At 39.0% G+C, this 72,089-nt stretch overlaps 1 protein-coding gene across 4 annotated transcripts; it reads left to right on the forward strand.

Annotated features, from left to right (window-relative positions):
• The first annotated feature begins 1,871 nt into the window (after positions 1 to 1,871).
• Positions 1,872 to 37,901, forward strand: SPART (spartin). Of its 4 annotated transcripts, none has more exons than XM_040267072.1 (9): positions 1,872 to 2,025; positions 10,632 to 11,443; positions 18,758 to 18,955; positions 21,279 to 21,434; positions 24,447 to 24,570; positions 25,104 to 25,298; positions 26,206 to 26,364; positions 26,442 to 26,532; positions 36,365 to 37,895. In XM_040267072.1, exons 2-9 carry the CDS (start codon positions 10,634 to 10,636, stop codon positions 36,636 to 36,638), a joined length of 2,007 nt encoding a protein of 668 aa, XP_040123006.1. In that variant the 5' UTR covers positions 1,872 to 2,025; positions 10,632 to 10,633; the 3' UTR covers positions 36,639 to 37,895. The 4 variants fall into 4 exon arrangements, with proteins under 4 accessions (XP_040123006.1, XP_040123005.1, XP_040123007.1 ...); XM_040267071.1 differs by lacking the exon at positions 1,872 to 2,025 and adding an exon at positions 2,156 to 2,350 and having other exon boundaries at positions 36,365 to 37,901; XM_040267073.1 differs by lacking the exon at positions 1,872 to 2,025 and adding an exon at positions 6,036 to 6,057.
• The last annotated feature ends 34,188 nt before the right edge of the window (positions 37,902 to 72,089 follow it).

A 72,089-nucleotide genomic window follows, 5' to 3' on the forward strand; every position in this document is an offset into this window, starting at 1 on the left:
TTCTCCAGGGGATCTTCCCAACCCAGGGATCGAACCTGGGTCTCCTGCATTGCAGGCAGATGCGTTATCCTCTGAATCACTGGGGAAGCCCCATGGAAATATGAGTTTAAGGCAAAAAGGAATGGGTATTTCCCTAGTGGTTCAGTGGCTAACTCTCTGTGCTCCCAAATCAGGGGGCACAGGTTTGATCCCTGGTCAGGGAACTAGATCCCATGAGCCACAACAAATGATCCTGTCTGAGATCTACAGGATCTACAACTAAGACCTGGTGCAGCTAAATAAATAAATAAAAAGAAGAAAAGGAATGGTGTAACATTTTCTCCTATTAAAGAAATGCTTGTCTATATAGTTTTTAAAATTGATGATGATATAAAACTATCTGGTATTTAGGCTCTACTGGCTACAATTAAAAGTTATGTATCTCTTATTTTAGGATGTCAACTTACTAGAAAACAATTTGTATCCTTTACAACTCTTTAAGTGAGATGAAAATGTTTGATGCTCAATCAAAAATGAGGGAGATGGTACATAGTCACAGTTTTTCAGGATTCTTTTTAAGGTGTATAAGAGAAAAATCATTTAAACCCACTGTATTAATGTATTACCCCCCCCGCCCCATAGGTTTTTCTCTTTGGGATGGATAGCTGTTATCTTTCTGAGATTTCAGAGAACTATTAATACCAAATGGAACTACCAAATTTTAAACTTAAAAGCCTCCTCCAATAATCATCCAATATTTCTCATCATTAATTTTGACCGAAAGAAAGTGAAAGTCGCTCAGTGGTGTCCAATTCTTTGCGATGGAATTCTCCAGGCCAGAATACTGGAGTGGGTAGCCTTTCCCTTCTCCAGGGGATCTTCCCAACCTAGGGATCGAACCCAGGTCTCCTGCATTGCAGGCAGATTCTTCACCAGCTGAGCCACAAGGGAAGCCCAATTTTGACTGAACGGAGGAACAGTTCATCTGGAATTAAGTCACTGCCATTCTCAAACAAGTCACATAGCTAGTCTTAAGAGCTCAGGGCACTATATATACCTATATACATATATATACACATAGTTTTTTAGACTTTAAAAAAGGCAAGTCTATTCAAGACTGTAAAATCTGCCATCTGCAGACGGAAGACAAACATACAATCTAAAAGTTTCAAGATTTAAGTTTTATACTAGGCTCTTACTAAAGACTATTGCCCTGGAGAGAACCTCTTAGATAATTTTGAAGAACTGCTCTGAAGAATCAGGGAGAAACCAGAATGTGTAGTTTTGTGGAGTGTTTTCCCCTTAAGGGGAAAAAAAGTGGAACTTCAAAAGATTACTGTTAATCACAAAGAACAGATTATCTAAAGTTCATGATCTTAGTCCCTTTCTCTATATCAGAAGATGCAAGAGTCTGGGTTCATTAATCTTTAGATAGGCATCTTCACTATCTAGGACCAGTAACTTAAGCACAGACCTGCTGTTGTGTTTTTCTCCATCCTAAACTCGCCTCGGGGCTCATGTGTGGGGGCAGGGCCGCCTGCACTGGCTTGATCCTTGCAGAACTGGAAAATCAGGCAACATTCCCCGTCCACGCATCGAAACTATCTTATTAACTTTAAATACTTTTAAAGAAGCGTATGTTTACTTTAATTTTCCCCTTTTGACTTTCCATAAACATAAATGGAATCAGCACATTTGCTATTTAACCTTAGGCTTCACGAACTTAACATTTTCTTTCTTTTTTTTTTAACTATGCTTTTGCTACAAACTTTTAGCACACACGGCTCCCCCTAACCATCAACCCTCAACGCCCACCGCTCTGGACCACTCCCTCCCGCGGCCTGGGGTCCGCAAGAGACTAAGAGACTGCGCAAGCGCCGGACCGTCGACATGGCCGGCAGACCCTAGTTCAGCAGTCCGCGCTGAGTCGCTGGCTCAAGTGGTTCTCCTCCGGCCTTCAGCCCTTTATCTTTTTCTCCCCCTAGAGTTTTACGGTGACTCAGACGTTCCAAGTGGAGTGGCGTCGCCCCAGAGGCCATTTAGAAGGTCTGAGCGGACAAAACTGAGGCTGGGAGGGCGGGGGACGAGTCCGCGAGGTAGCGGGCCCGCGTGGCCGTCACCTGAGGGCCGAGCTGCGGGGGCCGCGCGCTCGGGTCACGCGGGAGCCGCGCCGGCGGGCGGGGCGGCGCGGCCGTGACGTGGTGCGCTCCGCAGCGCGCGTCTCCTCAGGCTTTGTCAGCTCCGGCGTGCGGGGCTCCGGGACGCGCGGGCCAGTCCGCGCGGAGCGCTGGGGGCCGGCGGCGGCGGCACCGCGTCTAAGGGAGCGGACTCTGCGCTGCGGCCGAAGGGCCGGGCGGTCTGGCAGGCACAGGTGGGGCGGCGGCCGGAGGGAGGGAAGGCGTCGCCCCTGCGCGGACCCCACCCCCGCAAAGGCGGGCGGGTGGCGTCGGCGCCCCGGGCCCGCGGTGCGCTGGCCGGGCGGGAAGGGTCTAGAAGGCCTCGGGCCCCCATCCAGGTCTCAGAGGTGGAACTTTCGTGGAAGGGAGCGGTTTCGGGAGGGATTCGTTGGAGAAGTTCTTAGTTAACCCTCACCTCGTGTGTCTACGGAACCTTCGAGCTCGCTACGCCCCCTCCCTATTTACTGTTGGGTTGGAGGGCGCCGCCTGGCCCCCTCGGGTGGCGGTCCTCCCGGAGCATCTGTGGACCATTCTGGCCTCCCCACCCCCGCTGTTTACTGATTATTCACTCTCACCCGGCGCTTACAGCTTAGTGAAAGTTCCGAAACCTTTCTTTACAGAAAGTCAGCCACATAGGGGTGGGTAGCTCGCGATTTTACTCCTTCCAAAACAGTTGTTCGTGGGTTTTTTTTTGGGGGGGGCGGGGGCCACAGCACTGCAGAAGATCCCTCCGACTTAATTTCTCTGGCTGGAGAAAGTTGCTCTTGGAATGCGCAGTTTCGTGACACGGCATTATTGCGTTACTGTAGGGTTGGCCCAGTTCTCCATTCTCTTAATTGTAAATAAATTGCTTTACTCTGTCTCTTGAGGATGCTCGAGATTTGCTTTATTGTACTGTAATTTAATGAGCTTGTCTTCGTTGTTGTTGCCTCTGAAATGCGTGCCCTTAAATGTTTAGGAATTCAACAATTTTCTTTGAAATTTCCTAAAGCAAAAGTAATGAGGAGGCCCCCCTGCCATTATAAGTGGAGGTACTTTTTGTTTCGCCCTCTTTTACATTAGCAGACTTAAGTTGGTGACTTATGTGAAACGTATTTGGAGTAAGAAGCTCTTCTCTCTTGTGCTCTCTCTCATCTGTGAGGCTTTGTGAAATGTCACTATATATAGTTCCTCTAAGCAAGCCAAAAAAGGGTGAGTTGCTACAGAACGCAGTTACAGATAGATATTTGGGGAAAGTTCCCCTGCGCCTTTTGTTTGTTTGCTTGGTTTTATTTTGTAAAGGGCCAGATGGGTGGGCATCAGAACAGCTTCTGTTGCTCCTCCTCCTCTGGAGATGAATGGTTATATTATTAAAGACTTCTTGTGATATTGATTGTTAGCATGATTGTTACTACTTTTAGTGTTTATGCTGCTGCTGCTAAGTCACTTCAGTCATGTCCGACTCTGTGTGACCCCAGAGACGGCAGCCCACCAGGCTCCCCCGTCCCTGGGATTTTCCAGGCAAGAACACTGGAGCGGGTCGCCATTTCCTTCCCCAATGCGTGAAAGTGAAAAGTGAAAGGGAAGTCGCTCAGTTGTGTCTGACTCTTCGCGACACCATGGACGGCAGCCCACCAGGCTCCTCCATCCATGGGATTTTCCAAGCAAGAGTACCGGAGTGGAGTGCTGTTGCCTTTTCCAAGTGTTTATGAGATTGAACTAATTAATAAAGACAAAGTGTTTGGTTCAGAATTGAACTTCTTTGCTCCTAGTGCTTTTTTAAAGCGCACTTGGGCGCGCGCACACACACACACACACACACACACTGTTATATGAAATAAATGCATTTTACTTTTATTAGAACGTTTAAAAAATAGGTTAAATGCGCCATTGATATCGGGAGCCAGGTTTTGATTTGTGATTGAAGATGAATGTAGTGGTGTAGCTATTGTTTTGATACTTCAGACTGACGTTTCAAAGACTTTTTCTGTTCTCAACTTTAAAAATTAAAGTGCGAAGTCATGTAATAGTTTTTATCTTTTCAAGACACTTGATAAGCACTTGACTATGGTTAGGGGTAGGATAGACTTCTTTGTTTATAGTCTTTTTTTCTGTGAAATGCATCTTCTCAGAGAGTACTGAGAAAAAGCAAATCCCGTAACAACCACAAAATAAAAATGTAATATTTTAGTAGAAAGTTTCTTTCTGTGATGAGATTACCCAGTATATTTCATCCGTTAGATCTCAAGGCTGTCACTGCCATATATATATATTTCCCTCTTCAAAGTGAAGAAGACAGCAAGGAAGGCTCTTCAGCAGCAGCTGACCCATGGAACCACCCCCCTCCTCACACACACACACATACGGATGTGCACACACACACACATACGGATGTGCGCACACACACCTGTCTTCCCTGTGAATAGCACCCCCCCCACCTTCCTCCAGTGACACATTATTTAGGAAATCTTTCAGCTCACTGTGTGAAGTAAGTTTTTAAATAAAGACGTTTGCAAGGTAATACTGCTTCTACCTAGGGTTCCTTTATTGTGCATTCTTTCTGTCTTCAAATGCTATCTACCCTTTAAGACTAAAGCCTGAAGTCTAAGTAACTGAAACACTTGAGTTACCCTTCACACCTCCTTCACTCTGCTCACTTGTTCATATAGCAGGAGGTTTAGCTTTGGAGTCAGACAGGTCATTTTCTTGACAAATACCTATTGAGTCTGACTCTTTGAATCTATCTCTTCCATTTACCACCTCATTGACTAGTCCTTGAGCAAGCTGCTGAGTATTTGGTAAACATTTTCTAAATCAGAACAACCCTCCAAGGATATGAGGAGTAAATGGAGCATATAACAGTGCCAAGCATATCCAGAGAGCTTAATAACAGGTAGTAAATTGCGGTGCTTCTAAGTGTCACAGACCATGTGTGTCTCATGTTTGCCATATAATATCGTAGTGAGTGGATTTAGAACTGTGTTTTTAATTTACTTGTGAACCCCCAAAATAATTTGTGTAAAACAATTCCACTTGCATAGGTTTAAGTTGGTTTATAATGTTTTGCATTATACTCTCAGGTGGTTGGAAAGGATGCAGTATCCCACATAGTATAGATACATCTTAATATAAAATTGGTTCATCACTCCTAATTGTATCTCATGGGGTATAATATTGCACTTTTTATACATCACCGTCAGTTTTTAAAATATATGCTATTTTACATGGTTCCTTTTCTTGAAGTTGTATTTTTATTTTATCCACTTCTACTTTTACCCACTCCTGAGTATTCTCTTAATGTTATTTATTTATACTCAAAAGCTTTTTATTCTCTGTCATACATGTCTTTAATAAACATACTTGTGTAAGTTGAAACTAAGTTTTAAAATTTTTCTTTGACTATAGCTCTAGGAGTTACTTTTCTTCTGGATTGAATTATTACAAGTAGTAATAGAACAGCATAATACCCGATGGATTTTGATAAAGGATAATTCAATATAAAAATGGAATTTTAGTGGAAATTTATATCTTAAGGAGATGAATAGTTGGAGTCATGCCTAAAATTGAAATTGACACCTGTGACTTTGGGGCTGTTTCTACCATGAATTCTGTCTTTCCATGCTGGGAAGTATACCATAGTAAAAATAGAAATGGGAGTGTGGTATATTTGGTAAAGTTTTGCAAACTGGAAAGACTGTGAAAGGAGCTTGAAAGAGGAAAAGCAATAGCATGATAGCTAAACTGCAAGTCTGTTGCCCATATGTCAGTTGTAGTGAGGAGGGATCTGAAAGCCTTTTTCTTAAAATTGTATATGTTGTTGTTACATGTTCCTTGACAAATCTTCATGTTCCCCTGGGTACACAGTCCCTCATTTAAAGACCATTTGAGCTGTGGTTGTCAACGGGATGATTTTGCAGCCAGGGTACATTTGGCAATGCCTGGAGATTTTTTTGGTAATAATTTTACTTATGTATTTTTTAAATGTTTGGCTGTGCAGGGTCCTTGTCGCTTCGCTGGCGTTTCTCTAGTTCCTGTTGTGGATTCTCTTGTTGCGGAACATGGGCTCTAGGGCACTTGGGCTCCAGTAGCTGTGCTTCCCAGGCTCTAGAGCTTTGCCTCAAGTGGGATCTTCCCAGATCAGGGATCAAACCTGTGTCTCCTGCACTGGCAGGCAGATACTTTCCCACTGAGCCACCAGGGACGCCCTGGAGACGTTTTTGATCGTCATGTGGTGGGTAGGGGGGGTCGCTGCTTCTGACACCTAGTAGATAGAGATCAGAGTAGGGATAAACATCCTCCAGTGATCAGGACAGCTTCCGATTACAAAGAATTTCCCAGCCCCAAAATGTGAATCCAACTGAGATTGAGAAACCCTGATTTAGAGGATTCGTTTTGGAGTCAGACTATCTAACTGTAATCTAAGGCAGTGGGTTAGTAAATTCTTTTTGTAAAGTGCCAGATAGTAGATGGTAAGATGTTTTAGGTTTGTGGGCCACATATAATCTCTGTTGCATATCCTTGTTTTTATAACCTTTTAAAAATATGAAAGTAATTCTTAGCTCCAAGGTCTTTCAGAAACATGTGATCTAAAGCAGTTATGGCCTTCAAACCTCATTTTTCTTCCTTGCAAAGTACTGGTAACAGTAACAATGTCTCAAGAGTTGTTTGTAAGGACTGAATGAAATGAACATCTAGCTTGGTCTCCAGCACACATTAAAAGCTCTGTAAATGGTGTCCTTGGTAGTCATCGTGTCCTGTGAAAGTGAAAGTCACTCAGTCCTGTCTGACTCTTGATAACCCCATGGACTATAGTCTATGGAATTCTCCAGGCCGGAATACTGGAGTGGGTAACCTTTCCCTTCTCCAGGGGACCTTCCCAACCCAGGGATTGAACCCAGGTCTCCTGCATTGCAGGCGGATTCTTTACCAGCTGAGCCACAAGGGAAGCCCAAGAATACTGGAGTGGGTAGCCTATCCTTTCTCCAAGGGATCTTCCCAACCCAGGAGTCAAACCGGGGTCTCCTGCATTGCAGGTGGATTTTTTTTTTTTTTTTTTTTTTACCAGTTGAGCTATCAGGGAAGAACATGTGGTATCCTATAGCACAGAGCAAAAAATGCCAAGTCACAGTGTTGTTCAAGACCCTGTTCAAGTCATTTGAACAAACTTAAGAGTGCTGGTTAAATTCCTGGGTCAGCTCGCCTGTGTAACCTCTGCTGTCTTGCTTTCTGAACTCTGAACCTGCTTGTATCTTAAGGAAGGTGGAATGCAGAATTCCTATCCCATGATGTCTGAGGAAAGAAAGCATTCTACTGGCATTCTGTTCCTAAGACAGATTCCAGTGTGGGGTTGTCAGTTTTCAGGGGATTCAAGGTGGGACAAGTAAGATCTGTGATTATAGTCGATTGTATGTGATGTTTTCTAAATTGGGGACAGATATATATATAAATGTACAAACACACACACTGTCTCAACTACCGTGAAGTCCCTGTGTGTGACTGACCAGTGGTTTATTTTTCAGGTTAGAAAGTATGGTTAGGCTAGTTTGGTGATGCCTTTAGAGTGCAAATGGTTGCTAAAAGAGCCTTAAGTCCTTTAAATTATCCTATCATTATAATTTTTACTGAAATCACAGGAAAATAAAACCACAGTGTCTGTAGTAGACACATGTGGGTATTGAGGGCTTGAGATGAAGGTAGTTGAAATTGAGATATGCCTCATGTGTAAAATACACACTAGGTTTTGAAGACTTAATGCCAAAAATAAGGAAAACTATCTCATTAATAATTTTTATATTGGGTACATGGTAAAATAATATTTTGGATGTTTTTTGATAAAATGCTATCACTGAAGTTTTTACTTTTTAAATATGGCTATTAGAAAATTTTAAATTACATATGTAGTTAACATTTATAATTCTGTTGGACAGTGCTGCTCTAAAGCTTTAGTTTAATTTTTTTAAATTAATTGTTAATTAATTAATTAAAAGAAATTGTTTTTATCCTGCACATATAAAGAAATTTTTATAAGGCTTGCAGTGAAAATCAGAGATCCCACCACCCTGGGCTCATCCCTTACTCCCAAAGCTTGTATCCATTTTCTTACCACTTTTAGTCTTTCTGTCTGAATCTGTAATAAATAGGATACTTAATTGTTACTTTATTTTTCAGTGTTAGGAGTTAGGCATTCATTGAGGAAAGATGAAATTTTAGGTCTCCCATGCTGTACCACAGGCACATAAACTTTCTATCTATTCATCTTCCCATCTTCTCAAGATGGTTGTATTATAATTTGGCTTGTATCAGGATTCATTATTTATATTATGATATTAATCAAAATTGAAACATTCAGTACATTGATTACTTTTCTTCCTAGCTCAGCATCTTGTTTTCCTTGGAGTTAATAATTGTCTTGATTTTTATTTCCTTAGTTTACTATGTACTTATTGCTGATTAAACCCTGAGTCCTTCCGCAGTTAATATAGATCTCTTCTGAAAACTTAAGAACACATTAGGTATTTTCTTTTATGCTCTTTTGAATTAAAGCACCCACTCTTCTTTCCGGGCTGGAGAGAAATAGTGTTCTTGGGCTTGGTTAGGAGAGATCTGAGGGTCTACTTTGTAAATTAGCTTTGACTCCGTCCCTTATTCAGTCCTCTGCTCTCTCTTCCAAAGGAGGACTGAATCCCATCAGTCCCTGTGCCTTTTGGAGGTTCTACCATGAAATATATGTGGGGCTGCTTCTCTGGTTTCTTGATTGACAGTGTAGGCCTCCGCTTTCTCAGATCTGTTTCCTGAGTTGCTGTGTCTGCTACCTCTTTCAGAAACGAAGCACTGTTGACTCCCTCCGTCCTCCCTTTTTGTGAGTTTTGGCTTCATTATTTGTTTTATTAATGGGTATAATAAGGTGAAATATAGAGCATTAATCTTAAATTTACAGATTTTTAATATCTGCATACACCCATGTAATCACCACTCAGATCCAGATAGAGAGTATTTCCATATGCTATAAGGTCGTCACCTTGTGTCCCTTTCAAGTCTGTACCAGCGCCTGTAATCATTATTTTTGTTTCTGTCATCAAAGACTAGTTTTGCCTGTTGCTCAAAATCATACAGGATAGTAGTCTCAGTATGAAATCTTTTGTATGTAGCTTCTTTTGTGTAAAGACTTGGTGAGTCATCCGCATTGCAGGCATCAATTAAAAAAAAAATCCTGTGTATTACTGCATAATATGAACATGCCACTGTTTATCCCTTCTCCTTGGATTGTTTCAAGATTTTGGCTTTTGTGAATAAAGCTGCTCTGAATATTATTGTACATATTTTTGGTGTGTATTTATTCATTTCTCTTGGTTATATACCTCTAAGTGGAATTGCTGGATCATAGAGTGGGTGAACATACCTTAGATAGAAATGCCAGACTTCCATAGTGGCTGTACCATTTTGCACTCACACCAGCAAAGTATATGAGCGTTCCAGTTTCTGTCTTCTCTAACATTTGCCAGTATTCAATTTTAGCCACCTGATAAGTATATATAGTTGACCTTGAACAATGGGATTAGAGGTGCCAATCACCACATGGTTAAAAATCTCTGTATTACTGTCTCTGCCTCAGACAAAGGAATTGATAAATAACAAGGGCAGAAAACTGAAACACTTTGGATTGAATCAGGACACAGACCCTCTTTCTTTTGATTCCACATGTTGTGATGACTCTAATCAAACACAAACTTTTCCCTACACTTAAAAGAGCCGTAAAATGAAAAAGCAGTACTGCATTTATTGAAAATAATCTATGTATAAGTGGATCCATACTGTTCAAGGGTCAGCTGTAGTTATATTTTGGGTTTTAGTTTCATTTCCATGAGGGAATCGTGTTGAATGCCTTTTCACATGGTCATTTGTGAAGTATCTGTTCATGCCTCTTTCTCATTGAAAAGAATGGTTATGCCTTTTAAATAATCTTGTGAGTCACTTTAATGGAGTTTGGGGAGGGAAAAAGGCTAACTGCATGTGAGAAACCTGCCACCTTTAAATGAAAGTAAGGTAACTGTAAAGCTTCATTCAGATACATTTTCCCCCAATCATTTCTGTCCTCTCCAGTATGTGATTCAACTTCATTTTTAATTAGCTACTGTAATCCAGAAGTATAATGAGTTTTAGAATGAGACTCTTTTGTTCCAATCTAAAAGATAGAGGAAACTTTTCTTTCTTCTAAGAAACTGGAACAAGAAAATTATTCAGTAGTTATGTTCTGGCTTGTTCTCTTGCATTTTTAATTAAGATAGTTAGGAGCAAGAGCAATATTCATCCATTCAACAAATACATACTGAGTATTTTCTGTATGTCACATCTAAATAGGCTTAGGAAATACATCAGTGAACAAAGACAAGCAAGGCTCCAGTCCTCTGAAGTATATTCAGGTGGGAGGAATTGATACTAAATAAGTAAACAAATATCTAAATAAGGTAATTAAAATATATATTTCCTGTTTTGCAGAAATGGAACAAAAACCCCAGGATGGAGAACCTATTGAAATTAAGATCATCAAGGAAGCATACAAGAAAGCCTTTGTATTTGTTAATAAAGGACTGAATACAGATGAATTAGGTCAAAAGGAAGAAGCAAAGAACTACTATAAGCAAGGAATAGGACACCTGCTTAGAGGAATCAGCATTTCATCAACAGATCCTGAGTACACAGGTCCTGAGTGGGAGTCTGCTAGGCAGATGCAACAGAAAATGAAAGAAACGCTGCAGAATGTACGTACCAGGTTGGAAATTCTAGAGAAGGGTCTTGCCACTTCTCTACGGAATGATCTTCAGGAGGTGCCCAAGTTGTATCCAGAATTTCCACCTAAAGATGTGTCTGAAAAGTCACCAGAACCTCAGTGCTTTAGTTCACTTCCTCAACACAGTGAAGTAAATGGAAGCACTTCAGCTGCAAGTGCAGAATCAAGTAGTACACCTACTACTTTGTCCTTGCCGTGTCAGAGTCATCCGTCCGAAGCACCCCCGGCTTACACTCCTCAGGCTGCTGAGGGTCACTACACTGTATCCTATGGAACAGAATCTGGGGAGTTCTCGTCAGTTGGGGAGAACTTCTATAGGAATCACTCTCAGCCACCTCCTCTTGAGACCTTAGGGCTGGATGCAGATGAGTTGATTTTGATACCAAACGGAGTACAAATTTTCTTTGTAAATCCTGCAGGGGAGGTTAGTGCACCTTCATATCCTGGGTACCTTCGAATCGTGAGGTTCTTGGATAATTCACTTGATACCTTTCTAAATCGTCCTCCTGGATTTCTCCAGGTAAGCCAAAGAAAGAGGTAAACAAATTTGAAATATGTGTAGAACATACTACTTTTATTTGATAATATTTATGATGTGTCCAAGACAGTGAATGCAAAAAGGTTACTATAATTTCTAGTTCCTTTTTAAATTCATGAAATTTATGCTCCTTCAGCATCTGTGTTTGTATTTGATAACATTTCTTTTTCTTTATATATAAAGTCTTGTTTTAGTATTAAATTTGTGATGACAGGCCCTGAAGGAGATTGGGATATTCATCCTTTTAGTTTTTTATCTGAAGAAGAACCCTAATAACTTTAATTTCAAAAGGGATTTGTGTAACTCTTGTGTGCATGTGTAACTGTAAATTTCCACAAATGTTGTCAAGCCCCCACTGAGGGGCCAAACGGCTAGATGCAGCCTGGTGTCTGGAACAGTGGTTCTCAACTAGTAGGAACCACCCCTGCCGTCTCCACACACCCTGGGATATTTTGACAGTCATGGGGACATTTTTGGTTGTCACAGCTGGGACTGGGGTGTGTGCTGTTGCTCCTGGCAATATATGGTGGGTAGAGGCCAGGCATACTGCTAAACATTAAATAGGATAGCTCTAATCAATTAAAAAAAATAACTGAAAATGTCAGTCATGCCAAGGTTAAGAAACCATGGTCTACAAGTATAGACTCTGATGATGATCATCTGAGAAGCAATTCTAACTTTCCAAGCATATACATTTACCAGGATATACCTGGGTCCAAGAGCAAAGACTGTTGCTAAATAAAGGTTGAGGTTAGGACACTGTTATGGAATTCCTAAGGTATTCTGAAGGTGATGGTCCAGTATCAATCTGTTTTAGTATGGGGAGGTAGGTTTCTGGAAGTACAGATTCAGTATTCATTGGATATAACAAAAGGATCTGCATGGCAGGGAGATGACTGTTTGAGCAAGGCGGGTGCTTTCACAAGTCCAGGTGATGTGGTTTAGCTACAGTACTAGTTATCTACATTTGTTTTCTTTCTTAATATGTTATATTTTCAATTCTTATGCAGCTTTTACTTTATGAAGTCCACTTAAAGGTTGTTTATGGATAGTTGGAGATTTACTAGGAGTGTATGAAGGAGATACCTGGGAGCGTTGTTGGAAGAAAGATTTCATTAATAAACAGGAAGAATAGTGTGAATCATAAGTTATTTTTTAAGAAGAAGCCTTCAGGTTGAAAAGAGTAAGCTTATTGCTTCTGAGGGGTCTGATAAAAGATAAAATATTTTCTGCTGAACTGGTAATAAAGTGGCATTGTAAGAGTGGAATTTAAAAAATCTTTGGGTCCTGGGCTACTGGAGGTGCAGGGAATGAAAATTTGAAACATTCTATTGATTACATGGGTTCAACCATTAAAATGACTTGTCCTTTAGTAAAAATTTGTTCTGTACATTTAATTCTGTTTTTCTAGTATCTTCTATTTTCAGTCCTAAATAAAAAGTAAAATTGTACCCAAAATTTGAGTCTTTTTAAGGGACTCTCATTTACATGTATTCAGTTATTTATAACAGTGTCCTAAAAGAGAGTTGCCAGGTGTTTACTGAATTTTTTGTTCTTAGAAATCACTATTGCTTTATTTAGGAAATAAGAAATTAATTTAAAGTTGGCAGACTAGAATTCTGTGGCTTCTAAAAACTATTTTTCTCTTGAATTTAGTTTTAATATACTTTTTAAACCTGTCAGATTTGTAGTCAATGCATATGGAACTTGGATATGAAATTGTTCTGTGAAAGTGAAACTGGGAGAAGTCAGCCTGTGGTGGGTTAGCTCACCAATCTGTAATACTCTGCCCTGAGAAAGGTCTATAAGTTTTATTTGAGAAGATTTGAGGATACTCCATTTCGGTCAAGGTGACCAGCATGTAGTTTATCTTAGAGAAATAATGACACAGTAAAAGAAATCTTTCTCTAACTTTCATCATTTAAGTATAACCATTACAACTTTTTTTTGTTGTTAAATACACCACCTGTTATTCATATTTTTTTAAATGTCTCATTTTTAACTTTATCCTAAGCAATAACAACTGAAATTGAGGAAAAGATGTTGTATTTTTCCCTAATACATATTGAAATATGTAGCTACTCAAATTTAAATAGTTTGTACATTACTTGAAGTCATTTCACATACTAGAGATGGTTATATATCATACTTTGGAAAATACAGCCATCAGTTTTATTGTAACTTGTCTGAAGTTTGATTTTTATGAAAGCTGGAGTGTGGCTTTTGAAATGACTAAAACAAAGAATCCACTAAAATAAGAATTTGAAAATGTTAAGCAATTTTCTAGGAAAGAGTCAGACTTGCACACTTGATCTCTACATATTTGTATTCTGTTGGTCAGAGATGTGATAGTACACCAGAATTTTCCATTGTTTATATGAAATTGTTCATCTCTTTGACTCATATACATCACACAATATTTGATAATAATCAGTTGTTCTTCCAAGTTTCTTAATATTAGAGAATATCTTGGTGAGGGGCAACTTAATTAACCTCTCAGTGCCTCAGTTTTCTTGCGGTTAAAATGACACTAACCACCACAATATGTAAGACAAATGCTAACAAGTATGAAAGGGGAAATTAACAATAACACAATAATAGTGGGAGACTTTAATACCCCACTCACACCTATGGATAGATCAACTAAACAGAAAATTAACAAAGAAACACAAACTGTAAATGATACAATAGACCAGTTAGACCTAATTGATATCTATAGGACATTTCACCCCAAAACAATGAATTTCACCTTTTTCTCAAGTGTTCACGGAACCTTCTCCAGGATAAATCACATCCTGGGCCATAAATCTAGCCTTGGTAAATTGAAATCATTCCAAGCATCTTTTCCGACCATAATGCAGTAAGATTAGATCTCAATTACAGGAGAAAAACTATTAAAAATTCCAACATATAGAGGCTGAACAACACGGTGCTGAATAACCAACAAATCACAGAAGAAATCAAAAAAGAAATCAAAATGTGCACAGAGATGAACGAAAATGAAAACACAACAACCCAAAACCTGTGGGACACTATAAAAGCAGTGCTAAAGGGAAAGTTCATAGCAATACAGGCATACCTCAAGAAACAAGAAAAAAGTCAAATAAATAACCTAACTCTACACCTAAAGCAACTAGAAAAGGAAGAAATGGAGAACCCCAGAGTTAGTAGAAGGAAAGAAATCTTAAAAATTAGGGCAGAAATAAATGCAAAAGAAACAAAAGAGACCATAGCAAAAATCAACAAAGCCAAAAGCTGATTCTTTGAAAGGATAAATAAAATTGACAAACCATTAGCCAGACTCATCAAGAAACAAAGGGATAAAAATCAAATCAATAAAATTAAAAAAGAAAATGGAGAGATCACAACAGACAACACAGAAATACAAAGGATCATAAGAGACTACTATCAGCAATTATATGCCAATAAAATGGACAACGTGGAAGAAATGGACAGATTCTTAGAAAAGTACAACTTTCCAAAACTGAACCAGGAAGAAATAGAAAATCTTAACAGACCCATCACAAGCACGGAAATTGAAACTGTAATCAGAAATCTTCCAACAAACAAAAGCCCAGATCCAGACGGCTTCACAGCTGAATTCTACCAAAAATTTCGAGAAGAGCTAACACCTATCCTACTCAAACTCTGCCAGAAAATTGCAGAGGAAGGTAAACTTCCAAACTCATTCTATGAGGCCACCATCACCCTAATACCAAAACCTGACAAAGATGCTACAAAAAAAGAAAACTACAGGCCAATATCACTGATGAACATAGATGCAAAAATCCTTAACAAAATTCTAGCAATCAGAATCCAACAACACATGAAAAAGATCATACACCGTGACCAAGTGGGCTTTATCCCATGGATGCAAGGATTCTTCAATATCCACAAATCTATCAATGTAATTCAGCACAGTAACAAATTGAAAAATAAAAGCCATATGATTATCTCAATAGATGCAGAGAAAGCCTTTGACAAAATTCAACATACATTTATGATAAAAACTCTCCAGAAAGCAAGAATAGAAGGAACATCAGTTCAGTTCAGTCGCTCCGTCGTGTCTGACTCTTTGCAACCCCATGAATCGCAGCAGGCCAGGCCTCCCTGTCCATCACCAACTCCCAGAGTTCACTCAAACTCATGTGCATTGAGTTGGTGATGCCATCCAGCCATCTCATCCTCTGTCATCCCCTTCTCCTCCTGCCCCCAATCCCTCCCAGCATCAGCGTCTTTTCCAATGAGTCAACTCTTCGCATGAGGTGGCCAAAGTACTGGAGTTTCAGCTTTAGCATCATTCCTTCCAAAGAAATCCCAGGGCTGATCTCCTTCAGAATGGACTGGTTGGATCTCCTTGCAGTCCAAGGGACTCTCAAGAGTCTTCTCCAACACCACAGTTCAAAAGCATCAATTCTTCGGCACTCAGCCTTCTTCACAGTCCAACTCTCACATCCATACATGACTACTGGAAAAACCATAGCCTTGACTAGACAGACCTTAGTTGGCAAAGTAATATCTCTACTTTTGAATATGCTATCTAGGTTGGTCATAACTTTACCTCAACATAATAAAAGCTATATATGACAAACTCCCAGTAAACATTATCCTCAATGGTGAAAAATTGAAAGTATTTCCCCTAAAGTCAGGAACAAGACAAGGGTGCCCACTTTCACCACTACTATTCAACATAGTTCTGGAAGTTTTGGCCATAGCAATCAGAGCAGAAAAAGAAATAAAAGGAATCCAAATTGGAAGAGGAAGTAAAACTCTCACTGTTTGCAGATGACATGATCCTCTACATAGAAAACCCTAAAGACTCCACCAGAAAATTACTAGAGCTAATCAATGAATAAGTAAAGTTGCAGGATATAAAATCAACACACAGAAATCCCTTTCATTCCTATACACTAATAATGAGAAAGTAGAAAAAGAAATTAAGGAAACAATTCCATTCACCATTGCAACGAAAAGAATAAAATACTTAGGAATATATCTACCTGAAGAAACTAAAGACCTATATATAGAAAACTATAAAACACTGGTGAAAGAAATCCAAGAGGTCACTAATAGATGGAGAAATATACCATGTTCATGGATTGGAAGAATCAATATAGTGAAAATGAGTATACTACCCAAAGCAATTACAGATTCAATGCAATCCCTATCAAGCTACCAGCGGTATTTTTCACAGAGCTAGAACAAATAATTTCACAGTTTGTATGGAAATAACAAAAAACCTCGAATAGCCAAAGCAATCTTGAGAAAGAAGAATGGAACTGGAGGAATCAACCTGCCTGACTTCAGTATCTACTACAAAGCCACAGTCATCAAGACAGTATGGTACTGGCACAAAGATAGAAATATAGATCAATGGAACAAAACAGAAAGCCCAGAGATAAATCCACAAACCTATGGATACCTTATCTTCGACAAAGGAGGCAGGAATATACAATGGATTAAAGACAATCTCTTTAACAAGTGGTGCTGGGAAAACTGGTCAACCACTTGTAAAAGAATGAAACTAGAACACTTTCTAACAGCATACACAAAAATAAACTCAAAATGGATTAAAGATCTAAACATAAGACCAGAAACTATAAAACTCCTAGAGGAGAACATAGGCAAAACACTCTCCGACATAAATCACAGCAGGATCCCCTATGACCCACCTCCCAGAATACTGGAAATAAAAGCAAAAATAAACAAATTGTATCTAATTAAAATTAAAAGCTTCTACACAACAGAGGAAACTATAAGCAAGGTGAAAGGACAGCCTTCGGAATGGGAGGAAATAATAGCAAATGAAGCAACTGACAAACAACTAATCTCAAAAATATACAAGCAACTCCTGCAGCTCAATTCCAGAAAAATAAACGACCCAATCAAAAAATAGGCCAAAGAACTAAATAGACATTTCTCCAAAGAAGATATACAGATGGCTAACAAACACGTGAAAAGATGCTCAACATCATTCATTATCAGAGAAATGCAAATCAAGACCACAATGAGGTACCATTTCACACCAGTCAGAATGGCTGCAATCCAAAAGTCTTCAAGCAATAAATGCTGGAGAGGGTGTGGAGAAAAGGGAACCCTCTTACACTGTTGGTGGGAATGCAAACTAGTACAGCCACTATGGAGAACAGTGTGGAGATTCCTTAAAAAACTGGAAATAGAACTGCCTTATGACCCAGCAATCCCACTGCTGGGCATACACACCGAGGAAACCAGAATTGAAAGAGACACATGTACCCCAATGTTCATTGCAGCACTGTTTATAATAGCCAGGACATGGAAGCAACCTAGATGTCCATCAGCAGATGAATGGATAAGCAAGCTGTGGTACATATACACAATGGAGTATTACTCAGCCATTAAAAAGAATACATTTGAATCAGTTCTAATGAGGTGGGTGAAACTGGAGCCTATTATACAGAGTGAAGTAAGCCAGAAAGAAAAACACCAATACAGTATACTAATGCATATATATGGAATTTAGAAAGATGGTAACGATAACCCTGTATGCAAGACAGCAAAAGAGACACAGATGTATAGAACAGTCTTTTGGACTCGGAGGGAGAGGGTGGGATGATTTGGGAGAGTGGCATTGAAACATGTATAATATCATATAAGAAACGAATCGCCAGTCCAGGTTTGATGCAGGATACAAGATGCTTGGGGCTGGGTGCACTGGGATGACCCAGTATGGGGAAGCAGGTGGGAAGGGGGTTCTGGATTCAGAACACGTGTACACCCGTGGTGGATTCATGTTGATGTATGGCAAAACCAATACAGTATTGTAAATTAAAGTAAAATTTTAAAAAATAAATAATAAAAGAACAGTGGCAAACAAAAAAAAACGACACTAACCAACTTCATGGAATTGTTTTGAGGATTAAATCAGTAAATATATGTGGAGTACTTAGAAACAGTTTGATTTTATTTAATTTCCACAAAAGGATGTTTAATAATAAAAGCTTAATTTACTTTGAACATTATTTATTTAAAGCTAGACTCATTATCGGTTAATGGTGGGCTATTTCAGGGCACTGGTTTTAAGACTGTTTAATTAGAGGAGCAGTAAGATTTTTAGCACAGTTCCTGTGTTTTGCAGGGGGATCAGACTAGCAAATGATTGATTTTTATTGGGGGTTTGTTGATGCTGATGGATCTACAGAGCCTTATAAAATGCATGTCAAACCTTCAAGTGTGTATTTGCTAGGGAAACAATATTTAAAACCTCAGTGAAAACCTTGTTTTGTTAATTGATTTATTTTCAATTAATCCTTTCAGGTTTGTGACTGGTTGTATCCTCTAGTTCCTGATAGGTCTCCAGTTCTTAAATGTACTGTAGGTGCCTACATGTTTCCTGATACGATGTTACAAGCGTCAGGATGCTTTGTGGGGGTCGTCTTGTCATCTGAATTACCAGAAGATGACAGAGAACTCTTTGAGGATCTATTAAGACAAATGTCTGACCTTCGGCTCCAGGTAACTTGTGTGACACCTTCAGGATGAAAACCTACTTTAACATAATCACTCCTGCTTTCAAAGAAATTGTAATAAGCTCCAGTTTGATCGGTAGGAAATAGTATATAATTTGCTTGTGTCTTCACAAATATTTACTACACATTGGGAATTGGCTGTAAATAGTGATTATGGTGGTCTCTGAAATCAAATTGTCTCGGTTTGAATTTGAACTCTTGAACTTAATAGCTGTCTAATTCAAGTTAATCTATATCTGAATGTTACCTGAATGTTGATCTTCCCTATTCTTTAGTTTCTTTATCATAAAATAAAGATAATAACATCCACTTTATTGGGCTATGATGAAGATTAAAAGTTAATGCCTTAAGACACTTATATCAGTGCTAGCAAGTAGTGTGGGTATTAGCTCTTGTTACGACCACTGTCTTACTTCTCAGTTGGAAAATTGGGCTCAAAGAGCCCAAAAATGGGACTCAATGGTGAAGTGGAGGTAATTTCAGCATTGATAGTGAAGTCGCTCAGCTGTGTCTGACTCTTTGCAACGCCATGGACTGTAGCCTACCAGGCTCCTTGTTCCATGGGATTTTCCAGGCAAGAGTACTAGAGTGGGTTACCATTTCCTTTTCCAGGAGATATTCCTGACCCAGGGATCGAACCAGGGTCTCCTGTGTTTCAGGCAGACGCTTTACTGTCTGAGCCACCAGGAAAGTTAATTTCAGCATTAGCAGAGGGATAGTGTTAAGACGTTTTAGGGGTATGAGGAATAGGTTTTATCTGAGGAAATTGTCTTTGTTCTTATGATGAACGAAGGCAAAATGTGATTTAAAAAGTGGTTGGTCATCCTGTGAACTTGCCTCATTTAACCCATTTTCTCTGCCCAATACTGATCTGTTTTAGGAAGTTGAAATAGAGTATAATGGAGATATTTTTTTTAAGTGTTCTTGCCCATCCTAATGTAGGACAAGGGAGGAAACCATTTTTGATTGTGCATATTGATAGTTATTAGAGTTTGAAGAAGATTGATAGCCTGGTAATATATATATAGTATATATAGAAAACCTTTTATTTTCTCCTTCCATCAACAGATATTTAGAATTCATTATTTAACTTGGTTCTGTGTTAAATGATGGGATGGTAAGAAAGAACAGAGAGGGCTATAAAAATACATATATAACAGCTTCTATTCTTGAGCATGTTAATAGTCTGTTAAATAACAACAGTATAGTGTAATCGATGATGGATAAAAGTAAAAGGAGATCAGAGAGGATTTCACAAAATAGTTTTGAGTTCAGTTATGAAAGATCTGTTCCTTTTATCTCAGAAAGTAGAATATATCTTCAGTCCATACCTATATCAAACATTTAAGGGCAAAGGTGATGGGAGCAGATCACCAGGTATGAGATAGGTCAGGGAGTCATCTCAGCATTAGATTGTAAGAACTGTATATGAGAGTGACCTGATGATCAGTATGAACTAAAATGCCAGTAAGGTATGCAAACAAAACCTATGACCCCCATAAGGAAGTGTGTGTAGCCTCAATATGCTCAGGAGAGTTTACAAAGACAGCACTGTGGTCAAATGGGTATGGGTTCAAATCTAAGCTTTGCTGTTTCCTAGCTGAAGACAGTGACATTCTTAAGTGATCCAGACTTTTTATGGAGCTGTTACTCTTCACCCCTACATTCATTTGACTTGTATTACCAAGCTCTAGGCAAGAAATTAAACTGACCTTTAGTTTAGTTGTTTATGTCCTCTGTTCGGTTTTATTTTTCAGTTGCATGTTATTTTTAGTTTTCTGTATTGTCCTAGAACTCCCAACAGTAAAAAAATAGCTTAGTTACTCGCTATACTTTTGACTTGTCTTTACTCTTAAGCATTCATTCAGCAAAGTGTATGTAAGTAGATTACCTTCAGTGTTGAGTGCAGAAGTGAAAAAAACAAAAGAAGCCTTCCAACAATGCAGAGTAATTAAACTGGATATGAGTTCCTTTAAACTCATTTAGTCCTATATGTGTTTCCTAAAACTTATTTATTATTTAACTAAATTCAAATGTGTCTGCATCTGATTTTGTGATCACTTATACCAGCAACTGCTATAAGTTTATCTCGCATACCTTCTTGTCTTTTGAAATTTACTTTAGGCCCTGTCCTGTGAACCAGAGAACTCAAAAAGGTTTGAGATTTGGTGATCAGATAAAAATATAGAGAAAGACTAGCAAAAGTAGTTGTAAAACACTGTCATTTGAATAAGTATACTACTGAAGCATGATGTACCATAGCTTAGAAGAAACGTGAATTTGAACTAAACTGAGTCCTTTTTTCCTAGACCAACTGGGACCGGGCAGAAGGAGAAAATGAATTCCAGATTCCTGGAGGATCAGGATCTGCCTCTGACCAGTTGAAGGAAGCCAGTGGCACTGACTTGAGACAGCTGGACCCGGGCAATAAAGATGTGCGTCATAAGGGAAAACGAGGGAAAAAGGTAAGTAAAGTGAAAAATCAACAAGATATGAGGGTGTGTTCTAGCCTAAAGGTACCTTTCACCAGTTTAAATTATTTATAAGATCCCCATTTACTAAAGCAGAGCAACTTGCAGATCACGGAGTGATCACTGGTCAAGTCATTAGAATCAGTGTTAATGTTTCCCTTTCCAAGGATTTATTTAAACTGTCTTAAACGATAGTCTGTGTTTGGAGGATACATCTTTTTCAACTATTGGAAAGATTTTTATATTCACATTAATGATGAATATGCTTTTTTGTTTTGTATTATCTTCTACCTTCCTGTATACACCAAGATCTTGGGTCTAGGTATACTTTTCCTTATACTGCCATTTTTATTCAGTTCCTTATTTCTTCATGTCAGCAGAACAGAGAAAATGGGCTTTTAAAAATATATATTTAGCATTTTTTTCTTTCATTTCTTAGATTCTGTGTTATGTACCAAATGTTGAATTTGGATTAGAGGTCAGTAAGTATTTATTGAGAGCTAGAAAGCTGCTGGGAGGGGTTGGGAGCAGGAGGAGAAGGGGACGACAGAGGATGAGATGGCTGGATGGCATCACCAACTCAATGCACATGAGTTTGGGTGAACTCCAGGAGTTGGCGATGGACAGGGAGTCCTGGTGTGCTGCGATTCATGGGGTAGCAAAGAGTCGGACATGGCTGAGCGACTGAACTGAACTGAGGAAACTGAGCATAATAGAAAAAAGTTGAAATTCCTCATCTCAAATATTTACCATCTAGTGGGGAGGATAGATTAGCAAAGAGAGAATTTCTACCCAACGTGATGGTTAGATGAAAGTACACAAGTTGTATAGAAGGCTCAGTTGTACCTTCCAAGAAGATGTGTGGTGTGGGAAGCAATTGAGGAGGCTCCTCCTGGAGGGCATTATGGCTGAGATGAGTCCTGAGGTGAAGTAAGCAAACCTATGAGGAAGGAAAGTACCGTTGTGTGAGTATTGAATTGTAAACAGTTTGGCACTGTTCATTGTTGTAACTCATAAGTGCTTGGTAATTGTCTTTGGAATTAATGAATGTCACATGAATATTGTACTTTTACACACCAACTGTCACTATGGGTTATGTTGAGCATCTTAGACCAGCTTTATGAGGATTCATAAATGGGCATTCAAAGTGGAAGTTAGAAGTTCATTTTTTAAAATTTAATTCTTTGATTTAAAAAAATCAAATTACATAAGATGGTAGATACCTTTGAAAAGCTTTACTTCCACCTTCATCCCTATCTACACCTTCCTTCTGCCATTGTAGGTAATTTTATTAGTGTCTTCTGTTTCTTTTCTGGGTTTTTTGAGGTAGATAAAAGCAAACAAAATCTGTTATTATTTCTCTCTCTTTCTTATACAAAAGGTGGCATCATATAGAGTGTTCTAGAACTTCCTCGGTCTTTTTTACATTGTATTTCATTGTATGAATGATCACAGTTTATTTAATCAGCCTCTTATTGAGGGGTATTTGGTGTGGTTGTTTGCTATTACAAACAGTGCATCAGTGAATAACTTTGTAGAGCTATTGATTCATACATCTGTAGGTAATTCATCAATTGCTTAGAGGTGGGGTTACTTTGTCAACAGATAAATGCATTTGTGATTTTGATAGATCTTGCTGCATTACCCTTCCTAAGGATTACACAGTTCAGATGCTACCAGGGGTAAATGAACACCTGTCTCCCCACAGGCTGCTAGCAGAGTGGATGGTTGCTCTTTCTGTATTTTGGCAGTGCAATGATGAGATAAGTATACTGGAGTATATTAATTTGCATTGCTCTTTTTGTGAGTAAAGTTGAGCAGAGATATAAGGGTAGTTCGAGTTTTTTCTGTGTGGTGTCTAGTCATAGCCTTTCTCTGTGATGTCTGCTGCTGCTGCTGCTAAGTTGCTTCAGTCGTGTCCAACTCTGTGTGACCCCATAGACGGCAGCCCACCAGGCTCCCCGTCCCTGGGATTCTCCAGGCAAGAACACTGGAGTGGGTTGCCATTTCCTTCTCCAATGCATGAAAGTGAAAAGTGAAAGTGAAGTCTCTCAGTCATGTCTGACTCTTAGCGACCCCATGGACTGTAGCCCACCAGGCTTCTCCATCCATGGGATTTTCCAGGCAAGAGTCCTGGAGTGCAGTGCCATTGCCTTCTCCCTCTGTGATGTCTAGGCATGTCCATTTTTATTACTGGGTTGCCAGTCCTTCTCAATTTTTAAGAACTCTTTATATATTATGGACATTGGCCCATTGTCAAAGATAGAACTTGCAAGTATTTTGTTCATTTTGTCTTTAGGTTTTATTTATGAGTAGCTTTTCCCCACATGTAGGAGTTTTTGTTTTTAATGTTTTATATTTTAAATCAGGTTATATTTCTGTTGGGTAAAATTTTGAGTTTCAAGTTGTTTTATAATATTATGAGGTCTGAGTTAGCCTACTGCTAAGTATTTATAATGAAAAAATAAATTTAGCTTTGACATTTTGAGTGTTGGCCCTAGCCATTGAATTAGCAAGTATTTCTGTGTTTGCTGTTTCCATTCAAATGGAATGGCAGATTCTGTGTTTATGTATTTTTATTTGCTTTTACTTGAAGTCTGTCAAAACCAGTTCATTTGGATGCATTCTTCATTTCTGATTGAGTTATTTAACACATCTTTTAACCTTACTGAGGAGGGGAATGATAGCCCTCTGAAGGAAATCAGTCTAGTCAAGGAAAGAAAAAAGTCGATTTAAATATAATCTGATAAATGCTGTATTGGAGGTATGTTGGTATTTAAATCTTACTTACCAGTGGGACCTAACATAAGACCAGAACAGTTTTCAGCTTCATGGTGGTTATAGGTATTGTGTTTTATGTACTAAAATGTACTAATAATTAGGTTGGCTGGAAATACTTTCATTCATTAGTATTTATTGGCTTAGTATTTTATTACAAAATGCTTATGGTTTTCCTTCATCTTAGTTTTTATTATTTTCACTTCTTGAAACATTTTTACCATTTAGACCAAAGGTACTTCAAGTGAAGAAGTTAATCTGAGTCACATTGTACCCTGCGAGCCAGTTTCAGAAGAAAAAGCAAAGGAGTTACCTGAATGGAGTGAGAAAGTGGCTCACAACATTTTGTCAGGTATTACAGTAATGATAACTTTTTTCGCTTATGATGTGAAGCTTTTGGGTGGGTCCCATTAGAGAATACTTGGAAAGATACTGTTTTAGCTTCTGGTTTTAAATGATCAGTTTATAAATACTTAAAAATAGAACTTATCTCTTCAAATGTTACATTTTGTCATATTGGTGTAAGTTCTTCTTGGTTTATTTTTCTCTTTTTTTACTCTTGGGAGAATTGGTAGTGAAAAGCTTCAAGAAACCCGAAGCTTTCAGAATAACTCTGAACATAAAATCAGTTATTTTCCTTTCCCCTTGGAAATCCCCTCTTAATCTTGGTATAGGTATTAAATGTATACAATGAAAGTATGAAATTGAAAGTCACTCAGTTGTGTCCAACTCTTTATGCCCCCATGGACTGCACAGTCCACGGAATTCTCAAGGCCAGAAAACTTGAGTGGGTAGCCTTTTCCTTCTCCAGGGGATCTTCCCAACCCAGGGATCGAACCCAGATGATCAGTCCTAATTTTATCCAGTTATTTTTCCCTTTAAAAGGTGCTTCCTGGGTGAGTTGGGGTTTGGTCAAAGGTGCTGAGTTTACTGGCAAAGCCATCCAGAAAGGAGCATCTAAACTTCGAGAACGGATTCAACCAGAAGAAAAGCCTGTGGAAGTTAGTCCAGCTGTGACCAAGGGACTTTACATGGCAAAGCAGGCGACTGGAGGAGCAGCCAAAGTCAGTCAGTTTCTGGGTAAAGTGACTTTAGATTCCTTTACTACTTTTTACTTAAATTAAAAATCTTCTTTTAGTCCAGATTAATCTAATCTCATTTAGATGATTTAACTTTGAGGGTAAAGAATTCGCACAAAGCAGTTTTACGCTGCTACTTGCGGTGGGATCTGTAGATCAGCAGCACCCACCTGACAGTCTTAGAAGTACGTCAGGCACTGACACACCTACTGATTGGGTATTTCCAGTTCACAAGCTGTCTCAGTGATTCTTACTTGCTTATTAAAGCCTGAGAAGCACTGGTTAAAGGTTACTTTGATGGGTGGGAGAGCGGAGCATCTGTGCCTCTGAAAGGGAATGTATTTGCCAAGTGTATTTACCATCCTGGAGTATGACACATGCTTTGAAGGACAAGTCACTGCATTTGAGTCAGATTTTTGCTGTGTTTACTTTTATGTAGACTTAAATACTTTATTACTATTTCAGTTGAGTATTTGCTGATAGGGAGAAAAAGTACAGATTCGCTTAGCTGGAAAACATGATAGTTGGATCTACCAGTCTTGCATTGCAAATTGAAAAGGTGAATGATTCTCTTCTAAGCAAAGTGATGAAACATTATATTTAAGATGCAGAGTTGGTGATGGACAGGGAGGCCTGGCGTGCTGTGATTCATGGGGTCGCAGAGTCAGACAGGACTGAGAGACTGAACTGAACTGAACTGAAGCTCTGCAAACACATCCTTAAACCAAACAATAGCCTTTGTTTAAAAAAATAACCAGCCTTGTTTTCATCCTTTTTAAATAGGAATGGAAACATACAATGAAACAACTTTAGATATTCATGAAAGAATTTTGCTTAGTGAGAATGGTAAAATCAAGGGGAAAATACATGTTTTTCTAAGTTTTTTTTCTTTTAAATGGTTATATTAGTTGATGGAGTTTGTACTGTGGCAAATTGTGTTGGAAAGGAATTAGCTCCACACGTCAAGAAGCACGGAAGCAAACTTGTTCCAGAATCTCTTAAAAAAGACCGAAATGGAAAATCTACCCTGGATGGCGCTATGGTTGTAGCAGCAAGTAGTGTTCAAGGTAACATAAAACTCTGAAAACTTAGGAAGGTCTGTTTGCCAAGGGTTGGTTTTACTTACTTTTGAATGTATTTTCAGGATTCTCAACTGTCTGGCAAGGATTGGAATGTGCAGCTAAATGCATTGTTAACAATGTTTCAGCAGAAACTGTACAAACTGTCAGATACAAGTAAGTTGAATTTTATCATTTTAATAATGAGATCTCTTATAGCATTTGTTAAACTCTGGGGATAATTAAAATGATTGTATAGCTATTTTTTTATTAAATATCTGATAAAACAGTTTTTTTTTTCACTTGCTACTTCTAAATAGACGAATAAAGATTCTAGAAATCAATAGTATTACTGTGACTTTGCCTTGTATTACTAAGTGTTATATTTGTTCATCATCAATGGAAAGAATAGATTCACGTTATTTTTAATGCCTGGAGTTTCTATATGCCTTCATGTTCTTGTCTGTGATTTTGGTGGGGAAAAGTTGAATTATATTTAAAGTATTACACTTTGTTAGTACTAGCCCCTTCTATATATGAAGAATATTAAAATTTCACATCTTATTTGAATGTACCACTGTGCATAGGTATTGGAACAGACAGATGGTATGACATGCCATTAAGAAATGAACAAACATAGAACTGAATTATTTATCCAAGTTCATCTGATAAGTGGTATTAAAGATGAGACTTAAAAACAGGATTTTAGCTTTTTATTCTGTCTTTATAAGTACTAGAAGGCTAAACTCAAATTTAGTATGAAGGACTTGAGTTGCTTTTTTTAACTTTGAGTTTGTTTAGATCTTAATAGTTAATGTTTATTTAGAAGAAAAAATCGTGTTCTCAGCTCTTGGTTATGTGTTAATTATTTACTCACTGACAGCGTTCGAGTTCATACTTCTGTATCAGACATTGTGTTCAGTGCTTTCCATATGTAGTGTTTAATTTTTAATGCTGTTATCTCCATTTTATAAATGAAGAAACCAAAACCATAGAGCATTAAACACCTGATTAAGAATTGCACCCTAGTAAGTGGTAGAGCTGAGATGTAAGCCAGGTCTTTGTCATGCAGTGTCAGGGAACAGTGCCGGGCCACCGCTCTCCTTGATGGGATATCTGTGTGAGTTTAGTATCTGGAATTCTTTTCCAGCACTACATCAATATGTTTAGACTCCCTCCCATCATAGTAAATTAGCTAACTAGTAAAATTACTAACTTAATTTCCAGCCTAAGTTGGTTTGGTCTGCTCAGTTCAGGGCAAACATACCTTTGAGTAAAAGTAACATGGCATGTCATCAAGGAGGGTCAGTTTTACCAGAGGATTTGGAAAAGCAGATGCAGAGTAGATCTGAAATTTTGATGGAAATGTAAAACCCAAGTCTCCCAGCTGACTTCTTGCTACTCTTGGCATTGACTTCTAATATAATACTCTTTTTGTTATGCCTTTTAGGTTACTTTTAATGGATTAGTCATCATTAGAAAAATGGCTTCTTTTTTTGTTGTAAGTGAAGGAGAAACTCACAAGTGTCTTTTAGACCAAAAGTGGATTATTTTTAGATTATTATGTGCTAGCATGGCTAAGTAGGTGGTCACATGAGTAAGTAGGAATTGCTTTATTGGATTTGTCCATTTCCTACTCCTTAAAAAAAAAAAATGTACCTAAGTACTTGAATTAAGCTGAGTCTTTTAAAAAGTTTGAAATTCACCTAACTAGGAAGTACAAGGTTTTGGTGTAGATTTTGTATTTCTTGTCCTTAGTGAGGAGAACTTAATGTGATATTAGAGTATTTTTACTGTGGTTTGGAGCTAATTTATTTCTGTTATGGTGTATATTGCTAGTTTTATCCTTTCCTCCAAAGATTCAGTTCTTTTTTTCAGAAAAGAAGCAGGTGAGGATTTAGTTAATTAGATTTGTATTTCCAATTATCAGGATACCTTAGTGTTAGCAGTAACTTAATTAGAAAGATGGGAGGGACAGTGGGAAATAACAGGTTTTGTCCAAGTAATACTATTTTCTCACTTAAGAATAATCTTGCCTAGAAGTAGAAATTGCCTTTTAGGAGAAGAAACTGCAGGTATTAAACCAGTAATAATCAATCACATTTATCACTGAAGAATTGGAAAATCTAGTTCTGCCATTTAGTTTAGTTCTCCATAATTGACATAAATTTATATTTGTTTACATTTATGAATTTACACCAGTTTACACTATGAAAGCTATTTGATACATGGAACATTTGTATTTTTCTACTCTAATCCAACTAATGATGGTATAATGAAGAAAACTTAATATTTTTTGAACATGTGTATTCTTATTGCCTATGAGAAATTACTTTCCCAAGTAGTTGTTTCAAATCTGCATTAATTATTTGCACTATGCCTAGGAGAAAAATATGTTACATAAATTTCCATATCAGGTTTCTTGTAATATAAACAAATACAAAGAATTACTTTTTAAAAAAAATTTAGGTATATTTAAAGGTAGGTTGTATTAGATAAGTATATTCTCCATGCCTTTTATGGTTTTGATTCTGATTCAAGACTGGGTTCATTGATTATGAATGACTTACCTAATGACCTGCTGCTACTGCTGCTAAGTCACTTCAGTCGTGTCTAACTCTGTGTGACCCCATAGACGGCAGCCCACCAGGCTCCCTTGTCTCTGGGATTCTCCAGGCAAAAACACTGGAGTGGGTTGCCATTTCCTTCTCCAATGCATGAAAGTGAAAAGTGAAAGTGAAGTCACTCAGTCGTGTCCGACTCTTAGCGACCCCATGGACTGCAGCCCACCAGGCTCCTCTGTCCATGGGGTTTTCCAGGCAAGAGTACTGGAGTTGGGGTTGCCTTCTCCAACCTAATGACCTATATAATTAAATGCACTCCTACTAATTTTTTAGGTAAATGTATAAGAAAAATTTGTTAAGACTTTATTTTTGTCAGTTATATTACTACTTTTGTTATATAGATTTAGGAGCAAGAAGACCTACAGGAATAAGGAAAAAGCAATTGAGTAACTTTAAACCTACTATACCTAATTGCAGTATAGTATCTATTAAATAATTCATCACTCTTCTACATAGCTTCTAACTTTCACCTTTAAGTTCCTTTTTTCCACTTTAAATTGTTTAGAGGAAAATAATATAACTTTAGTAAGTTAGGTACATTTTTGTTTCCCTCTCAGTAATATTTTATCTTAGAACATATATTTGTGAAGAATAAGCTTAGTAAAAATATTTTCCTGTAGCAAATTAACTCTTTTAAGGTGTAATATTTAACTGATTTATTTAGTAAATTTTAATTAAAGTTTCCCTTAAATTTTCACTGGGTGAAGGGACAAATTCAAATCCATTTGAGGGTATCCCCTGTAGCAGATGTCATATTATCCATAAAACTCTATATCACATCTACTCAGGAGTTGTATAGGATCAGTCTTTTCTTTTCAATATGGTAACTGTATAAATATTTAAGTATCATTATGTCTTTCGCTTAATTTTTTCTTTTCTACTAAATACTCCCAGTTTAACAATTCCGTATATAGTATGGTTTCCAGATCTTTCCTTCATGAATGTTGTTCTCAAAATATGGAACCCAGAGTTGAATCTAATATTCTAGAGGTATTGTAACCAGCTTGAATACAGTGGGGTTGTCTCCCTTGATTTGGTCATATTTAGCATGTGATAAATATGGAATAGAAGACAAAGGGTATGTCTTTATAGTAGCTGTTACTTTATTGACCCATATCAAACTTGTTTTTCTTAACTGAATTATAATTGCTTTACAATCTGAACCTTTTCCTTATTTTTAGATAGTTGATATTTGTACCTAAATAAAAACTGGCTTAATTGTACTTCATTGATTTTGATTTTGACTCATCATTAATTCTGTCTTATCATTTTGGCTTCATATTTTGATGTGTGCCATGTTAGCCTTACATTTTGAGTTACCTGTAGGTTGAAAGATGTGTTCTTTCTTACGTCTTGAGATTTTTTCCACAGGTGTTTGTGTGTGTGTGTGGATAAAGTCAAATCACATGCTTACTGTAGCCTTTCTTCCTGATTGATCTTTATCCAAGATTTAATACTTACTGAGACTAGTGGGTCAGCTGTCTACACATCTCCTAACAGTATTGTCATTTCCCACCTTTCAGTTTTGTCTTACAGATACTTCTTAGGGTGGTTGTTTTCCACACTCATTTCTTAAATATTGGTTCTGTCTACCTATGGTTTTACTCTGTACTCCCTTTTCTGCTCTTGTGGATATCACACACACACCCCACCACACACACACACCCCACACACACCCCCTACCACCACCCCCGTGGCCACAATTATCACCTATATCTCAGCAACTCTTAGATCTATATTTCCTCTTAACTTTTAATCTACAGACTCATACATCCCAACTGCATACCACTGCAGCCATTCAGTCCACAAGTCTTTTTTTTTTTTAATCCCTTTAGCTCCAGCCTCATTACCATTACCTTAGAATAGATTTTCATCATTTTTCATCCAGCTCAAAACTTGTTTCCTAACTGATTCCTCAGTCTTAAACCCTTACAGTTCACAATGCAACCTGTGATAGATCCGTCTGAAATGCAAATTTGGTCATACCATTCCTACAGATTTCCAGATAAAGTTTAAACTCCTTAGCTTCACCTATAAGGTTGCTTGTAACCCATTTGTGTTTGAGAACTATTAAGAAGATATTTCTGTTTTAAATATTTAAGGTTAACATTTTTAAGAATAACTTTGAAGATTGCATGTAAATTGAATTTTAGGCAGATTTATTAGAAAGTTGTGATGATATTTTGCTATAATGAATGAAATCTGGAATCACTGCCAGGGTGCTATTTTGCTATATGTTACTGAATGCACTGGAGAAATTCCTGAAAAGTCTCATTCAAATTGACATCTGAATCCCATTGACTTATTTAGAGCATTCTTTATATTCATTTTTTATTTTTCTTAAATTGGTAGTATTCAGTATATAAAATGTAATTCAATTAGCTAATTATAGTTAACTTTTTTAAAAGGAAAAATAAAAAATAAGCTTTTTTTTTTTTTGCCAGAGATAGGCTTTCTAGGAGTCTTTAACAATGTAGTTTGAGTCTGAATAAAGAGAAGAACTGAACAGTTATTAAGGCAAGAGAGGAGAAAGGGATGTCTGCCAGGAATCCTGGCTCCTGGGCATGTTGAGAAGCAGAGGTGATGAGTGAGGAGATATTTAAAAAATAAACACAACTTCTGAAAAACTGTTCTGTAGAGTCTTTAAAAATATCTTTAGTCCTATGGAATTTTCAAAGTGCTTTCACATACATATCTCATAAGATAAAGGAGAGGAAATTTTATGAGGTACAAAGAGGTGGGGACTTCACCTGGGTCATGTGGCTAATTGTTGGCCCATTTGGTATTAGAATCTTAATTTTCTGACTCCCAGTTTAGTAGTTTTCTCCAAACACTACCATGGCCACATTCTTCAGTCATCATGTCACTTGACTGCAGTTAACCCAGGCCTGGAGAGAGAAGCCCTGAGAGGGACCTGCTCAACCGAGAGTTGGGGGCACCCCTCCAGTGCTGAACCTGCCTCCGCCCCTTTATTCTCACTGAGCCCGAGCCATTGCCACGTGGTGACTGTATTTGTGACTGAGGCCTAATTAAGTGTGAGAAGGCCCCATGTCTTCTGCAACATCAGCAATTCTGTGGAATTACTAGGGGTTGCAAAGCAGCAGGGACTGGCAGAAAGCAGTCAGGAGCTTTTCCATTGGGTGACTATTGTGAAAGCCCCAATCAAGAGTGGTATAGACGTAAGGTCTGACAGATTGTAGGCTCTGCTGTGCTCTGGTTCTGATTAACATTCTGAATGAAATATTCAGAAGAATTATAAGATTATTGCATATTTCTAGCACTGAAGTTGGAAAAAAACAGAAAACATGAATAAACCAATAGGGTCACAAACCACAGAAGGCCAGGCAAGTAGTAATAGAGGACTTGTTAATTTGGAGGTCTGATCCAGTATAAGAAAAAATGTCCAGATACTGGTCACAAAGCATCTAGGAAACTTCAGTATGTTCTGGAGGAAAGACTGTAAAATTTTGCCTTTTTGTTCTAGTTTGTTGTTTAAGCAGTCCTCTATTTGGGGAAACCTATGGACAGGATCCCTTGGACTGCAAGGAGATCCAGCCAGTCCATTCTGAAGGAGATCAGCCCTGGGATTTCTTTGGAAGGAATGATGCTAAAGCTGAAACTCCAATACTTGGGCCACCTCAGGCGAAGAGTTGACTCATTGGAAAAGACTCTGATGCTGGGAGGGATTGGGGGCAGGAGGAGAAGGGCATGACAGAGGATGAGATGGCTGGATGGCATCACTGACTCGATGGACGTGAGTCTGAGTGAACTCCGGGAGTTGGTGATGGACAGGGAGGCCTGGCCTGCTGTGATTCATGGGGTCGCAAAGAGTCGGACACGACTGAGCGACTGAACTGAACTGAACTGACGGACAGGAAAAGATTTTAAAGCCTGGTACTTAGAAAAAGATAAAGAGTAAAACAGAAAGTAGAATAAGGTTTAGTGTCCTTGTATACACGTCAAGTTGTATTTTCTTATGGAAATGGTATTAAATACCATCAGTTGTATTGATTATGATCAGGAATAACTGCTTTGTGTGATGTTTTACAATTTCCCAAGTCCTTTGCTCTACTTGAGGACCCAGGAAACTCTTAGATGGCTAGGGCAGGGGTTACTTATTTTATTCATTCAACACATATTAGGTATTAGGCACTGTTCTAAGTACTTAAGACACATTAATAAATAAATCAAAGAGATCCTTTTATAATGGGGTTTATATTCTAGTGGGGCAAACAAGCAAAGCAAAAACAGTGGCCGTTTTTGTTTTGTTGTTTAGAAGGTTGTTCTGTAGTTTTCAGTCCAGTCACTCAGTCATGTCCGACTCTGTGACTGTAGCACGCCAGTTTTCCCTGTCCATCAGCAGCTTCCAGAGCTTGCTCAAAACTCCTGTTCATTGAGTCGGTGATGCCATCCAGCCATTTCATTCTCTGTCATCCCCTTCTCCTACCTTAAATCTTTTGCAGCATCAGGGTCTTTTCCAGTGAGTCAGTTCTGTAGAAGAAACAGGCATTAAGTTAGAGAAGAAAGAGCTGTTAAGGGAGGATTGATTGGCTGTGGGATGAGGCAATTAAAATAGATTAAATGCTAAGAGGATTATAGCTGACTTGAAGAAGGTGAGGTAGTTAGCCATGTGGATACCTGGGATGAGAGTAGTCTACCTGGATACTAGCCAGTACAAAGGTCATAGGGCCACTACATGTGTGCTTGGTGGGTTCAAAGAACAGCAGGAGGTCAGTGAGTCTGCAGTGAGGTGGAGTGGAGTGAGAGAGAAAGTTGTAGAACCTCTGTTTAGAGACAAACTCAGATTCCAGTAGTTTGAAAGGCTTAACTAGAATCTAGTAAGTTAGAACTCAAAACCATTTATAGTGACCTATAGTTGTAAGACCAGGAGCTGACTGTGGCTCAGATCATGAACTCCTTATTGCCAAATTCAGACTTAAATTGAAGAAAGTAGAGAAAACCACTAGACCATTCAGGTATGACCAAAATCAAATCCCTTATGATTATACAGTTGAAGTGAGAAATAGATTTTAAGGGACTAGATCTGATAGAGTGCCTGATGAACTATGGGCAGAGGTTCATGACATTGTATAGGAGACGGGGATCAAGACCATCCCCATGGAAAAGAAATGCAAAAAAGCAAAATGGCTGTCTGAGGAGGCCTTACAAATAGTTGTGAAAAGAAGGGAAGCCAAGAGCAAGGGAGAAAAGGAAAGATAAAAGCATATGAATGCAGAGTTCCAAAGAATAGCAAGGAGAGATAAGAAAGCCTTCCACAGCGATCAATGGAAGGAAATAGAGGAAAATAATAGAATGGGAAAGACTAGAGATCTCTTCAAGAAAATTAGAGACACCAAGGGAACATTTCATGCTAAGATGGGCTTGATAAAGGACAGAAATGGTATGGACCTAACAGAAGCAGAAGATACTAAGAAGTGGCAAGAATACACAGAAGAACTCTACAAAAAAGATCTTCACGACCCAGATAATCACGATGGTGTGATCACTCACCTAGAACCAGACATCCTGGAATGTGAAGTCAAATGGGCCTTAGAAAGCATCGCTACGAACAAAGCTAGTGGAGGTGATGGAATTCCAGTTGAGCTATTTCAAATCCTGAAAGATGATGCTGTGAAAGTGCTGCACTCAATATACCAGCAAAATTGGAAAACTCAGCAGTGGCCACAGGACTGGAAAAGGTCAGTTTTCATTCCAATCCCAAAGAAAGGCAATGCCAAAGAATGTTCAAACTACCACACAATTGCACTCATCTCACTTGCTAGTAAAGTAATGCTTAAAATTCTCCAAGCCAGGCTTCAGCAATACGTGAACTGTGAACTTCCTGATGTTCAAGCTGGTTTTAGAAAAGGCAGAGGAACCAGAGATCAAATTGCCAACATCCGCTGGATCATGGAAAAAGCAAGAGAGTTCCAGAAAAACATCTATTTCTGCTTTATTGACTATGCCAAAGCCTTTGACTGTGTGGATCACAATAAACTGTGGAAAATTCTGAAAGAGATGGGAATACCAGACCACCTGACCTGCCTCTTGAGAAACCTGTATGCAGGTCAGGAAGCAACAGTTAGAACTGGACATGGAACAACAGACTGGCTCCAAATAGGAAAAGGAGTCCGTCAAGGCTGTATATTGTCACCCTGCTTATTTAACTTCTATGCAGAGTACATCATGAGAAACGCTGGGCTGGAAGAAGCACAAGCTGGAATCAAGATTGCTGGGAGAAATATCAATAACCTCAGGTATGCAGATGACACCACCCTTATGGCAGAAAGTGAAGAGGAACTAAAAAGCCTCTTGATGAAAGTGAAAGAGGAGAGTGAAAAAGTTGGCTTAAAGCTCAGCATTCAGAAAACTAAGATCATGGCATCCGGTTCCATCACTTCATGGCAGATAGATGGGGAAACAGTGGAAACAGTGTCAGACTTTATTTTTGGGGGCTCCAAAATCATTGCAGATGGTGACTACAGCCATGAAATTAAAAGATGCTTAGTCCTTGGAAAGTTATGACCAACCTAGATAACATATTCAAAAGCAGAGGTATTACTTTGCCAACAAAGTTCCGTCTAGTCAAGGCTGTGGTTTTTCCAGTGGTCACGTATGGATGTGAGAGTTGGACTGTGAAGAAGGCTGAGCACCGAAGAATTGATGCTTCTGAACTGTGGTGTTGGAGAAGACTCTTGAGAGTCCCTTGGACTGCAAGGAGATCCAACCAGTCCATCCTAAAGGAGATCAGTCCTGGGTGTTCACTGGAAGGACTGATGCTAAAGCTGAAACTCCGTTACTGTGGCCACCTCATGCGAAGAGTTGACTCATTGGAAAAGACCCTGATGCTGGGAAGGATTGAGGGCAGGAGGAGAAGGGGACGACAGAGGATGAGATGGCTGGATGGCATCACTGACTGGATGGACATGAGTTTGAGTGAACTCTGGGAGTTGGTGATGGACAGGTAGGCCTGGTGTGCTGCGATTCATGAGGTTGCAAAGAGTCACACAACTGAGCAACTGAACTGAACTGATAGTTGTTTCAGTTAAAATTTATATTTCCAGAAAGAGACAAAAAAGGAAGTAATGTCTGATTAACAACCTTTATTAAAATTTACATTGTGTTCTTCAGCATAAACAGTCTTCATTGCATTAATCTCAGCCTCAGTTTATTTTCATATTATTTTTACTGAAGGAGAAAATAGTGTTGGCACAGTGTGATTTTATTTTTTACTGTGTTTTACGTTATTAATCAAATTGAAACATAATCTTTGATTTTGCTTCCAAGGATAACATACTAATCACATGACCTATTTAACAGTAATTCAGAAGACTTTGATTTATATTTGTAATTTTGTTGTGCTTTCTCTCATCTTTCTTTTAAAGATATGGACATACTGCAGGAGAAGCTACGCACAACGCAGTAGATTCTGCCATCAATGTTGGTGTAACTGCCTATAATATTGACAACATTGGCATCAAAGCAATGGTGAAGAAAACTGCAAAACAAACAGGACACACACTGCTTGAGGACTATAAAATCATTGATAATTCTAAGGGGGAAAATCCAGGAGGAGGAGCAAGTGCAAACCTGAAAGGGGAGAAAGATGAGCAGAAAGAAGGACCAGAGAAGAACGGGGCAAAGAAGAAAGATAAGTGATGGAGGTGCTATGCATTGCCTATACCAAAGCCTTACAGACGGATGCAATTTTGTTAAACATGCTAATGTGGTAATCCTCACAGGCTAACCAGGATTTTAAAAATGTATTCATTCCTACAAAGTGACTATTTCATAAGCTTTATGTCATGTATTCTATTTCTGTGGAAAAGAATCGGTATTCTTGCATCTGATCTTTAGAAATATAGTTAACATTCTCTGTGAATTTATTTTTTTCTAAATGTGGCTAAAATATTTTTGCAGTTAAAATAAGACTAATAATAGATGTGCTATAAACCTCATTAAACCTATTGTTAAACTATTTTTGTATTTGCTGTCTTTCAGAAAGTGAAGTAGGAAATTATTATATATATTCACATATACATAAAATTGGCAGTTAGTAACCTCATTTCTGTGTGTACTGGGAAGGAATGACTTAAAATGTTTCCTCTTTTTGCACTAATTGTGGATTTTTTTTTTTTAGGGTGCTTGTCAGAATTGTTAGTATGTAAGCTAAACAAAAACTGTGATCCTAAATGAAAAGAATTCTTGCATAACATTTAAAAGACTTTTTCAAAACAAGGAATAGACTAATGAAAATTAAGATGAGCTTCTATAAAATAATTTGATAGCTTATCTCTGTTAGAAAATGGGACAGTCTTTTTGATTTTAAATGATTACAAACAGATTTTTAAGTCTTCTAGAATTAAGTCTTCTAGATTTATCCTGTTACTGATCTATTAGGAGCCTAGGAAATTTGGGACTGTGGTTGGTATTATAACAATTCAAAGTGATTATTATCAGCTCACTTGGACAAAAATGTAATCACTTCTACTGTAAGTTTTTCCAAAAGGCTAAAATTTAGTGAAAACTAAAATATAAACAGTTGAGTTAATGTATGAAAAATAATTTTTATTTTGGGATTCAGTCATTAAAATTGTATATACTGAAAAACCAATGAATTAAATTATTAGAAAGATTTTATTCATAATTCAGGTAAAGAATGTGAAGACTTCAGGCATTTTTCCATCGTCGATGGCATAATGGTATCCACTTTGGTAGAAGACAGGATATTCACAGACCTGTAAGCTACAAACATGTAATTAAAATAGCTAATCGCATTTTATTTTTGTTTCTTGATTTTAAAAGATGGTTTTCATACTATAGTCCTTCCTGATATTTCTGAATCTCCAATTGCTATTTACTTCATTAGACTTTGACACTAAAGAGTGCACTTTGTGAATAAACTGTCTTTGATTTACTTGGCCTCAAATGTATTCATGGGCTTGTATTTCAGGAACACAGAATTGGAGCCTTTTCCTAGGGCCAAGGATAATGTTCTAGTTGAAATGGAAATAAAGTTGAATTAGTAAGTAGCTTTCAGTCAGTCTCTGCCTTATTTAAGAAATGGAATGACAATTAATGGAGCCTGAAGTTTAAAAAATTACCTTAAAGCAGAGGTCAGCAAAGCTGGATTGTCAACAGAAACCTGGTTGTCCCTTTCACTTCATTCTACACTGTTCACTTGTTTGTGGGTTGCTGTTTCAGAACAACAGCCGTTTTTAAATTAAGGCTTTTGAACCAAAACCACACTGATGACAGGATTCAGTCTGTAACTGTGTAAGTGGGGTGGAAATTAAAGTGCTGAGAGTTGCAAAGTGAAGGGTGAAGAAAGACTTGACAGTGGAAAGATTACTTTTTTAGTCAGAGTCAGTAGACAGGTGTGACTCGTAAGTCTGGGTGAAGCAAGGGGAAAAGTAGATGGTGTCACACCCAAGATGGCATATCAGAGGAGTGGGTTTTTACATGAAGATGGAAGCGTGTAGTGATGCTGGAAGCACCATTAGAGGCAGAGAGGATTCCTGACTCTCCTGACCCAAAGGAGCAGGAGTTCTATAGACAAACTAGAGAATAAACCCATCAGTACAAAAGCTATGATTTATGTGTGAATCAGATTTGGGAAAATATGTGACTCTCTCTCTAGCAGCCAGCTCACTCTCATCCCCACCTCCCCAGTCTATGAGAGAACTAAGAACAGTGGCTGAGGACCAAGAAGAGGAGCCACCAAGACAGAACAGACACTGGTGAGTGTCTGAGAGGTGACCCGAACCTTGCTCCCCACCTGCCGCACACAGGCTGGGCACAGAAGTTAGGAGTGCACAATCTGCCATACCATGTGAATATTGACATGCTGTGAGGAGAGTTCTTTTGCACTTTCCAGTTAAACTGTAGATTCTTTGAAGGCAGTGAACCTACTTGGTATCTTACACATCACTTTGTATAAAATAAGCCCTCAATTGCACTTAATTGAATTGATGCCTCAAAATGCTGCCAATTAGATTTGGCCCACAACTCAGGGCGGTTCTTTTGGACGCTAAACACCCTATCCCTCTGACATGCCACCACATCACATTCTGTTTAATCAATTCAATTCGAAACCTCCAGCACTGGCCCTCTTAACACCTGTGAACCGCACTGGGCGACCCAGCCCGGCGGGCGCCGCCCTGTGGCGTCACAAGGAGGAGCCTGGCCGCAACCGTGGGGCCGTTCCCTCCACAACGGCTGTGAGAGTCCGCCCTCACCCGGCTTCTGAGTGTCCCCTTAGGTCTAGTGTTGTCAGCTCTGTGAGGGCCAGGCGTGGGTGGCCTCTGAACTGACGCTATGTTGGAAGGAAGAGGCGACAACTTCGACGGTGTGAGCACCGACCGTCTTAAATTGGAGATACTGGAAGAAATGCACCCGAGGTGAGTTGGGGACCGGCGCGCGCTCCCGCCGGGTGTGGGGGTCACGGCCACGCCGCCAACGCGAAGGCCGGCGTCTGTGGGGGTCCAGGGCTCAAGGTCGAAGCCCCTGAGGCCGATGTGACAGCTGCAGGGTCACTGATACCCGGGCAGAGCTGGTGCCATCTGAAAACAGTATAGATTCATTGACCTCGTACATTTGGTGTCAAAGAGGCAGGTTTCGAACTGCCTTCAGGATCAAGTCAAATGGCGTGTGCTGTGTGCATATGCTCTAATACTAAAATGTGTGTGTGCTTTTGATGGTCCAGTAGGTTCAGGGTTTCTGTTTCAGTTGCCAGACATTTTGTTCAGTTGTTATACTGCTGTTTCATCCCTTGAGAAGCTCTTAAGAATTGGTGACATTTTGTAAAAATGAAGCCCCTCCTATATATATACTTCTTAAAATACTCCATATAAGTATTCTTACTAAAACTTTGGAACATTTTAAGCAGTTTTTGATTTGATTTGTTTTTTGAGGTTTCCCTGTCCCCACCAGTAGGCCACAGGAGGGTAGACTCGCCTGTGTGGAGGCAGTGGTCTTTATAGCTTCCTTTGCTTTCCTCTCTTAACAGCTCCAAACACACTCTTTTAGTTGCTCAGTCATTTCTTGGTCTGATGATAAGCTGTAAGCCCTCTGAGGACAGGTTCTATAGTCCCTGAAACAGTAGAGTATAGGTACCAGTACTTTAGAGGAATCCTGCACAAATTCAAATCCCAGCACTCTTCACTCAGCAACTACATGATCTTGGGCAAGTTAATGAACCTCTAAGCTGCAGTTTTCTCAAGTCTTAAGACTGTAGTAGAAATGTTTATCTCACACATCATGTGGTTGTTACCAGAGCTAAATGTTTGTAAAGCACTTAGCATTGGCTTGTGATAAACATTCAGTGGAAGTTGGCTGCTGCATATTGCTGTTCTTACTGGGTATATCTTCCGCACTTATCACAATGCCTCTAACATAATAGGCATTCAAAAATATGTATTGAATAAATGATTCTATTATATTTTGAGAACTACTATGCTTATTGATGTCCTAAATAGATTATCTCTGTAGTGTTATGTATGTACATTTATTTTTTTTAGTGCTTGTTTTTTTCTGTTTATATCAGGTTGTCAGTTGTTACCTGTTGTCCTAGCTATTCCTTTCTATAGTAATTTGCAGCTCATCTGTTGGGCTTTGAGAAACCAGATAACCAAAAACTGTCAGACTTTTTGGGGTCAACTTTAAGAATAAAGAGTGTTAAGTGGTTACATGGAAAGCTTTGACCTTTAGTGCGTTTGAGTGTCCTTCTGGACCCAGATTATCAGAAGCCTGCATTTTTTTTCTTGATTCCTTATTCTCAACCAGACCATCAATGAGTGATATTTCATAGTATGGTGTTTCTGAAGTAGTGAGTTACCATGTGTTATTCTTTTCATGTTATTTTTAATTGAATCATAATCAACTCAATGTGTTCAATAATAGGGATATAGTGCAACTCTCAGTGCTTAAAATAAGACACAAGATTGCAGAACTGGAAACCAAACTCAATACTGATGATGAAGTATATAAGTAAATATTTTTATGTATGACTCCTATATAGTTACTGTTCATTGTTCTAAGATATCTATAGTACATTACATATTTGGAATAATAGTGCCCAAATTACAGTGTTGCTTTTTGGCAGCATTAATAATAATTTAATATAGAGGCTTTAAAAATTGATTTTTGGAATGTCAAACCTGTTACTTTATAATTATTTATCAACTTATGAGTTGAAAATGTTCATTCTTCAATTAGAAGAACCTTTGTTTTGTGAAATCAATTCATTATTTCCTTGACAAATAAAAAATATATTTTTATTATATATAAATAAATATATGTATTATCAAGGAAATATTTAATAAAATATTTATTAATAAATATTGATAAAGTTATTAGACAATATCTGGTATGATTTATTGCAACATACTAATATTTAATTATATTAATAATTAACTTAATAAATATTTATTTAAATAAATAGCTATCACAAAGTTTTCTACATAATTTGAGTAATAACTTTTATACCTTAACTGCTAAAGTTGAGGTATAACCTTAAAATCCTTATCTAGGTTTTGACTATTTGTGTTGGAAGAATGGGGGAAGGGCAGGCACGTGTTGCATGCATATGGCACACCTAATACACAGGCATCCATATGTCCTTAAAATTTGTAATATATGTAAGATGTTAATTTGTTATACAAATATTGATTGAGATCCTGCCATATGTCAACACTTTGAATGGAGGACCTTTCTTTTCCCTTTTCTAAAGAGGTTCACTGACTATTGGGAGGAAGAGTCAAATTAAAATACGAACATGACAAGCAATGTAAATTCTGCGTAAGGAACAATGGCACCTCAGGTAAGGGCAGCCGAACACAACCTGCATGAGGGAAGGGGCAGTCTGAACTGAATGCTAGAGAACAGGAGGAGCTCATTAGCGTTATAGGCGTGGGCTTTGGTTCTTAAACCTGCTCGGCTGCTCTCTTCTATTGGGGAAGCTGTAAACAAAATGGATTAGCAGCCATATGACAAATATAATGCTACTTTTCATAATGCCCAGTGCTCTGTTAGAGCTTGATTGGAGAACACTACTTTATCCCAAGGCTGAAGTAGCTTCCTCTGCCTCCCCATCTATATCCTTAATGAAACTGGCTCCATGGGTGCAGACTGTTGAGTACACTTACTGAGTATTTGCACTGTCAAGGCTGGCTGGAATTTCCTCATCCAGCTAATCACACACAAAACAGGTCATGCTCACAGATACACACACAATGCAATAACTTTGGCCACTGGTAAAATGTACGCCCAACAAGTTGTATTACCAATAGCTCTTCTCACGGGGAAGAGCTGATTTTTGGGTATAAAGAGAAAAGGTAAAATGATAGGCGAGAAGGTTCTTTCCTCAGTGGGCCAAGCTAAAGCCTAAGATGGAAGGTGGAAAAACCTTTATGCCTTCTTCAGTATCAACCAAGGTCAGGAACTGTGTCAGCAGGGATGACTATTACCCCCATTTAGGGAAAAATGAAGTTCAGGAATTTTAAGTCGTTTGCTAAGATCCCATAGCCGGGGAGCGGCAGAACCGAGACTTATCCTAAATCACCTATCTACCACTACCATGATGACTGCTGTCTCCCTGGTCAGTGCTCAGCAGTTCTGGCTATCTGCTGTTACACAGCCAATCACCCTGTGATCTGGGGGCCTAAATAATAGCTCTCTCACAAGCCTGTGGATTGACTGTCTTCATCTAGGATGTTCCTAATTGGGGTCTCTTGTGTGATTGTAGTCAGAGGTAGTCTGGCACTCAATCATCTGTAAGTTCAGTGGGGTTAGACATTCTCAGATGATTCACTCACATGGCTGGCATCTCATCCTGGGTGTTGGTTGGGAGCCCAGCTGGGACGGCCCATCAGAAGTGCCTGCTCTTGGCTGTGTAGCTTTTGCTTCTCATAACATGGCACCTGGGTTCCAACAGTCTGTACCCAAAAGCAAGCATTCTAAAAGGAGCAAGGACAGAAACTGCCAGGCTAGTTAAGAGCTACTCCTGAAATTGACAGTGTCATTTCCACTGTATTCTATTGGTCAAACCAATCATAGATTTGAGAGAATGGAGAAAATCTACTTGTCAAGGTCACGTTGCACAAGGTCAGGTGAGACGAGATAGATTCTTGCAGTCATCTTTGGAAAATGCAGTCTGCCATGAGTGAAGTCGCTCAGTCGTGTCCGACTCTTTGCGACCATGTGGACTGTAGCCTACCAGTTTGCCATAGGGAGCATTAAATATGTCTTTTGAGAACTCTAAAGTAACTGATGAAGACGCAACATAGATTGTGACGAGAACGTGGCAGGAGATGAGATTAAGGTTTATGAAGAAGAGGAAGAATAATCTTTAATATGATGCTGATGTATTTTTATTTATCCTGAAGAAGTGAAGTGAAGTGAAAGTTGCATCCAACTCTTTGTGACCCCATGGAATTCTCCAGGCCGGAATACTGGAGTGGATAGCCTATCCTTTCTCCAGCGGATCTTCCCGACCCAGAGATTAAACCCAGGTCTCCCACATTGCAGGTGAATTCTTTACCAACTGAGCTATGAGGAAAGCCCTTTTATCCTGAAGGCAATGGGATGATTAAAGGAGTTTTCAAAATAAATTTATTATTGCTCAACATTATTAAAGAAATACATGCACAAGTGATGACCATGATCCATCTGTTTAGGTAATTCTTTCACACTCCCCCCTCCTCAAATCTTGTCACCTCTCTCTCCGTTCTCACTCTCTGCTAGTGAGCTTACCTTTCTCTTCCAAAACGAGATAAGAAACAGAAGAGAATTTCCAAGTGTTTCTACTGAGAAGGCTACCCACTTAACCTGCATCTTTACACCTCGTCTTCCTTCCCTCCTGTTCCTCTGTGTGTTCTGTGTTCCTCTTACTTAAGGTTAATCCCTCCACTTGTGCAGCAGATCTGGTCTACCCTCACCTCCTCCAGGATATAACTTCAACAATTGATCATCATCTTTCTTTCCTGCACCATCTGTCTTTGCTGCTCCATTGGCTCATCCCCAACAGCACGCAGACATGCTGACTTTATTTTATCTAAAAAACAAATAGCAACCCTCCTTTGGCCTCACATTTCACTTTCTACCATTATCCCCTTTCCCCTTTCACTGCTCCATGTATAGCAAAACTCTTCAATTTTTTTAAAAAAATTTCCACTCTTACCTCTTTATTCCTATTTAATCATGTAATCTACTTGGTTTGTGGCAGGATTAATTTTTAGGTAAAATGGCCAACACAATGAACTTCAAAGGGATTCACATATTTTAGTGGCCTTTTGAAGCCCTTTAGGATTCATAGGAAACTATATGCAAAAAAGTGGTTTATGTTTGAAGTAAATCTGAATTTCACCATCTTAAAACTTGGCCACAAGGCAAGGAACAGGAAAAAAAATATCCAGGAGACTTAAAAAGTGAGAAGAGTCATAGTGGTGTAGGGAGTTTGAGTACATTTTAAAAAATTAAAGTCTCATAACTACCCTTTAAAAAATGTATCACCTCATTTTATAGATGAAAAACAGACTTGGGGATTTTCAATGGCTTTCTTAAGGCGGCAGAGGTGGGGAGGGACAGATCTGGAATTTGGATCCAGGCATTCCGGCATCAGAGCCCAAACTCAGCCTCTACTTCTTTCCACTGAAGTTTCTTAAGTTTGCTTCTCAAGTTTTTTTCATCTGGAGAAGAGAACCTTGATTTACTGAGGCTCTGGGACATTGATAATCTAGGCATAAAAATGGGCTGAATTTGCCCAGCACAAGCACAGTTTTCTCATTCTCTCTTGGACTTGATCATTCCAATCAGAAGTTTCACCTCTAATCTCCTGAAACTGTTCTTAGCAAGGTCATCAGTGACTGTCAATTTGCAAAATCCAGTGTCACCTCAGTCCTCATCTTGACTTGTTAACAGCCTTGCCACAGCTGATCACCTTCATCCTTGAAACCCTTTGCTTGTCTTCTGGGATGCCACATTCCCTTAGTTATCTTCATATCTATTGGCTACTCCTCACTTCTCTTCATCTTCATGAGTTCTAAAAACTTGGAGTGCCTCTGTTCTCTGACTTTTCTCTGATGTATGCTCACACTACTTAGGGGATCTCCTCTGGTCTTATGGTATTAAATGCCATCTGTGTACCACACACAGACGTATCTCCATCCCAGACCTCTTCTTTGAACTCCTTTTTCATCTTCATTTATAGGCTGGTTTCTAGTTTAAAACTCTTTGGTTATTAAGTGAAATATTGGTAAATCAAAAAGTTTTTTACAGCTCGTCTCAGTAAATGCTAAAATGTTTTAAATAAAATTAATCTTCCTTATTAAAAGATATTTCTATTTATCTTGATCAGGCGTAATACTTAATGATGAAATGCTAGAGGCATCTTCATTCCTGGAAAAAAAGCAAAGATGCCACCTGCCACCATTAAAATTTAATGGTGTTTAATTTAATGGTTTTAGAGAAGACTAGAGTTTCTTGGACTGCAAGGAGATTCAACCAGTCCATCCTAAAGGAAATCAGTCCTGGGTGTTCTGGAAGGTGTCCTGGAAGGACTGATATTGAAGCTGAAACTCCAATACTTTGGTCCCCTGATGCAAAGAGCTGACTCCTATGAAAAGACCCTGATGCTGGGAAAGATTGAGGGCAGGAGGAGAAGGGGATAACAGAGGATGAGATGGTTGGATGGCATCACTGACTCAATGGACATGGGTTTGGGTGGACTCTAGGTGTTGGTGATGGACAGGGAGGCCTGACGTGCTGCAGTTCATGGGGTTGCAAAGAGTTGGACATGACTGAGCGACTGAACTGAACTGAAGGTCCCAGTCAAGCAATAAAATATGAAACAGAAATAAGAATTATAGCTATTAGATAGGAAGAGATAAAACTATTATAATTTTAAACTTTTATAATTTGATATCTATAACTTTCCAGAGGATCAGTGGAAAAACTAGTACATTAGTGAAAAATTAGAAAATGGTTGAATACAATAGTGGAAGAAATTTTTATTAAAAACATTTTGTGTAGCAGTAACCAGTTGGAAAATAGTTTTTTAATATTGTACAACAGTTCCAGCCTAAATCATCAAATATCTGATAATATCCTTGATAAGAAATATTCAGGATCCATATGAAGAGAAAAAAGAAGACTGTGACTATAATGAGGTAATAGCCATTCAGCAAGAATTCTCACTTATTTAACATGAGAAATTTAATACTGGAGAGAAACCCTAAAATAAAATGTAATTAGAGAAGTTATTAATAAGGTTTTATAAGAAGGATATAGACTTTTTCTATGTCAGAGAATTGGATGTTATAAATGTGCTCATTCTCATCAAATTAATTTACTCTTATTAAAACACCGAGCTGTTTTTTCTTAACTTCAATAACTGACTCTAAAGTCAATTAGGTGCATAAATAGACATGGATAACTGATAAGAATTTGTGTGGCCGGTGTCGACTGAAAAAAAGGTGTACAACTTGAGAGTTGTGAGTTAAGTTTTATTTGGGACAAAATGAGGACTGCAGCCCAGGAGGCAGCATCTTAGATAGCTCTGAGACTGATCCAAAACAGCAGTGGGGGAAAGTCAACATACAAGGTTTTGGTGAAGGGGAGTTCAGTGCCATGAAGCACTCATTTTACAAAAGGTTTTCGTTAGTCATGAGGATCTGATGTCACCATGAAGGGATTTAGTGCTTCTCTAGATATGAGGAGATGCAAGAATTGAGATCATAAAAGTGAGTGAGTCGCTCAGTCGTGTCCGACTCTTTGCAACCCCATGGACTAGTAGCCTCCAGGCAAGAGTACTGGAGTGGGTTGCCATTTCCTTCTCCAGGGGATCTTCCTGACCCAGGGATCGAACCCCGGTCTCCCGCATTCCAGGTAGACGCTTTAACCTCTGAGCCACCGGGGAAGCCTCAACAGATATCATAAAACCTGTTCCTAAAAACATCCAACTATCTAAAGACCTGTCCCACGAGATTCCCTGGAGCAGAGTGCCTCACTCCACTCTGAACTCCCTCAGGGCTTGTTGAATGAAGGTCAGCAGCTATGGCAGCATGGGGTTCAATCTCTGTAGAGGCAGATGGCAAATGCCTTTGTTCTCTCGTTGGCAGTGCTCTTGGTAAGTGCCAATTTGTAGTTGACACGGGGTTGGGGGACTCCTGTAAAATAAAATAAAGCTATAATGACTAAAACTAGAAACAAATCAGTAGAACAGAATAGATTGTGTACCAGTTTGCTAAAGCTTCCATAGCAAAGTACTGCAGACTGGTTTATTTTCTCACAGTTCTAGATACTGGAAATCCAAGATCATGATACTGGCAGTGTTGGTTTCTTCTGAGATCTCCCTTCTTGGCCTGTATTCTCTGCAGTTTCAGTTAGAAAACACTTAAGTCCCAGTGGATAAATACAAGTAGAACATAGAGACAACTCATAAATATAGAAAAGGACCCAAATTGTTTTTAAGTTAAAGAAATGTGTTGCCTATCAAAAAAGTAGAATTTTGTTTTGTTTTGTTTTAAGTGAAATAGGATTATACTGTACTGATAGCAATGTAGTACTTACCCTTTGGGGAAACAATTTTGCAGCAAATTTCTAATGATAAAAATGATAATAACAAAACCAACTAACTTCTATAGCAATTTCTGTGTGTGCTGCACTGTCTTAAGAATTTCACATGTTTAATTAATCCTCTCAGTACCCAAGAGGGTAGGAACTTTAATTATCCTCATTTTACAGATGAGAAATTGAGGCACGGGAAAGGTAACTCGCTCAGGATCACAGAAAGACACTAGTAAATGGCGGAGACATGACAAACCCACTAGTCCTTCTTTGGAGATGTTTTTCCTTATGGAGTCTCTTGAAAATTTGGTTAGGGGGACAACTTTGCCCAAAGGAGATACTCTTTGCACCATACTTCCCTTTGGGACTTATTGGTATTTTTATTCGTGTAATTCTCACTGTTTGAATATTCTTACTCTTTGGCTTAGAATAGATGTCATTTCCCTCAAGAAGCATTTTCTGACCCTCTTCAATCTTGATCTCATTTCTCATTCCCTTCTGCCACCTTCCAGGTTGCATGTCCTTCTCTGTGTTCCATTACATCCAATTAACCGAAGACTCTCACAAATATTCTGGCTGTATGTCTCTCTACTCTCCATGCTTCCTAACTGTCCTACTGCTGATTGACAGCAGAGACTATGTCTATTTTAGTTTTGTATCCCTCGTGCCTTGTATAGTGCCACATAGTAAGCTCTTTCCTTTCCTTGTTAACATTTTCTTATTTTACAGAGTTTTTTCAAGTTAATATAACTCCATCACTGTAATAAACACAGTGAACAACACAGACATGAAAGTGTATGTAGGGTCAAGTTTCAATTTAACTATGTTCTTTTTAACAATTAAAATATTTGGCATTGTTGTTTAGTTGGGCTTTGTTTGTTTTGTTAACATGCTGTCTCTCTTTGGGAGAAAAAAAAAGTCCATATTGGGAAGGTAGGCCTCCACCTAATATTGTCTTGCTTTATGAACTTCCTCCTTTAACGTCAAAATCAAATTTCCAGTATTTTTCAATTTTTGGTGTGATTTTGCTTTTCACTGTAGTGATTCTAGCCAAGATCCCTCTTGAGATTACAAAGCAGTTTGATTTTTCCCCTCCAAAGTATAGTGCTTGTTTTTTGTTTGAGTTTAGAGTTACCATAAAGGCAATGGTTTCATGGAATTATTACTCAGGGTTGTTTTTCTCCCAAGAGACACAGATGTTTCTGCTAACCTTTTATCCTCATAATCTGTATTTTAATAATGACTTGTTATGGGTTCATCTTAGGCCTTGATAGGTTGGCTGCTGTTGTGCTCAAGGTCATGGATCATCTTTTTTGGAGTCATGTTTGTTGTGATTGTCTAATGACACTACCACATCTCTTATCTGGGCTGTTTTCAGATGGCTCTGGACATTCCTCAGTATCAAGATTATTTCCAAAATTTGCCATTTTGAATTGTTAATCTTATTCCCAGTCGAGAGCATAATTTAAATAGTATTGCATTTTAAAGACAGATGAAAACTTATTTTTCAAGAAATTTTGCAAAAACATTGCAAACCTCAGTGTATTCAATACTTTTGGCTTATCACAGAACAAAATGTGGTAGGGAAAATAAAACTCAGTGTGCTCATTTTTTTCAGAAAAATAAAACAGTTGATAGTAGGAAAGTGACCAGATATTGGGGGTGAGGGCGGCAATACTGTTACGTAGCAAGAAAGCAAAAGGTTGTTAATTTCCTATCTTGCGGACCTCCATCCACTTGTTGAGTATTTGGATTAATGACTTTGGACTTGGGTATGGGAGGACATTCCTGCCCCCTCTCCTTGTAGACTACATTTGCTTAGAGATGAGGGTGAGGGCAGGGTTGTGCAGGGTTGAAGACATTGGCAGTGATGTGAGCTAATGCAGTGATGTGAGCTAATGTCTTTCTGCTTAGACTCCTCCATCAACTATTGTGTAGCAGAAATTGCCTCATATATGTAAAGAACATTTAAAGTTTAGAAACAAGCTATTTTTTTTCTCTCTTTTACAAAGTGTGACTTTCCAGACTCAAAAACAAAAAAAATTAGCTTTGAGCCTTAAAGCTGAAAAGGAGCTTTGTGTATGTATGTGTGTACTTCTATTTTTTCTTTTAAGTATTTAATATTTTCTTGAAAAATTTTAAATCTCATTCATGTCTTATTTTTAAAATCTTTGGTTTATTTTTTTTTTAATTTTTAAAATTTGTATATTTTAAATGAAATAAGGATAAATATTTTTAATGGTAAAAGATACAATTCACAAAGAAGACAGACATCATGAAAAGGAGCTTTTGATTCTAGGCTGTATCCTCCTCCTCTGCCTAGAGCAATAGGACAGATAGATGTTTTGGCCTCAATAGCCAAAGGAATTTAAAGAAAACTGCTTACAGATAATAAAAGATGCTTGAACAGGTGGTTAGATATATAAGTAGTGTTACCATAGCACAGAGGTTAAGAGGACACACTTCCAAGTCAGAACAAACTGGGTTGAAACCCCAGTTCCCCATTTATCAGCTTTGTTACCTTAATAATGTTATTTGACATCTCTGAGCCTGTTTTCCTTATCTGTTAAATGGATAACTAAATGTTTGTAACTAAGGATTGAATCTGTTCATATATATAAGGCACTGTGTGCTTTTAACACAGCAAACACATAATTTGTAGTTGTTAAATGGACTCAGAATTCTTTTGCAAAGAAAAAAAAATATTACATTGGATGAGAGGTTAGTACTTTTTAGGCTGTAACACTGGGTTTGGCCAAAAAGTTTGTTCGAGTTTTTCATAACATCTTATGGAAAAACCCAAACTTTTTCGGCCAACTGAATTATAGCTATTTCAAGTTCTGAGGAAAGAAACGTGTTGCTGATATTTCCTCTAATAGAATTCCTCATAAATATACACAAAGAACTCAAAGAACAGAAGAGGGCGGAGAGTGAGCAGACTAGGAATCACAGTGTAGTGTGAGGTCCAGGCCACAGTATAGTGTGGGAACCTGTGAGTCTGCCGTCTACACAGATCCTGTCTAACAGAGTCCCTCCTTAGATGTTAGTTCACTCTGGTGCATCTGTGTTACTAATAAAGCCCAGTATAGTGACAGAGTCAGGCTGAGCTGATTAATGTTGTTTTCGTGAATAATGAGAGATGGTGAGGTGATCTTGATCCTGCCCCTCTTTTCACTCAGGTGGTGAATGAAAAACTCATTAGGAGACACAACTTGAACTAAACGATCAACTAGAAAAGCAAATTGTTTCTCTCAAAGAGAAAATGGAAAAAAAAATTGTGGAAGTCCTTCAGATATGGAAGCAACTATATATATGTATATTTCAGAAGTTGAGTAAAAACTGATAAAAGATCAATTACTTATATTTGCTTTGTTGTAGACAGACTGTCTTCTATTTGAGTCTATGAACAGATGCCAGTGGTGAGTAAAAGATGGTTAAATAAAAGGAATAATTGAAGGAAATGATGTATATTTCCTGCCCCCAGGCAGCTTCTACACAAAATTTTAAAGGTCCAAATAAAATACTTTGTTCAGTGGAGCTTTTCCTAGGATGTAAGGAATCCTATACATATGGCCTTGATCTCTCCCTTATAAACTTAAACAGATTCTGTTGCAAGTACAAACAAAATGGAAGTGAAAGGATCTCAGTGGTCAGGCTGGCAGGGAAACTTGAGTGTGTCTATTCCTTGCAATCTAAAAGTGCCTGTGTGCTGTGTGCTAAATCACTTCACTCATATCCAACTCTTTGTGACCCTATGAACTGTAGCCTGCCAGACTCTTCTGTCCATGGGATTCTCCAGGCAAGAATACTGGAGTGGGTTCCATTTCCTCTTCCCGGGATTGAACCTCTCCCAGGGATTGAACCACGTCTCTTCATGTCTTCTGCATTGTCACATGGATTCTTTACCACTAGTGTGAACTGGAAATAGCTTTCTTCATACCCATCAGTTCCATCCTAGTTCCTCTAGAACACACACACACACACAGTATGTATAAAATCTAACAAAGAACCCATTCAGTTACCTTACTGGTCTGCTTTACCTACTTCGTTTGTTGGTTGCCTAGTGACATTGTTTTTCCTTTGAGAGCTAATTTTCAGTTCAGTTCAGTAGCTCAGTCATGTCCGACTCTTTGTGACCCCATGGACTGCAGCACACCAGGCTTCCCTGTCCATCACCAACTCCCAGAGTTTACTCAAAGTCATGACAATTGAGTCAGTGATACCATCCAACCATCTCATCTCCTCTGCTGTCCTCTTTTCCTCCTGCCTTCAATCTTTCCCAGCATCAGGGTCTTTTCTAATGAGTCAGTTCTTTGCATCAGGTGGCCAAAGGATTGGAGTTTCAGCTTTGGCATCAGTCTTTCCAATGAATATTCAAGACTGATTTCCTTTAGGATGGACTGATTGGATATCCTAATTTTAATCCCTGATAAGTGAATTTATGTTTTATACTTTACAGAGCACATTCATTTGCATTTCATTCATTCAAATATTTTTGAATATTTGTTTAAAATGTAGAGGAGGCCCATAACATGACTTATGTTGAACTCTTGCTGTTTTTATTGCAGTAATACTCAGAGAAACATGAAAACCTTGTAAATAAATCAAGGGTACTGTGCATGAAGATGAAGATACAATACTCAACTAAACTGGCAGGACTTAACATTACTCTTAATAGTAATAATAATTTGTCCTTAATTAAACATATGTATATAATATGCAAATTAATTTCATACACATTATTTCTGTCTTGCAACAAACCCCATGTTATAAAATTTAATATTATTTTAATATATGTAATTCTAAACTTAAAGAGTTTGAATGATTTACTCAGTTTCACACATCTGGAAATGTGGATTCAAATTCTCTTACTTTTAAACCCATGCCATTTAACTCTGCTGTACCAACAGCCCTGTGATACTGCTGATCAGAAGTAATGGGTGTTTTAGTACCTGTGGTAAGGCACTAAGTGCCTGCTGTATTCCTGGGCATTTATGGAGAGTACTCTGAATAACTGCAAACCTTTAGTGAAAGGTATAGAAAAATCGTCTAATTTTGTTAATGAATTTAGGGATAAAGTAACTTTTTTTGCAAACTTATTATGTACAATCCAGAAATACCATTGTGACTGTGTTTTAGAAAGTCAGGAAAATATAATTTTTTTTTGTTTGTTCTTGTTTTTTATTGTTGGAAAAGTGGCCAAGTTTTTTTCCTCTGCCATGGAGTCATAGCTCCATCTTGTGGTATTTCGAAATTGCTGCAAGGGTTGTTTTAAGTTTATGTTTCTTAACTGTTGGTAGAATTTTACTACTGCCTACAGAATATAAAATATCAAGTACTGCCTACAGAATATAAAACGTTCTGGCTTTCTTCTTCTAGATAACCCACCTCTAGTTCTAGCTCAAGAAAAGAGGGCATCTAGCATTATGGAAGTTAGCAACAAAGTGCTGGTGTAACATGAGAGAAGACTGCAGCACATCTACGAAGGATCATCAGTTTTCTCATTGCTACCTCAGACTGTGACATACTCATGTTCACAAAAAAATACATTTATTTCCCTTGATGAATTATTATTCTTGAAGAAAATGTCATTCTTTAAGAAACAGAGAATTATATTTCTCTTCAAAAGAACAAAAAAAATGTTAGAAGAACCAAGAATGGGGCCACATACTAAGCAGAAAGGAAAGATAATGAAAGTTCAGGCTCTTAAGGAACTGACGCTCTCTATTCTCTGGGTAGGTACCCTGAGTATTCTGGTTTTCTTACACAGTGGAATTCAGGAGGGGTTTGTCTAAAGAGGCGGGATTAGGAATCTAGCCAGGGAGCTGGTGCTGGAAGTAGCCAGTGAAAATGAAAGTTGCTCAGTCGATTCCGACTCTTTGTGAATTCTCTTTGTGATTTCTCCAGGTCAGAATACTGGAGTGAGTAGCCTTTCCCTTCTCCAGGAGATCTTCCCAACGTAGGAATCAAACCCAGGTCTCCCGCATTGCAGGTGGATTCTTTAGCAGCTGAACAAGGGAAGCTGAACAAAGGAAGCCCAAGAACACTGGAGTGGATAGCCTACCCTTCTCCAGTGGATATTCCCCACCCAGGAATTGAACTGGGGGTCTCCTGCATTGCGGGCAGATTCTTTACCAACTGAGCTATGAGAGAAGTTGGAAGTAGCCAACTGCTAAGCAAAAAACTTGGGATCCTAGAATCCTGCATCCAGTCAAGAAATCTCTCTTCCAAGGACAGAAGAGATATTGTCTTATTCTTTATATAAAAAGCAATATTTGTGAGGATCAGACATGTACCATTTGTGTAATGCAAACATTTTGGTTTTATGTTAATATTAGGTTGATAATCAGAGAAAAGGGCTTGCACTAGTTGTTTTTGTTTGTAAATTTACAGACACTTTATCCTTGTTGTAGATTGCTTAGTCTTTTGGAGTAACCTATACATGCATACTTAAGAAACTGATGTTTCTTAGTTTGAATAATGATTTTTAGTAACTTAAAATTGCAAGTTTGCTTATGAGCAACAAAAGGATGAACGCTGCTTTTGTCATGAAGGCTACTAGAGATATATAAAACCAGTACACATAGTGCCTGACAGAGTGAGCTGCATGTTAGTTCCCTTCCTTCCGTCCTTTGATAAAACAGAAGTATAATTTCATTGAAGCAAGTCTGTTGTGAAATTAACCTTGATCCACTTGAAGGAGTAAGGGCGAGGGCAAAGCCCAGAGATGTGCAATCTGACTTACTAAGCTCTGCTGTCATACAAGTTGTGAATCTTCTGGTACCTTCTTAAAGCTCTGGTAGAGTTCTGTGGTTTTGTGTACCCGTCCAGATAGCAGGGACCTCTGTAGGGATTTAATGCTTCAAATAAAAAGTGTAGAACCTTTACTCCTCTTGGGCCAGCTGGGTTATACATTTTCTAGCCCCTTTTGTTTGCATCCACTGGAAACAGAACCTAGAGCCTCCCTAATGTTCCAAGAATTTTCAGGTGTGTCCCACAAAGATCTTCAGCCTTTCCCTGGAAAGCTAGAATCTGTTTTAAGTGTACCAAACAACTAAATGTCAAGGCTAATTAGGCTGTTTCACCTCTGATGAGCACTAGCTAGTTCTCAGGTTCTGACCTGGCCCTCTGGGTTTCTTCGTTAATCTCATTTAGGTAGGCTACGGAGCTGAGGATGCACTATGCTCTTTATCAGAGCTTGATGACCTCCACTATGCAGCCCCACAGATGGTTCCCCAGCAGTATGCTGAGCAATCTTTCGGTGCTTTACGGTCATGACTAACATTTGGCAACGCGTGCTTCTTTCCTAGGTAAGCTTCCTTAGGCCAAGTCAAGCTTAGTACCCACGACACTGCGCCACACACAGGAAAGAATTGGCCCCTCGGCTTCCCAGCGTCCCTTTACTGACCAGCACTGCCACACCCTTAGCTGCTAGCCAGTCTATCAAGTTGTGTTCTTTAAGTTTCAAACTCTTTAAGAATCACATGGATAATGTATTGAAAGTTTACGTTTTGGGGTTTACTCTTAAGAGATCCTCATTTCATAGGTCTAGGGTAAGCCCTGAACACTAATATTTTTAGCAAGCATTTCAATTGGTTCTATTGCAGAGCACAATTTGAAGGAAAAATAAAAAATATTTAGGGAATTTATATCCCTCAGAGAAAGATGTGCGAGACAGCCTGTCTTGTGACAAGAGTTACTGTAAAGTTTTTATCACCAAGTTTCGCCATTTCCCTATGGCCCGCTCTACTGCAAAGTGGAAGTCCTAGTCGTGACACATTTGGAATCATGATATCAATGATCCCTTATCTCAGTCTGGGCTGCTATAAAAAAAAACAACCCACAAAATGAGTGGTTTTTAAGCAGCAGAAATTTATCTGTCACAGTTCTGGAGGCTGAGAAGTCCAGGATGATGATGCCAGCAGATTCAGTGTTTGCTGAGGGCTCGCTTTCTGGTTCATAGATGACACCCCCTTGTTGTGTCCTCACATGGTGCAAGGGGTGAAGGAGATCTCGGGGGGGGGGGGGTCTATTTCATAAGAGCATTAAGCCTGTGCATGAGGGCTTCACCCTCATAAGCTAAGCATCTCCCAAAGGCCCCCATCTCCTGACACCACCACATCAGGCATTAAGATTTCAGTATATGGGTTTGGGAGAGGGACATTCAGACTGTAGCACCCCTATTTCTCTCTGTTTATAATTTTCCCCCAGTGTCCTCTCCTTTGTTTTCCACTACATTCAGACAACTCGGACCCTTCAAGGAAACCTCTTGCCAACACATGTGTCTGTCAATCAGATGGTTAAAGCACAGGAGATTCTGTTCCTAAAGCCAACAAGACGGGCTGGTGGTGTGAGGCACAAGGAAGAGGGTGTAGAAACAGAAAAAAACATTCTTTAGGAAAATATTTGGTCCACCTCAAGTGTTCTCTGCAGGACTCTTGGTCAGTCTATAGAAAATTCATAGAAAGACAATTTGCCAAAATCCAAATCCTTATAATTTGTTCTTATATCTTAAGGCATTTTCAGGAAGGTTAAATTTGTTGAAAATGGTCTGTAGAATCAATATTAGGTATTCTGTCACAGACGTCACCAGATTTGTGTTCTCCCCAAAGATCAGAATGGTTAATTTGGAGACAAATGTAACCTCAAATCAGAGAAAAGTTCAATTTTATATGTAAATCTATTGTAATAACAACGTTGTCCACCGGGGGGCGCATGACACTTAAGCATGCAGAGCACAGTGTTCATTGTTACAACTGCCTTCCTTGAGAAGTCCGGCCTGTCTACAAGTTGTAATTAACTGTTTTCTTAGGGTTTTCTCTTGTAAACATTCAATAGAGTGATTTCTTAAGCTTGTAGTTTTTATATGTTCTTTAGTATAGCAATCACCATTATTTAGAAAAATAGGTGGCTAATACTTTGGCCACCTGATGCGAAGAACTGACTCATTTGAAAAGACCCTGATTCTGGGAAAGATTGAAGGCGGGAGGAGAAGGGGATGACAGAGGATGAGATGGTTTGGATGGCATCACCGACTCAATGGACATGAGTCTGAGTAAACTTCAGGAGTTGGTGATGGACAGGGAGGCCTGGCGTGCTGCAGTCCATGGGGTCACAAAGAGTCAGACACGACTGAGTGACTGAACTGAGTTGAGGTGGCTAATAGAGCCTCTTTTCTCTTGGGATAAAGGAAAGGGACATAAAAAAAATCTAAGTATGTTTGATTTCAGGTGTGTAAATATACCCTGAAATTTCTTAATCTTACCTGTTGTTTCAGTCTTCTGTTAGAAGGTGACTTTTTACAAACAGATTAAGACATGAATGTAGGTGATGTATGATACTGCTTGCAATGCTAAGAACTGACTAGTTTCAAAAATAAAACAGCTCTCTCATAATAGGAGTAGAATTAATTGTGTGTGTGTGTGTGAGATTGGGGGGAGGCAGGGAAAGGGCATAATTTCTGGTGGAGTCTTCAGTTTAGCTGTAGCTTTAGTATATCTTTCCAAGCTGCAGTTTTCTAGCACTTGACCACTGATTATATAATCAGATAAAACCAGCTCTTTGGGAAGACCAAGAACTTGTGAGTATTCCAGTGATTTGGATGTGATGCAATAAGAGACTGTGTGCCTTTGATAAAATCATTTTTAAATACTAGTTTATTTTGAAGTCAGTAAAATAAAGAATCAAAATCTAGAATGAACCTTAACGTTATTGTAGTATGACTTTATAATTTTTAAAGGATTTCCAATGTGTATAATAATTTTATAAATGGAATTGCAAATGTCTTGCATTTAATGGTCCATGACTAATGTAGTTTTCACAAAATCCAGTATTTGTCCTCATTTTCTCAGCTCTCTTCCCCTTGCTCTACTCCCAGAAAACCAGCAGCCAGGATTACTCCTCACAGCATAGGAAATTGGGGGGTTCTTCAGTTGAGAAACTAAAATGCCCTTAAGAAAAGCAGTCAGTGTGTCCACCCAGAGAATGTATCTCACAGACTTCCCAGCACAGGGAGGTTCATTGACTGAGGACCCTTGGTGTTGGGCTTCGAAGTCCATCACTGCTTTTCATCAAGACCACACCTCCCACTGTTCCTACCGCATGGTCAGACGCAGGGGGGATACCAAGGCAGACGTATTCCTGGGAAACACAGTTACCCCGTTGTCAGTAACTCTGCCAGACTTTGCTTAGGCGGCTGCCAGCCTGGGCTGCTTCCGCTTTCTCCTGACCTCTCTTTCTCCCGTTCACAGGGGGTCACACTTGCATTACAGTTGACTGCTTTCCCAGCCCTCTTCTGCCCCTTTCCTGTTTCCTTTCACACAGGCATTTCTAATAATGGATCGTTTTCACATCTAATCCTATCTTGGTATCTGCTTCTTAGAAGACCACATCTACAGCTAGTGGTACTGGGGGTGCTATGAGAAAACAGGGGTAACATGAGATTTGGGCCTGGCTCACTTACTGTGTGACAGCCAGAAAGTGTTGTCCTGATCAGTAGATTGGCACCAATGGGTCCTGGTGAGCCATTCAGTTGCTAAGGACTTCACTGATGGCAACCATGGAAAATGTTCTTGTGGAGGAAAATACTGTGAAAGAAGACATGATGCAGGCATTTGGAAAATACAGGATTATTTCTAAGTTGCATTTTCATCCTTCATAAGGATAATGAGCGTCTGAGGATAGTTAGTAAGCCCTTAATACCTAACAGTGAAAAGCAGAGAGCCTTGGTGTGGTAGTGTCTGAAAGAGGCTGTCTATACAGTAGTGAAAGGGCAGCCACACTAGAACAGCAGGGCTGTCCAAGCAGGCCTGCTGGGAGGGGCAGGGCCCTGATGGGAAGAGCCAGGGACCCTAAACCTGTGGCAGGACATCTGGATGACTGCCCATCATGACTCTACCCCTCCGCCCGGCTGGGTGAGCAGAGGCGGCCCACCTCTAGCTCTGAGAAGGGCTGGAGCGCTCACAGTCCTGGAAGCTGTTGCACAGGCCTCTCGCCAACAGGGCGACCATCTGCCCCCTCTGGAGCTGTCCCCACCTCTTCTCCTGGCTGCCAAGACAATCAGTGAGGGTGTTGTTCAACATCTATAATTTTTAAAATTAAAAAGTTAAGAACAGAGGAGTGGAGGCTGAGGACAGTTAGCCTAGTGAAAAGCATGAGTCTTTCCTTATTTCCCAGAGCTGAACCAATTTTTAGATCCAGAAATCACTGACCAAAGAAGCGGCTGGGTTACTAGAAGGAAGGACCCTGCAGTAGCAGTCCAAGTACGTATCATGACAGTATCTCCAGTCTGCCCCTCAAGAGACCTCTGACCACGTGCCCAAGTGGCTGTGCACTGCAGGAAAGGAAATAACCAGGATGGGGGTCTAAGCCTGAAGTCCAAATCACAGGGGGCCATGTGCCCACAGACTCACCTAACCCCACAGTGATGATTTTCTCAGTCCCTGAATACCTAATGAAGTACATGTACTTGGCGGTTGAAGTTAACCTTCCATCAGGCCCTCATCTCTGAAGTAAAAGCTATCGTGGTGCAGAAAACCAAATAGAAACGTGGGAAATGGTGCCTTCCCCCACCCAGGCCAAAATTGCCGAACAAAAATAATTTCTTATCCCAGGGAAGACAGCAGAGGGCTTAACATAGCTCTGTTTAATTTGCCAGTCTGACCTCTGCAAACCCTGGGTGTACCTTAGAGAAAGACTGTAGGTTACTGCAGACTCAACCAGTTAGTAGCCGCATCTCTTTTGCCAGGTGTGATATCACTGCTAGAGCAGACTAGCAGGTGTTCAGTGTAGGGTGTGCAGCCACTGCTTGGAGAGTATACTCTCCATTCTGACTAGAAAAGGGAGTCAAGACCAATTTGTGGCTTCTAGTTTCAGTTCCAGTTATGTATAGTGCTTGGAAGTCGTCGATCTTGTCACCACAACAGCAGCAAAGATGGGTAACCTGAAAATCAGTGACTCTTCTTTACTCATTTACTCATTTTCCCACCCTGAAATCTGTATAAACAGACAAATCCAGACAGGCATTGAGATCTGCTTAGCCTAGTATACAAACTGATAGGAACACTTAAATGGTAATTGTGATGCATTACTGGAGGAAGTATAGGTGCATCCATTATGAAAGTTGGAGACTTAACACCCCCCTGTCAGTAATTGATAAATCAAAAAGGCAGAAAAATCAATAAAGATACTCAATAGCTTATCCGAATAGCACTATCAGTCAACTCAATCTGTTGACATTTATAGAATGTTCCAGCCCACTACAGCAGAATACAGATTCTCCTCAAGCTTGGGTGTAACATTCACCAGTGTAAAGCACATTCTAGGCACCCTATTAGACTCTGAGCTTCATGAGGTTAGGGTCTGGGTTTGTCATTCTCACTGTGGAATCCCCAGCACAATGCCTGACACACAGGAGGTGCTTGATGAATATTTTTTTGCATAAAGGAATGAATTGTAAAATTGGGAGACAAGACAAGGAATCAGATCATCATGGGAATAGCACCAAGATACAGTCTTAACACAGAGAAAGCAGATGGAAAATATTTAAGCCTCAAAGGTTAAAACTGCAAACCCACACTGACAAATAACAGAAGTCATCCCTTTATTGTAGAAACAACCACTTGATTAATATTCCTAAACCCCTGCTTTCATCATATCACTTCTTTAATAACTTTCAATAGCTCCGGTGTTTCGACTCCTGAACCTAGCATCCTAAGCCTTCTCTAATTAGGACCTTCCCCAGTTATCTTACCTTGCCTCTTATTAATTGCTCAGATATTTTGCTTCAGCTCTTGAATTTATCTATTTCCTATCTACATTTCTTGTATGAGCTTCTAGAGTTTTGGACTGTATCTCATTCATATCTCATTAATATGAAAATAATTTGTGTTCCATTTGTTTATTTGTAAATTAATTTCTTTCAGTATTTCAAGTGCATTTTTCCACTGACTCAGTATTAAAAATGATTAGATTCTATTTACATCTCTAAAAATGTATTAACAAACGATGTAAGTGAAGCGTATTACTACAGAAAGCCAGGCTGGGAATCCTTGGAGCAAGGGTCTATGTAGCAACATTTTGGACTACATCCATCAATCCCTGATTGTCCCTTCAAAAACTCTCATTTTGGAGCATTGGTTTACTTCATAAGGGTTTAATTTTCTATAGAGAACTCAGTGCATTTATCCTCTTCTACTGATAGGGCTTTCATTGATTTTCTTCTGGAGCAAGTTTGTGTTTGGAGGCATGTATGTATGTGTGCATGCTCAGTCGTGTCCATCTCTTGCAACCCCATGGACTGCAGCCCGCCAGGCTCCTCTGTCCATGGGATTTTCCAGGCAGGACTACTGGAGTGGGCTGCCATTTCCTCCTCCAGGGGTTTTTCCCAATCCAGGGATCGAACCCGAGTCTCCCACATCTCCTGCAATCCAGGCGGATGCTTTGCTGCTGAGCCACCAGGGAAGCCTGTATTTAGGGGTTGGGGGTTGGAAAGCACTTAGGACACCAGTGCATAAGTTTTGAAGACAAGTAATGGCTGCCTGAGGAACACCACTGACCCTGTTTAACAGAGGTGGTCAGCAAACAGTGGAGAATCGCCACTTCCAAAGGATTTGTTTCATCATTGCTGCTATTTTTAGATGCTAAAACTTGTCCTGTTACAGCTGACCTAATTATTCCCATTAATACAATTTGTTTACACTTCTAATAATTACCAGCAAGTATCTAAGAGAAAATCAGTAAGTTTTTAGAGAAGGAGCTGAATTTCAGGAGGTGGGTATGAGCTCTAAAATAACTTGCAGTTTTGCTTTGTGGCGATTTAAATCAGCTGCTTCCATTTTTATTTGAATGTTTCTTTTAATAGATTCGGTGACCCAAATCATGACCAGCAAGAGCTGTGTAGAATTCAACTTGGAGATTTTTAAATTTACTGTGTCAGAATATGAGAAATAATGGGAGTTATTGGGAAAGATCAGTTATTAGTTTAGGAATTAACATTCTAAACCCAATCTGTGTAATGCATTATTGTTCTGGTGCTTGGCTAACCCTTTTCTCCTCTATGCTGTACACCTATTTGTGGTGATGGGTTGATGTTGTGGTTTCCAGAACTATTCTACTCTGCCATATTTTCACAGCTCCCTTGATTGTCCACTTTCCTGCCTGTTCTTCTTTTTAGCTATCTGTTTGCTGCTGTACCGGTCCCCGTTGCTGTGTGTGCTTTCCCCTAGCGGCACCAAGCGGGAGCGTCTGTTGCTGTGGAGCACGGGCTCCTGAGGGCCCTGGCTTCAGTAGCTGTGGCACAGGGGCTCAACAGTTGCGGATCCTGGGCTCTCGAGCACAGGCTCAGTAGTTGTGGCACAAAGGCTTAGCTGCTCCATGGCATGTGGGATCTTCCCAGAGCAGGGATCAAACCCATGTCTCCTGCATTTGCAGGTAGATTCTCTACCACTGAGCCACCAGGAAAGCCCTTACTGCCTGTTCTAACACTGTACTTTAGTTACCCTGATAGCAACTGTATGAATACACACATATAGTAATCATTTAGTGTGTATTTTCTTTGGAGTCAGATTACCTGGATTCCAGCTCTACCCTTTACTAGTTCTGTGCCTTTGGACAAGTTATTTAAGCTCTATCAGATGCAGTTTTCTCAACAGTAAAATGAATATATTAGCCATCTCCATGGCTATAATAAGGATTAAGTAATCTGTGGAAAGTATTTAGCACAGCACATGTATTATTGTTGAAAAGGTACATATTATAGACTTTTGAAGTCACAAAATGATATGGAAGAGAAGGAATTTGCCAAGGAAGAAATTGGTGGTCCTAATATTATTTAAAATGTAAGTGCATGTAAAAATACTGTTTATACTTTCAGAAATCCTTAAATGTGTTACTTAAACAATTAGAGAAAAAAGGAATCTTGAAAATCAAGTGAAAGACTATGCACTGAAACTGGAACAAGAGTCAAAGGTTTGTTTTTATTCTATGCTAAGAAATTCCTTTGGAACTGCCATGATTTTTGATATGTTATTAAAAACATACTATATAATTTTCCAGTGTACTTACAAAACTATTTTGTATACTATTTTTAAGAAAATAGAGACATAACTTAGCAGTGGTCTTGCTAGTATTGTAAATCTTCTTTGATACCAGTTTCTTTACTTTTATATCTTTCACATAAGCTTGCCACAGGACCAACAATGAGCGCTGTACATACCTCGCTAAAGTGTCTCAGGTAACTTTTGTTTCTTTACCTTCAGTTTTTAAGAGGTACTGTAAATTATGTTTTTCACTTTTCTAGGTTTTTTGATTGGTTTGGTTTAGTAGAGAAGCAGCTGTTGGAATTAAAGGAGAAAAAGTACCAAGTTTCTATATATGGAAGGTGGAAAAGAAAATATGTAACTTTTATAAAAAGGTAAAAATAAGATATATGTTTCCCAAATTAAGAGCATATTTTGTGTACTTGTTTCTTTAGTTGTTCCTTTAGTTTGATTTGTAATTACTAGAATTTAAACAAGTTGTTATCACTCCTCTGTCATGAAAGTCAAGGCATTACAGCTATTGCTAGAAAGTGTGTACTTACAAGTGGCAGGACAAGGAAGAGATCAATGAATTATGAAAGACACTGCACATACTTTCCACAGTTTTTCATTTCCTTTTCCATTTTATTTATGATGTTGTTGGTATATAGAGTTTTTGTTTAGATGTTGTCAGAGCTATCTTTTATTTATGGCTTCTTATGTCATATTTTAAAAGACTGTCTTTGTCTCAGAGTTTCATAACATTCATCACATTTCTTTAGTACTTGTCTGGCTTAATATTTGATATTTAGATATTTAATCCTTATTAACTATTTTGGTATATGTTTTCAGGTTAGGATGCAAATTCAGTTTTCATTGTGCATCATTTGAATGGAAGTGTCCAAAGAGGGGTAGGATGTATGAATCTAAGAGAAAAAAATAAAAGATCAGGATTGAAGCAATGGATTTAGAACTTATTAGCATATAGATAGTAAATGACCCCATGTGAATGAATCAAATGCATCAGGGATCATACACAGGGTGAAGAGATAGTCTGAGATGCAGCTCTGAAGAGTTTCAGCAGTGATAGCCAGGGAAGAAGAGCCAAAAAGAGGGTCACTGTCCTCAAGACATAGGTATGAGACACTGAGGTAGAGGACCTTGAGGACTGGTTTTGACATAAAAGTAATCAACTGTCCACTGATTTGGTGTTTCCAGAGGCTCAATGAAGGGACTGGAAGGAAGGGAGTTAGCTTTGGGAAGTGGAATCGAGAATGGGATGCACAGAACAACTTGAGAATGAAAGTCAGGGTGAGGGGTAAAGGCAAGCTTGGACTTCCAGTGCCAATGAAGGTAAGTAGGAAATTGAGACAAAATTATGGTCTCTTACCCATGAAATGGACAGTCAGTTCACCTTTTATAGTCCTGGATGCTTGGCTGGAAGCCCTTCCTCCTGCTGCACCGGCATCCAGGGGCCTTTCCTCAGACCACACACTCTGTCTCCTCAGAATATGCTGTTTCTCCTACATTCCAGTTCTGCCTCCTTCAAGGTGTAGCAAAATGCCCTCTCCTTTATGAGGCCATGATATGATGAGAGGCCACAGACTTTGGAGTCACTGCAAATTGGACTCGAATCCCAGATTTGTACCTACTGTGGTGTGACCTCTGGGGGCCTCAATTTCTTTCCTCCTCTGTAAAAGGGAAGTAGTTGGAGTATCCTGCCGGGGATTTGTGAGGGTCTGGAGATATGATGTATATAAAGTGCTGAGTGAAATGCCTGGCACATAATTGGTTCTAAATTCCAATAAACCGTGAATATTATTTTCCTGTTTTTCTTTCCAATCTCCCTAGCCCCTCCCTCTGTGACAGGGGAATCAGCATTTCTACTTGCCTTAGCCATCTTCCTTTAGCTTTGTTTATCTGAAAAAAAAATCATTTGGGTGGAATAACTCCTACTCTGATTATACAGGATCACTGAACATACAATCAAAGCCTATTTTAACAGCTTCCCAGGAAGATGTTAATCCTGTTTCCCTGTATAAATGTTAATAAGGATTTTTCACTCCAGAGTGAATTGTTAATCTTTATAGTCAAAGATTGTTCTATGTGGATACTATGGTGACTGGAAAGGTCAATGAATGATTTGCCATTCTTTCCATGCTGAATACATAAATAATTGATTCTTTAGTAGATAACTAGAGCTCTTTGCTGAGTCTGCTGTTTATATTTCTGCTGGCTTCACAGTTTTGGCTGAAACTGAGTTTCCACATCTTAGGATTCTTCCAATTTACATGGTATATGGACAGTATGGACATTGCTTTTTAAGAATATACAGGCAATCTAGCCAATATTTTATAGTAACTATACAGTATAAAGCAAAATGAAGTGAAAGTGTTAGTCATTCAGTTGTGTTTGACTCTTCGCAACCCCATGGACTGTAGGTTGCCAGGCTCCTCTGTCCATGGAATTCTCCAGGCAAGAATACTGGAGTGGGTTGCTATTCCCTTCTCCAGGGAATCTTCCTGACCCAGGGATCAAACCCAGGTCTCTTGCATTGCAGGCAGGTTCTTTACCATCTGAGCCACCAGAGAAGCCCCCCAAATGCACTATAACCTGTAAAAATTGTCAATCACTGCATTGTACACCAGTACAATATTGTATAATTTTGATGTACAATATAATATTGTACATCAACTATACTTCAATTAAAAAAGCAAGAAAGGAGAAAAAAAGATATACAGGCATACCTAGGAGATACTGCAAGTTTGATTCCTGACCATCACAATAAAGTAAAACAAATATTACAATAAAGTGAGTCACATGAATTTTTTGGTTTCTAGTCCATATTAAATTTTTTTTACACTGTAATGTACAACAGCATTATATCTAAAATACGGTATCCATACCTGGTTAGGAAAGAGTTAGTTGAGAATTGACTATTCCTTAGGACTTCCCTGGTGGCTCAGATGGTAAAGTGTCTGTTTACAGTGTGGGAGACCTGGATTCAATCCTTGGGTTGGGAAGATCCCCTGGAGAAGGAAATGGCAATCCACTCCAGTACTGTTGCCTGGAAAATCCCATGGACAGAGGAGCCTGGTAGGCTACAGTCCATGGGTTCGCAAAGAGTCGGACACGACTGAGTGACTTCACTTTCACACTTTCACTTTCACTTATCTCTGAAAGCAATCAAGAAATAAGAGGATAAATGTGGAGGTGATGGAATTCCAGTTGAGCTGTTTCAAGTCCTGAGGACTGATGCTGTGAAAGTGCTACACTCAATATGCCAGCAAATTTGGAAAACTCAGCAGTGGCCACAGGACTGGAAAAGGTCAGTTTTCATTCCAATCCCAAAGAAAGGCAATGCCAAAGAATGCTCAAACTACCGCACAATTGCACGCATCTCACATGCTAGTAAAGTAATGCTCAAAATTCTCCAAGCCAGGCTTCAGCAATACGTGAACCGTGAACTTCCTGATGTTCCAGCTGGTTTTAGAAAAGGCAGAGGAACCAGAGATCAAATTGCCAACATCCGCTGGATCATGGAAAAAGCAAGAGAGTTCCAGAAAAACATCTATGTCTACTTTATTGACTATGCCAAAGCCTTTGACTGTGTGGATCACAAGAAACTGTGGAAAATTCTGAAAGAGATGGGAATACCAGACCACCTAACCTGCCTCTTGAGAAATCTGTATGCAGGTCAGGAAGCAACAGTTAGAACTGGACATGGAACAACAGACTGGTTCCAAATAGGAAAAGGAGTCCGTCAAGGCTGTATATTGTCACCCTGCTTATTTAACTTCTATGCAGAGTACATCATGAGAAACACTGGGCTGGAAGAAACACAAGCTGGAATCAAGATTGCCAGGAGAAATATCAATAACCTCAGATATGCAGATGACACCACCCTTATGGCAGAAAGTGAAGAGGAGCTAAAAAGCCTCTTGATGAAAGTGAAAGAGGAGAGCGAAAAATTTGGCTTAAAGCTCAACATTCAGAAAACTAAGATCATGGCATCTGGTCCCATCACTTTATGGGAAATAGACAGGGAAACAGTGGAAACAGTGTCAGACTTTATTTTGGGGGGCTCCAAAATCACTGCAGATGGTGACTGCAGCCATGCAATTAAAAGACGCTTACTCCTTGGAAGAAAAGTTATGACCAACCTACATAGCATATTCATAAGCAGAGACATTACTTTGCCAACAAAGAGCCATCTAGTCAAGGCTATGGTTTTTCCTGTGGTCATGTATGGATGTGAGAGTTGGACTGTGAAGAAGGCTGAGCGCCGAAGAATTGATGCTTTTGAACTGTGGTGTTGGAGAAGACTCTTGAGAGTCCCTTGGGCTGCAAGGCGATCCAACCAGTCCATTCTGAAGGAGATCAGCCCTAGGATTTCTTTGGAAGGAATGATGCTAAAGCTGAAACTCCAATACTTTGGCCACCTCATGTGAAGAGTTGACTCATTGGAAAAGACTGTGATGCTGGGAGGGATTGGGGGCAGGAGGAGAAAGGGACGACAGAGGATGAGATGGCTAGATGGCATCATGGACTCGATGGACATGAGTCTGAGTGAACTCCTGGAGATGGTGATGGACAGGGAGGCCTGGTGTGCTGCGATTCATGGGGTCACAAAGAGTCGGACACGACTGAGCGACTGAACTGAACTGATTTGTATTTCAGATCTCTGGCTCTTACCAAGTTTCTCAAAGGAAACAGATGGATCAAGTGCATAAAATGAAAGAGAATCTGGTGAAAATGTAAGTCTAGATCTTTCCTTTCTAATTAATTACATTCAAATGTGAATGGTACTCAAGAAACAGGTGTCCATTATATTTTTATAGCAACAATGTAAAATAGCAGATGATAAGATAACTTAGAGAAGTTTGTATTCTCCATTTACTATTTATATATATCTGGTAGCTTCCAGGAATATTGTTCATCCTCAAACATATTATTTTCTAAGCTAAAATGATACTGTTCCCAAGTAGAGCTTAGAACTACACCATTAACAACAAATCCAATTTAATGATCTGCCTTAACCTTTTAGTTGTACTGCTGTGGGTGAGAATCCCTTAGATGAAATGGAGTAGCCCTCATAGTCAACAAAAGAGTCCAAAATGCAGTACTTGGATGCAATCTCAAAAATGACAGAATGATCTCTGTTCATTTCCAAGGCAAACCGTTCAGTATCATGGTAATCCAAGTCTATGCCCTATCCAGTAATGCTGAAGAAGCTGAAGTTGAATGGTTCTATGAAGACCTACAAGACCTTTTAGAACTAACACCCCCGAAAGATATCCTTTTCATTATAGGGGACTGGAATGCAAAAGTAGGAAGTCAAGAAACACCTGGGGTAACAGGCAAATTTGGCCCTGGAGTACAGAATGAAGCAGGGCAAAGGCTCATAGCGTTTTGCCAAGAGAACGCACTGGTCATAGCAAACACCCTCTTCCAACAACACAAGAGAAGACTCTACACATGGACATCACCTGATGGTCAACACTGAAATCAAATTGATTATATTCTTTGCAGTCAAAGATAGAGAAGCTCTATATAGTCAGCAAAAACAAGACTGGGAACTGACTGTGGCTCAGGTCATGAACTCCTTATTTCCAAATTCAGACTTAAATTGAAGAAAGTAGGGAAAACCACTAGACCATTCAGGTATGACCTAAATAAAATCCCTTACTATTATACAGGGAAAGTGGGAAATAGATTTAAGGGACTAGATCTGATAGAGTGACTGATGAACTATGGATGGAGGTTTGTAACATTGTACGGGAGACAGGGATCAAGACCATCCTCAAGAAAAAGAAATGTAAAAAAGCAAAATGGCTGTTTGAAGAGGCCTTAAAAATAGCTGTGAAAAGAAGAGAAGAGAAAAACAAAGGAGAAAAGGAAAGATATACCCATTTGAATGCAGAGTTCCAAAGAATAGCAAGGAGAGATAAGAAAGCCTTCCTCAATGATCAGTGCAAAGAAATAGAGGAGAACAATAGAATGGGAAAGACTAGAGATCTCTTCAAGGAAATTAGAGATACCAAGGGAACATTTCATGCAAAGATGGGCTTGATAAAGGACAGAAATGGTATGGACCTAACAGAAGCAGAAAATATTAAGAGGTGGCAAGAATACACAGAAGTACTGAACCAAAAAGATCTTCATGACCCAGATGATCACAGTGGTGTGATCACTCACCAGACATCCTGGAATGTGAAGTCAAATGGGCCTTAGGAAGCATCACTAGGAACAAAACTAGTGGAGGTGATGGAATTCCAGTTGAGCTGTTTCAAATCCTAAAAGATGATGCTGTAAAAGTGCTGCACTCAATATGCCAGCGAATTTGGAAAACTCAGTAGTGGCCACAGGACTAGTAAAGGTCAGTTTTCATTCCAATCCCAAGGAAAGGCAATGCCAAAGAATGCTCAAACTCCTGCACAATTGCACTCATCTCACACGGTAGCAAAGTAATGCTCAAAATTCCCCAAACCAGGCTTCAACAGAACACAAACCATGAACTTCCAGATGTTCAAGTTGGTTTTAGAAAAGGCAGAGGAACCAGAGATCAAATTGCCAACATCTGCTGGATCATCAAAAAAGCAAGAGAGTTCCAGAAAAACATCTATTTCTGCTTTATTGACCATGCCAAAGCCTTTGACTGTGTGGATCACCACAAACTATGGAAAATTCTGAAAGAGATGGGAATACCAGACCACCTGACCTGCCTCTTGAGGAATCTGTATGCAGATCAGGAAGCAACAGTTAGAACTGGACATGGAACAACAGACTGGTTCCAAATCGGGAAAGGAGTACGTCAAGGCTGTGTATTGTCACCCTGCTTATTTAACTTATATACAGAGTACATCATGAGAAACGCTGGGCTGGATGAAGCAGAAGCTGGACTCAAGATTGCCGGGATAAATGTCAAGATATGCAGATGACACCCCCTTATGGCAGAAAGTGAAGAACTAAAGAGGCTCTTGATGAAAGTGAAAGAGGAGAGTGAAGAAGTTGGCTTAAAGCTCAACATTCAGAAAACTAAGATCATGGCCTCCAGTCCCATCACTTCATGGGAAATAGATGGGGAAACAGTGGCAGACTTTATTTTTTTGAGCTCCAAAATCACTGCAGATGGTGACTGCAGCCATGAAATTAAAAGACACTTGCTCCTTGGAAGGAAAGTTATGACCAAGATAGCATATTCAAAAGCAGAGACATTACTTTGTCAACAAAGGTCTGTCTAGTCAAGGCTATGGTTTTTCCAGTAGTCATGTATGGATGTGAGAGCTGGACTATAAAGAAACCTAAGTGCAGAAGAATTGATGCTTTTGAACTGTGGTGTTGGAAAAGACTTTTGAGAGTCCCTTGGACTACAAGGAGATCCAACCAGTCCATCCTAAAGGAGATCAGTCCTGAATATTCATTGGATGGACTGATGTTGAAGCTGAAACTCCAATACTTTGGCCACGTGATGCAAAGAACTGATTCATTAGAAAAGACCCTGATGCTGGGAAAGATTGAAGGTGGAAGGAGAAGGGGATGACGGAGGATGAGATGGTTGAATGGCATCACCGACTCAATGGACATGAGTTTGGGTAAACTCCAGGAATTGGCGATCTACAGGGAGGCCTGGAGGGCTACAGTCCATGGGGTCACAGAGAATCAGACACGACTGAGTGACTGAACTGAAGTGAACCTTTTAGTGAGCAAGTATGGACACAGAAATAAATGTAGGCGTCAATGCAGTTTAAACTATGTTTTCGTATGTGAATAAAAATAATTTAGGATGAATAAAGAACAGAGGAATATTTTAGGAGTTTAGGAGGTTATATCTATACACGATTTTCTCTGGTCCGGTTCTAAGTACAGAAGAATTACTCAGGCAATTCTTGTCTTCTATAACCTTATCTCATGCAGATAATATATTCATATATAACTTAACAGTATTAAAATTATAAGCAAAGATATGAATTATCTATAGATCAGAATTCTTTTCAAACACAGGCACTCAAAGTGCACTTAGTATAATAGGTTTCTTTGGTGGAAATTCATAGAATAACAACGTTCTGTTCAGTATTTGGCTAGATGGATAAGAATGTATTTATTCTTCCTTGAGTAATCATAAATACTTGAAGTGTACAAGATAATGAATAATCAATGGGAATACAATGGAGTTAAAGCATTTAAGTAAATTGTAGAAAAGGACTTCCTTCTGAAAAATGCTGTACTTTTGTGTTGAGAGGACCCCAAGACGACTCCCGTGTTCAGTGGTTCACTCGAATGACTCACAGGACTCAGCATCTATTTGTGCACACAGCTAAGGTTTATTACAGTAAAAGGATACAAGCAAAACCATCAAAAGAAAGAGGTGTATGAGATGAAGTTTGGAGGGAACCAGGCACAAGCTTCTAAAAGTTCCCCCAGTGAAGTTTCGCAGAAACTTAATTCTTCCAGCAATGAGCTGTGAAGATTGATTCCAGGGCCCACATTAGATATTTAGTGCTCATATATTTGCTGGCCATTTGTATATCTTTTTTGGAGAAATAGCTATTCAAGTCCTTTGCCCATTTTAAAAAGTTTGTTTGTGTTATTTTTGTTGCATTATAAGAGTTCTTTATATTTCTGGTTATTGGACCTAATCAGATAAATGATTTGCAGATATTTTCTCCTATTTATTGGTCTTTTCCCTTTCTTGATGATGTTCTTTGAAGAAGACAGTTTTGATTTTGATGAAGTCCAATTGATACTGGCTTCCTAGGATTTATTTTCTCAGTTGCTTGTGTTTCAGGTATCATATCTAATAAATCATTGCCTAATCTGAGAATGTACGAATTTATACATATTTTCATCTAAGAATTTTATAGTGTTAGCTCTTTTTCAATCCATTTTGAGTTCATATTTGTATAGGATGTGAAATATATCTAATTTTAGTCTTTTGCATGTGTCTATTCAATTATTCTAGCATCATTTGCTGAAAAGACTATTCTTACTGAGTTGATTGCCTTGACATCCTTTTAAAAATTAGCCATAAACATATAAATTTATTTCTAGGCTCTCAGATCTATTCCACTGATCTGTAAGTCTGTCCCTATGCCAGTACCATTCTGTCTCGATGACTATAACTTTTCATAAAGTTTTGAAATCAATGAGTGAGTCCTTTAACTTTAATCTTCTTTTTCAAGATTGTTTTGGTTGTTCAGAGTCCCTTTATTTTCCATATACATTTTAGGATTAGTTTGTCAGTTTCATCATAGGAATTTCACCACAGAGCTGAAGAAAGAGTGGAGTAGGGCAAGTTAAATAGCTACAGAGTTCAGTATTCTTACTGGATTTTGCCATGGGGGTGTGTGTGTGGGTGTGTATGTATTAAATTCTCCAAGATTGCTGCAAGCCTTTGGTTAATTTCTAGAGTTCTAAAAACTTGCTTCTGAACATTTTTTTTTTTTTGTAAATTGTCTCATTTTTTTAAGGAGGAAATTATTTTGGGGGGGTCCCTATTCTGTCATTTTAGCTGACATCACTCCCTGAG

Source organism: Oryx dammah, unplaced genomic scaffold (assembly GCF_014754425.2).
Source record: "Oryx dammah isolate SB20612 unplaced genomic scaffold, SCBI_Odam_1.1 HiC_scaffold_24, whole genome shotgun sequence".
NCBI lineage: Eukaryota > Metazoa > Chordata > Mammalia > Artiodactyla > Bovidae > Oryx > Oryx dammah.

What these genes read in the sequence shown, in the direction of transcription:
- SPART (XM_040267072.1), top strand. Translation starts at nt 10,634, where the DNA reads ATGGAACAAAAACCCCAGGATGGAGAACCTATTGAAATTAAGATCATC. An exon ending in AGGGAAAACGAGGGAAAAAG is followed by an intron (nt 21,435 to 24,446) that starts GTAAGTAAAGTG and finishes TTTACCATTTAG; the next exon opens with ACCAAAGGTACTTCAAGTGA. An exon ending in GTACAAACTGTCAGATACAA is followed by an intron (nt 26,533 to 36,364) that starts GTAAGTTGAATT and finishes TTTCTTTTAAAG; the next exon opens with ATATGGACATACTGCAGGAG.